This window comes from Notamacropus eugenii, chromosome 7 (genome assembly GCF_028372415.1).
Source record: "Notamacropus eugenii isolate mMacEug1 chromosome 7, mMacEug1.pri_v2, whole genome shotgun sequence".
Classification (NCBI taxonomy): Eukaryota; Metazoa; Chordata; class Mammalia; order Diprotodontia; family Macropodidae; genus Notamacropus; species Notamacropus eugenii.
In genome coordinates, this window is record NC_092878.1 from 166631105 (window position 1) to 166703193 (window position 72089).

Consider the following 72089-nt stretch of genomic DNA (forward strand, 5'->3'; position numbering starts at 1 on the left):
ACGGTGTCCTACCTAAACTGGAAAGTCCTCAAGGACTTTTTCTTTGTTCTTTGATAGGCTTGGTGGAGCATTCTTTGAACTGTGAAAAGGGTCACAAAATGTATTGATTGAGCAGGTGCTGAATGAGATTAATGGCAGCTGGACATTAGGGGCACGGTCTATCAAAGGACGGGCAAGGGAGATGGAGATGGATGTCACACAAGAAACAAAAGGCAATCGTAAAAGGGGCTGAGTTAACTACCACATCAGCATCTGAAACCAGAAGTGGGAGTCAACTGGCGAAGTGCAAGGTTAGATTCTAGGGCTACAGGGACATAGCTCCGAGACTGGAAGCATCCTTAGAGATGGATTCATCCAACTCCTTCATTTTACAGAAAAGGAAATCGAGGCACAGATATGCTGGAGATCACTCCACTGGCCCAGAATTCATAGGTCAGTTTTTGCCAGTAGATAGTATTCATGCCCAACTTTCATTGGAATTTCATTACCCAGAAAGCAATGGTTCTGGAACACATCATCATCTTTCTCTGTCCTGATTCATCTGACCACCATAACCACCAAAGCTGAAGAGCTATTAACAAAACCGATTTGTTGAAATAAATTAAAGGGAGCTAAGAGGAAACATTGTGAGGCATAACAAGCTGTTATTTTTATTATACATTTAGTTATTTTCATAGCACACATTAATCAGACTATAAAGGTTTCTAACTTTTTATGCTAAAAAAAACAAATTTTAAAGAGAGGTTCTTGGACTGTGTGGGGAGATACTGAGCAAAGTACAGCTTAGATCCAATGGGAATATCTGGCCAAAGTCAGAGTATTTAAAGTTACAGTCATGACCAGTCATCATTGGAAAAAACAGATGGAAAGCCAGCACTACCCACAGTGGACCCCAGGTGCTAAAAACACAGAGGCACCGCATACCCTGCCAGGGAAGCCTCCTAAACTATGCTGTGGGGAGATCAATGGAGGCAGGGATAAGGACCCTACAGCTGGCAGCACTCTCCCTTTCTACAGCTTTTTTCTTCTAGATTTTTCACTCTCGAGCAGGTTCCCCACCCCTGCTCCAGACAAATTTGGTCATTCTCCATTAGAGATGCGCAGATGTCGGAGTCATTCTACCTTACTCACACTTTTCCTGTGTGCCCAGAGGATCTTCCCTCCCTTTTTTCACTGCTTCATTCTCTCTGTCCTTGAAAAGCCAGATTCAATGCCACCTCCTACAGGAAGTTTCCTTGGACTTTTCTTGGGAATGACTTTCTCCCTCTTACAGCATGGAGCACCTATTCCACAGCTCTGTAACGAATTGTCATGGTATGTTGTGTACTATAGCTAAGAGAGGTGGAAACATTCTCTTGTTGACTGTGAGCTCCAAAAAAGCCAGGAACATGTTGAACCTAGCCTCTGAATCTCCTTCAGTGCATGTCTGCAAACAGAATGGGCTTAATAAATGCTGATTCTTTGACTGATGATGGCCTCTTTCAGCTCTAACATTCATGGATTCCCTTATCCTCATTTTCTGTAGGCTCACTCGTTCATTCTTTTTGTTTGCATCTCCAGTGCCTGCCACACAGTAGGTGCTTAGTAAATACTTGTTTAAGGATTGATAGTGAACCATTAGGAAGCACGGTGCCATTGAAAGAGTACCGGCTCAAGAATCATAATTGTTGTTGAGTTGTTTCTGTCATATCCAACTCTCTGTTGGCCCTATTTGGGGCTTCCTTGGCAGAGATCCTGGAGTGGTTTGTCATGTCATTTTCTAGCTCATTTTACAGATGAGGAACTGAGGCAAATAGGGTTAAGTGACTTGCTCAGGGTCACACCACTAGTAAGTGTCTGAGGCCAGATTTGAACTCAGGAAAGTAAGTCTTCCTGATCTCTTGCCCAGCACTTTATCCACTGTGCTATCTAGCTGCCCAATTAGAATGAAAAGACTGAGGTTCAAATCCTGTCTTTGGCGTGTCTACCTGTGCGTCCTTGGACAAATCACTTACCTTCTCTTGGCCTCAGTTTCTTTGTCTATAAAATACAGTGGTTGAAATATAGGACCCCTAAGGTCCTTTCAGACTTTAGATCCATGATTCTATGTCTTAGAAGAGTTACTGAGTGCTCCAAGTTCTTTGAATCTAGGCAGGGCCCTGCTATCCTCATCTTCTCACCATCAACTTGAGATTCGTGTGTATGGATATATGTAAAGCTGGAGAGAAACCAAAGGACCAAGGAAACCAAAGACAAAATGGTGCCATATGCATCAAAACACAGCAAAGACCTGGGAATCAAGTAGATGATCATCAAATGCCGAATGCCTGAAAAGATCAGCCTACATAACTACAATGCAATGTTATTGGACCAGAAGAAATAATAGATATAAACAATTTAGAGCATTATGGGAAGACATATGAACTGATACAGAGTGAGCTGGAAGAACCTGGAAAATAACATACACAATAATTGCAATTATATAAATGGAAAAACCAAAATACCAACCAAATGGTGAGTAACGACAATGTCTGAGACGTTCAGTCCAGAGAAAAGAAAATGCTCATGACTCTACTTTTCAAAGAAATGGAGGACCACACCGATGGAATATTGCATATGCTGCTAGACACCATTACGTGATGCTGGCTTTTTACTGAACTGCTTTTTTTCCCTCTTTCTTTTCAATTCTTTATGAGGCTCTCTGGGTAAGGGAAAGAGGAGGGAATAGAAATGAATATGACAGGAAACAAAAGGTATCAATTAAAAATTTTTTAAAGTGGGATGGACCATTTTAAGGAAGCCCTAATACCACTTCTGACTTTGGACCCTTTTGACTAAGTGTTAATAGGGAGGGAAATGGAAGGCAGGAGGCACAGGTATTTGTTAAATCTGCTACAATGTGACTTAGGCATAAGAAAATCTGGCTTCAGACTCTCCTTGTGATTCTTGCCCTCTGGGTAACTGGGCAATCATTTTTCTGCTCCTAAATTCTCAGCTTCCTCATCTCTAAAAACGTCAATAGGCTCATCTACTCAGAGCTGGCAGAGAACAGAGAGGCCCAGCAGGCCGTCTCTTTCATTTTGTATCTGAAGAAGCTGACACCCGGAGAAGTTCCATTATTTGTCAAAAACGTAGTAGGGGATAGAGCAAGGATTAGAACCCAAGGCCTTTGACTGCACAGTCAATGTTCCTTCCATGAACATGAATAACTACTAACCTCTATGTCAACTCTCCCACTAATATAAAAATTTTATAAGTGCCAGCTACATGCAAACCAAAGGTGCCCACAATGATAGTATTATTCAAGAAAAAACAGGTTTTCGCAAACAACATGTGCTAAAGGATCATATCTTTATCATCTCACAATGAAGTGAAAGATGTAGAGATTACAGTCCACCAATATTTGTTGACTATAAAAAAATTGATCCGCTTGAACAAAAGGTCATTTTATGAGTGTTTTTCCAACAAGGTGTCTCCCATTCATCTACTGATCAAAATCTTTCGCTATTCCTTCAAAAATGTGACAACAGAAATCATGTTGGTCATTGACCGACTAATAATAAATATCAAAGAATAAAATGGGGAGCTCCATGGCCCACTCCATTTGCTGCTTTGGTGGAGGACAGGGAAGCATCCAAGAGAAGGCGGGATTCCATTCTGATGGATGAGATGATCATCTACATGCTCCTGTTTGTTCATGCCAGTGCACTAATTACATCAAGCCGCAGCACATCGCTGAGCCTCCTGGAAGAGATCTGTAACCACTCAGATGGGTTTGGCCTGTCCATCCACTCCAGAAAGAACAAATAAATAAACAAAGTCTATTGCCCAGATTTCAACATGTGCTTAGATGGAAAACCAGCAGAGCTCGTCCACCAGTGTATATGTTTTGGATCAGACAGATGGGCAAGGAGTTGAAGAGGAGGAGGAGAATGGATTGTCTGGCTTTCAGAAAATTACAGTACTCATTCCCTGGCCTCAGGCTTCCCATGAAAACAAAATTCCATCTTTTCCAATACTAATGTTCAATTAGTGATGCTATATGGCACAGAGACATTGAAAGCACTCATCTCTGAAGAATTAAAAATGATCAGGATGATGGAGACATGCTGTGGGAGAAGCAGGTTGCAGTGAGAATCAATGAGAGAAAAGAAAAGGTGGAAAAGTTGCCATCAGGGAATTAGAGGGGAGGGCAAGGAGATGGGATGATCATATGGCAATGATGAGGGTGGCCAGTATTTTCCACTCCTGTACTCCTCATGTTGGAAGAAAGTGAGGCAGGCCTCCAGCACATTGGTAGGGGAGAAATCCCAATGACAAAGATAAATGAGAGCCCCCTTGGACGGCCAAGCATGGCGAGGTGTGTTCTGTATCACTAGACAGAAATCTTGAAATGATGAGATCCCAAATCCAGGAGTAATTCTGAGGTTTCAAAGAAAATGTTGGGATAGCCTGACTGGATAGTTCCTTTTCCCTTTCCTCTCCAGAAGTCTTATTCTTTCTGGCCAAATTCAAGCCATCTACATCCCATTTCTCACCTCCATACTTTTGCACAAGATGTCTCCCTTTACTCTTTTCACCTTTGTGTCTGGAACCCTCACCTGAGGCTCAGCTATCAGTGCCTTTCCCATTTCCTCCAGGTTTGCGTGATCCCTGGCACCTCCCACATCACTCTGTATTTACTCTCTGTACATGTGTTGCTTCTTCACAGTAGAACTGAAGCTCCCTGAAGGCAGAAACTGCTTAATTTGTGTTTCTGTGTCCCCTGGAACTTACTAAAGCTTATTATGTTGGACTGAGCTGCATTCAAAATCCAGCCTTACCAAGGCCTAGAGGCTCAGACAGTCCTGTCAGGCCCTTCTTTTCTCTGTTCCTTCCCAGGGTCCTTGGTCCTTTGAGGTCTGTCTCCTCTACTGGAAGAAGGTCCTCCTGCCTCACCTACTCCGTTCAAGAACAGGGATATCCTACAGCCAGTCTGGATAGGGGAACCATGGAGAAGCCAAGCCACTCTCCAGAGACACCAGAGTTGGACCTGGGCAGCCACTCTGTACTGTCCATTGGAGTGAGCCACAGCAAAGCTGAGCCAAGCTCCAGAGGCATGACAGTGGGGCCCATGCAGCAGTTTTGGACTGATCATTGGCTATCTGGGCTGATGACAGATGAACAAAGTCCATTATGACTCTGGAAAAGAGGAGCTAGAGTCACAGATGCCTAACTTCTGGAGTCAACCTGGCAAAAGACTCAGCAGCCCATCCTTCACAGCATTCAGTGTCTCGCTGGTAAGTGCATGACTGCTGATGACCTGCAGAAAGGCCAGACTTCACAGCCTAGCCTTCTCCATACAACTCCTCCCCCAGCCCCTTAGTGGAGCACTACAGGAGCACTAGGATTGAGCTAATGCAAGGACAAACAAATGATTTGGGCAATAAGATCTCGTGTTTTACGCAGCAGGGTTGGCATCCCCAGGTAAAGCCCTGGATCTACAATAAGATGGTGACTTTCTCTAACACTTACACATTTACTAAGTGACTTCCTCCAAGAATCCCCAGCAGACAATTTCTGGAAGTATGAGCAGGCAGTTAAGGCCAAGCTGCTACACCTGCTGCTAGCTCACTCACATTCACTCCTAAGATCATAGATGCATAGGCTGTTTTCACCCAGGAACCCCCTGAACACCCTTGATGACAGAAGTTCCTGGAGGCATCCAGACCTCTCAACATTAAGGTGATTGGAAATTCCCTCACTCCTGCTATAGGCAAGCTGACCAACTCCCACTCCAGGCTCTGGAGAGAAGGGGGTTTACCTCTGGGAGAATATCCCTCCCACCACCCTCCTTAATGATGGGGTTGTTCAGTCATTTGTGACTCCTCATTACCCAATTTGAGGTTTTCTTGGCAAAGACACTAGAGTGGATTTCCTTCTCTAGCTCATTTTACAGATGAGGAAACTGAGGCAAAGAGGGGGAAGTGACTTGCCCAGGGTCACCCAGCTAGTCCGTGTCTGAGGCTGGATTTGAACTCAGGTCTTCCTGACTTCAGGACCAGAGCTCTAATTCACTGAGCCATCAGCTGCCTCAACCAGTAACAGTTAGTACTGCCCAAACATGGGAATGGGCTGCTTCCATTGGTGGAAGTCTTCCGTCAGAGGCTGATTGGCCACTTGTTGGGGATATTTCTCAAGGATGGGGGGGGAGGGGAGAAGGAAACACCCTTCTGAGATCTGATATAAGGTTCTTCGATTCTGAGTTATCAGGCCCCTCCTCTACCCCTTCACCCCCCACCCCCTAGCTTTCATGCCCAGGCCAATCTGATGAAAATCTCTTGTTCCCAGAGGACATATTATAGTTGTGTATTTATTCATTCACATGCTCATACAGAGCTTAACAGAGGAAGGGAAAGCATGGCTGGCTGACAAGAATCCAGAAACCAGACACCAGCCCCTCTCAGGCCCTACCTCAGCCCATCATTTGGTTTTCTTTTTGAAATCTGTAAATCGGAGATAAGTCCCAGACTCCACCTTCATCCCCTCCCCCAATCCTCTACCTTTCCTGGAGCTGGCCCTTCTCAGGCTGGACGTGACAGACTGATTGAGCCAAATGGGGCCCAGCAAGAAGAGAGAAGAGACCTGCTCGCTGATCTGCAGCCTGGCCTTGTGCCAGGGAGGGCGGGCTGACAGCTGTCTCTACACTGCCTCCAGGACACCAGCAGCTTTTTCCAGCTGGGCTCTACAGAAGCAGAAAGCAAACTTGCCAAGCAAACCCAGAGCTGCTCTTCAAGATAGATCTATAGTCTCCTTGAGGTGGGTGCCCCCTCAGTAGTGCTGATTGCAGCACATCTCCTCTCACATGACTCTTGTCTAAGACCTCACTTAAATAGGGAGTCCAGCTGGCATACAGACAGCCTTCCTCTGAGTGATGGGCTCTAGACCTGGAGCATACAAACCTTCATGCCCATGAGTCATCCCCACCTTTATTTGTGGAGATTGGGAGCCTGATCTCTCCTGAGGGCTTGGTAGTCTCATTGAGAAGAGCTTGTGGTGCTTGCGATATGATCCCAATAGAACATGTCAGGAGAAGTCTCTAAAGGCTCTCCTGTCTAAAGGATTATAGATTTGGAACTGGAATTGATTTTAGAAGTCATCTAGTGTAAACCCCCATTTTACAGCCAAGGAAACCAAGGCCCAGAGAAGTTAAGTGACCAGTCCAAGATCCCATCAGTGGCAAGTAACAAAGCCAGGTCATCTGGTTCCAAATCCAGGGCTCTCTGTCCCATCGTCATCCCCTCTTCCTTAGTCACCCCCATTGACACTTCTGGACAGCTGCCATCTTCCTCTTCCATGCTTTGTTCAAGACCGAGTGTTGGCCGAATGGAAAATGGGAATGATTGCTGTCCAGGCAGGCTTTCACCATCTCCCAAAAGGAAATCGGCAGCCCCATTCTGCTTCCCATCTGCCCCTCACCTTGCCCTTCTGGCACACTCAATGACAGTCAATCAGCTGTCCCACAAGCCTCTTCTCCTTAAGTTACATAAGCACATTCCTTTAGCCTTTCCTGGATTGGCCCATTTTTGAACCCTTCTCTGGCCCAGTTCCTCTCCAGGTGCTCTGCTCCAAGCATTTAATCAGGGGCTCAATCCTTCCCTGCCACTCTCTAGACCTATTATGGTGGAACCTGAAGTTGGCCTTGGAGGCTACCTGCTCATTCTCAATGGGAAATCAGCCTAAGGTCCTCCTGGGTGGGCTGGGACCCTCCCACAGGCCCTGACATGTTCAAAGCAGGACCTAGCCAACTAATTTCCATCTTACCTGAAGCTCTGGAGGCAGGAGAGAGAGGGAGGAAGTCTCAGTGAGGAAGGAATGTCCTCAATGAGGAGGAAGTCTCATGACCTTTCCAAACAAGTGTTGTGGAAAATGTTGCCCTTAGGAGAACAGAGTCAGTTTGATTGGGAAATAATCCCTTTGGCTAAAAATGGGACAATCAAATGATGCCTTTGCCAGAGAGTATGAAACCTTCTTGCTGTTTAGCCAAACAAAAATACTGCCCAAATATTCCCACTCATTTCTGGAGTGTTTCACCTCTCTCCAAATCCCCTTCCTCCCAACAAGTCTGCCAGAGGAAAACATGATCTATATTTTACAGTTGGGGAAACTAAGGCACAATATTAGATGAAGCTGATTGCCCAATGTTGCATTGCTTATAGATAGAAGAGCCAGGATATGGGGCCATGGTTTCTACTATGACAATGTTGGCATGAGCAACATTCATTCTTTGCTAGAGGGTTTTCAACCATGCTCTTTGCCAGTGCAAGTCATAGCCCAGCACAGTACATGCTGAGGGTCAAGGACACTTAAGGACAATGTTCTCGGAGGGTTAGAGCACAGATACAAAACAGTCTGGGCACTTACAGCAAACAGCAGAGGCAATCAAACAGCAGAGGAAGTGAGCAGGGGAAAGCTGGAGACACCAATCACGAGGAAGGCAACCTCCTTTTCAGTACTTCTTGACCCTGTCCCTTATATTGCTTCATCCAGTGAGGAGAGCCCAGATAACCCTACAAGAAAGAGCTAGAAGTGGCTACATACTGTCCCAAGGGCACTGGGAGAACTCCCTTCTGCTCTCCGGGCATCTCTGGAATGAAGAGGTGCCTCAGTACTCTCTAAAGCGCTGTCCAGCTCAAACTTGTTTACTAACAGAGGTTGCCTAGCTCTCGACAGAATGAAATAGATTTGTAAAACCCTTTCCAGACCTTAAAGCACCATATAAATTCTAGGTAGAGACCATTATCATTGCTCTCATTGTTACTTATCATGTTATTTTTATTAATCCTGGGAGGAGCTGGAAAATAAAAATAAATAGTACCTGAAACAAGCCAGTTCAGCAAACATCTATCTTTCAGCACTAATCATGTCCAAGGCACTGTGCTGTTTGCTAGGGATAAAAAAATGAGGAAACAAGTCCTACCCTCAGGGAGCTCACATTCTGTCCACAAGTCATTTGAGCCTTCATTATTAGAAGGACCTTAAGTTCTATCCTTTCTCTCCCTTCCCTTCCCATGGGCCCTCTCCTGGTTCAGGCCACAATTACTTCCTGCTTGGATTATTGCAATAACTCATAAATGGCCTCTCTACCTCAGGGTTTCCCCCTCCAATCTCTCCTGAACTACATCCAGATTCTTCTCCCATAATATTCCTTTCATCACATCACTCTCCTTCCTAAAGCCTTGAATGACTTCCTGTGGTCCCCAGAGTCAATTCCAGACTCCTCAGATTTTGATTTGAGAATTTTTACAGTGGGTCACAGCCCACCTTTCCAGATGACTTTCCAATTTGGACTCTCTGCTGGTCTACTCGCTGTCGCAAACACACACCTTGTGTCTTCCCAACCCTGGACTTTTACCCACTTTGTTCTCTCTTCTTGAATGACCTCCCCACTCCTCTTCATCCACCAGAATTCTGTCTCTGGATTACAGCCTCAACCAGATGGCTTTCCTCAAAGGTCTAGCTCAACGGTCCTTCCTTTGGGCTCTCATTTGCACTTGTCTGTATCACTTAGATACCATAATTTCTTTGCAATTAACTTTTCTATACACTGAATCCCCAATTAGATTCTAAGTTCCTTGAGGGCAGAGTCCATAAACTTTCCTAACATAGTTCTCTGCACATAGTAAGTATTCCATAAATGTTTGTGGATGGAACTGACTTAGTGGTATGTCCAAAAGTACTTAATAAGAGAGAGGAAGGGAGAAAGAGAGGCAGAGACAGAGAAACAGAAACAGAGACAAAGAGAACAAGGTGATTCTTCCCTTTGTCCTCTGGGGAAAAAGAGAAACTCAAGGCAGAACAAGACAGACTCCACTGAAAGGCTCACCAAGCCAAATAATGGGAAGGTATACACAAGAAAATCCCTGGTGACAAATGTTTGAACCAATGAATTTCTTCAAGGCTGTTGCTACCTTGCCTCTCCTCTAGAAATCTTTGGTCTAATACAGTCACTGGGTTGTGAGCCAGAGGATCTGGGTTCAAGTCTTGGCTCTGATATTTGCTACTTGCATGACCTTACCTCCACTAGCCTTGTTCAATTAAAAAGACCCTGAAGTGCCTTACAGCCTTAGACCCATGCTGATTTGGGAGAAGGGAGGCAGGTTATGGGAATTCTCCTTTAGAAAATCTCTGGGCCAGGAACAAACCGTGAAAGTTGGCAGAGCCCTGTCAGAGGTAGCTTAATGCAGAGAGTACTCTGCGGCACTGACCTGGAACCTTCATTTTAAGGTAAGTGCCCAGGCCAGCTGTGTCATGCTCCATCATTACTCTCAAGACTCCATCACTGATTTTCGGAACATTTTTCTGCACCATGACCCCACCAGGGGATTTCCCCTCTGCCTTCCCCTCCCCCTCACCCCTATCAGCTTTCCAGTTTGCTTTACAGAGTTGCCCCTACCCCCACATTAGGATGTAAGCTCCTGGAGGTGAGGAATTATCTTTCTTCATACTTATATTTGTATTTCCAGCTACTTGGAACCTACTAAACACTTAACAAATGCATGTTGACATGCTGGACTTGGAGCGAGGAAGTCCTGAGTTCAAATCCTTCGTCAGACATTTATCAGCTGTATGACCCTGAGAAAGTCCCCTACTGATCTCAGCCACAGTTTCTTCATCTGTAAAATGAGAAAGGAGCCTCTACCTCACAGAGGGGTAATGGGGATCAAATGAAACAATCTCCATAAAGAGCTTCGCAAACCATGAGGCGCTATAGAAACATCAGCTACTACTATTTGTCAGTGTCTCTATCCAAACAACAGGGCCAGAACTCTAGTCTACTACCAGCTTCACTTTGAAATGATTCATGGAAAAAGTGATGCCTTTGGATTCCAAGGTCATGGGTTCAAGTCCTGATTCTGCCACTTCAGGTTTTGCTGTATGACACTTTGCAAGTTAATTCCCCAATCCTGTTTGGTCCCTTCCTCTGAAGGATGAAGTGGGAAGACTTATTTCCAAGGTCTCCATGAGAAATTCTAGTTATTTATAGGCACATAGTAAAACTCACCTGGCTTCTTTTAAAGCAACTGATCCAGCTACTAGGAAGCCATGGTTTCCATCAGCTTCTAAAGCTATTTTCCCGATGGCTCTGCTTTGGAAACCCAGCCCCAACTCTGCCTACACAACAATCATCTCTTTTTCTCTGCTCTCACCGTGTAGTTAGCAATGCCAAGTTAGCTGCACATCTATTCCCCACCTCCTTTCCTCCCTGTCTCCCTGTGTCTCACTTTCTCTCTTGCTTTTTCTCTGTCTTTCTCATTCTGTCTCTGCCCCTCTGTCTCTCTTGCTTTCTGTCACTGTCTCTGCTCCCATCTCTGTCTCTATCTCTCTCCCTCTCAGTCTCTCTCTCTGCTCCTGTCTCAGTCTCCCTGTCTATCTCTCTCTGTTTCTCTTGTTTTCTCTCTTTCTCTCTCTCTTGCTTTCTTTCTCTCTCTGCCACTCTGCCTCTGCTTCCATTTCTGTCTCTATCTCTTTCCCTCTGTCTGTCTGTCTCTCTTGCTTTCTCTCTGTGTCTCCATCTCTGCACCTCTATCTGTCTCTCAGTAGCTGGAGTATCATGGCCTAGGCATGGTTGACCCCCCCTTAGCTCCAGGTTTCCTCTGCCCCTCCCTCTTCTATAAGCAGACCTGGCCAGGAGCTACATGGCTCCGAATCACTCTCCTGAATGCTTGGTCCAGGTCACAGCTTCATTGACAGCTCCTTAGGTACACTTGTGTTCCTACAGTCCCTCTAGCCATTTGCCTTTGCCCTTCTCTTTTGTCTAATGGGTGGGAGACGGGAGCTGGCTTAATTAGTATTTCTCTGTTGATCAAGGATTTAAGGCATTTTTTAATATGACTATTGATAGCTTGAATTATTTCCTCTGAAAATTGCCTGTTCACATCCTCTGATCATTTATCCACTGGGAAATAGCTCTTATTCTTGTCAACCTGACTCAGTTCCTTATTTATTTAGGAATGAGACCTTTATCAGAGAAACTTTCTACAAAGATTCTTTTCCCCAGTGAGAATATTGAGTGTTGATGAGCTTCTTTCAATAGACCCAGCCTTCCAGGTGACTCAGTGAAGGTCACCTAGGCAGCTAAATGGCACCGCAAAGTCTAAAGATCCGTGCCCGGAGTCAGGAAGACTTGATCCCAGATCCTTCCTGGCTGTGTGACTCAGGGCAAGTCACTTAACATCTGTCTGCCCCATTCTCCTCAAATGTAAAGTGGGGATAATAATAGCACCTGCCTTGCAGGTTTCTTGTGAGGCTCAAATGGGATAATATTTGTAAAGCACCCAGCCTAGTGCCTGATACATAGTAGGCACTCAAGCAGTGCTTATCCCCTTCTTGCCTTCTGAGCACCAAGATACTTTGGAGTTCTGACTACTTGGTGTTCTAAAAAGCACTACTCAGTCTCCTGCCCACTGAAACAAGGGCTCAGTAAACATCCTAGGGTGGGTGGGAAGAGGCAGCCAAGTGGACTAAGAAGAATGTAGGCAGAAGACCCGAGCTCAGCCACTTTAGGGAAATGTGTGAGCTTGAGTCTCATCACCTGAAAATGGGGGTCAGAAAACAGTGTCCATACAACCCATATGGAAACTTTGAATGCCATATGCATGGCAACTCCAGTAGGTCAACAAACATTTATTAACTTCCTATTGTGAAGGCATAATTAAAACCATTTTCAGATTCTCTAGAAACACTAAGAAATGCTTTTTCTCCAACCTAAAATCTTACCTAGAATTTTCCCTTAGAAAAGAGAGAACAAAGGCTAGAGCTTTTCTCTGAAATGGAGTGAGGATAACCAAGTGTAACTCCTGTCTCCATGAGATTATCATCTTCCCACTCACCTGAATACATTGGTGTCATGACTCATCTGGAGACAGCATATTCTCTTTTGAAATCGAAAGGGTAAGATTTTGATCGCAGGAAAGAACTATTAAGGAGAAGGGGTCCAGGAAGGAACTGAGTGGTGACTGTTTCTGGAACGGTTACCCCAAAATGCATTATAACATATTGTAATCATTTCCCTGATCAAGATCCCTATAAATGTCTTCTGAAATTTTCCTGGAACAGAGTCATGTCAGGAGTCATAAGGGACTGACAATCTGGACCGGTCTTTCCAATCTAGAAATGCTTTGGATATAGAGTAAGGCTGTATTCAATAAAATTGTTCTTGGCAGATTTAAGATTAAATCACAGAAAACTGTATTAATATTAACACTTCTCTTCAATGCTACTATGTACCTAGCATTGTGCTAAACCCTGAGGGATACAAAGAAATACAAAAACATGGTCCTTGCTCTAAAGGAACCTACATTCTAATGGGGAAAATGACAGGCAAGCAACCATGTATCATCTTTCTTTAATGAGCATTAGTCATTATATTGGAATGCCTTAATGAAATACAATAAAATATAATCTAACACTAAACACAATACAGTGTTATCTTGGATATCACATTGAATTGTGTACCATATTGTATTGCATAGTGCTGTACTGAGTCATCACATTGTGCCTGCCATGCTTTCTCTCCTCATCTCCCCACCAGTTGAAATCTTCCCGTTTCTTTAAAGACTAGCTCAGGGACTGTCCTGTCCACAAAGCCTTCTCTGATGTGTCCAGCTGAAAGTGGTCTCCTCCAATTTTCCTGGAGTATCTTGTCTGGATCACTTCTCTGTCTCCTCATTCCCTACCTTGCATTGGGTGTACTGGTTTGCAAAGATATTCTAAATACCCCTCCCTTATTGGACCTTATATAAGGTCCTCCAGGGCAGGCTTTGTGTTGCTGTATCCCAGGTTCTTTCAGTTGTGTAGAGCTTGGCATATAGTAGGTGCTGAGTGAATTAGGAGTGAATGAATGAAATGATGCCTCTCTCCACATGAGTTTATTGGTGATGAGCATGGATGATGAGGCAGGGATGGAGATTCCATGGGGTCAAATGGGCAATGTTGAATGCCAAGATTCTGAGGAACACTAGTTTTAGCCTTACTGTTCTTCGATCACTGTCTGTTTATCAAGTGGAATCTTCCTTGAGAAGACACCATCTAGTGACATAGGGAAGGGGGTTGCTTAGGGAGACTGGACTATAGCGACTTGTTGATACGAATTACCATTCCATGAGAATACAACACAATATGCTACTTGTACTTATATTATTATTGTTTCTATCTTTTTAAATTTCACATTGGCAAAATTCAATTAATTCCTTCCATCAATATTACATTCCAGCGTGAATGCGAAGCCATGCCTGGAACGCACTCACTTTCCACCCCTCTCTGTTTCTTGAATCATTGCCTGTCTCTTTAAAGCTCAACTCAATTGTCTTCTCCTTCAGGAAGCCTTCTAAGATTCCAGTCTTAAGCCTTTAATTCTCCCCACTTTAGAGCTGAGGAAACTGAGTTCCAAAGACAGGAAGGTAGTAGGTAGAAGATCTGTGATTTGCACTGGACTGCTCCCAGTCATCCCCAGCACTGTGAACCATACAATAGTGGGTGCTAGAGTTTTAACATTTTTACATAGCTTATCTCGTTAGATCTCATGTCATATCTCTTTGTATCTGCAGAACTTAGGACATGCCTGGAACATAGTAGGTTCTTAATAAATGTTGACTGACAGATTCTCACAACAATCCTGTTCTATTGCTATCCCCATTTTGCAGATTAAGAAAGGTGGACTCAGAGAGGTAAAGTGATTTGCTCAAAGGCACACAGCTAGTCAGAGGACGGACTATATCCCAGGGCTCTTATTTCTATTTTCCCTGAAGGACTATACTCAATTTTGCTGGATAGATTTTACTTGGTTATAATCCTAGCTCCTTTGCCTCCCAAGTCCCCTTCTTCTTCATCATCATGGTAGCTGCTAAATCTTGTGTGATCCTGACTGTGGCTTCATAGTACTTAAATTCTCTCATTCCCACTACTTTAAGAACTTTCTCCTTGACATGGGAGTTCTGGATTTAAGCTATAATATTCCTAGGTGTTTTCATTTGGGAATCTATTTCAGGAAATGACTAGTACTTTCTTTCAATCTTACTTTGCCTTCTGGTTCTAAGATATCTGGGTAGTTTTCCTTTATAATCTCTTGAAATATTATGATGTCTAGGCTCCTTTATTGATCATGGCTTTCAGGTAGTCCAATAATTCTTAAATTATCACTATTCAATCTATTTTCTAGGTCAGTTATTGTTTGAATGACATATTTCACATTTTTTCTATTTTTCTTCAGTCTTTTAACTTTGTTTTATTGCTTCTTGAAGTCTCATGGACTCATTAATTTCTACTTGGCCAATTCTAATTTTTTAAGGTTGCTTTCTTCAGTGAAGTTTTGTACTTCTTTTGTCATTTTGCCAATTCTGATTTTAAAGGAATTATTTTCTTCAGTACTTTTTGTTCCTCTTTTACCAAGCTCTTATTTTTCCACAATTTCTTGAATTGCTCTCATTTCTTTTCCTAAATTTTCCTTTACTACTCTTATTTGATTTTTTAAAATATTTTTGCTCGATTTTTATCTCTTTACCTCTTCTAGGAATTCTTGTTGGACTTGTGTCTAATCTGCATTTTTCTTTGAGGCTTTGATTACAGGCATTTTCAAATTATTGTCTTCTTCCTAGTTTCTGTCTTTAGCATCCCTGTAACCATAGGAGCTTTTTATGGTCAGGTTCTTTTTTGTTGTTGTTACTCATTTTTTCCAGGTTATTCCTTGACTTTGGACTTTATGTTAGAGTTGGCTCTGCTTACTTCTGGGAGAGATGACTAACTTGAGTTTCTACTTTTTAAATCCTACTACTTTCACATCTCAGTAGGAGTCTGTAAATTTTTGGTGCTTCCAACGCAGTATGATCTGGGGAGAGATTTTTTCATTGCCTTCTTGATCTGTTCCCTGGTCCTTACATAAGTAGGGGCCCTGCTTCCCATGACCACTCCTGCTTGACCTGGAACTGTGACCCAGAACTACACAATGGGCAACAGAGATGCCAAATGGTACCCAATGTTGCACCCAGTGCTAGTATAGGGGTTCCTTAGCATCACTTTCTGCCCAGGCTTTCAGTCCCCTTACTATTCCTGGGCAATAGGTTGCTCCCCCACCCAGGACTTCCACAGTCATAAACCACTGCTGCCACCACCCATTGCAGCTTCTGCTGTGCTGCCCTCCTGGCCAGCCCTCATACAAGTGTCCACAGTGCCTTTGTCTTCCTAAGTTACTCTGTGTTGGAAAAATACTCATGGTGAATTTTTCTGGACTTTCCCATTCCTGATCCATTTTGGTGCATTTTCTATGGTCATTACAAAAGAGGTTTGGGGAGGGGAGCTCTGGCAGTTGTGACCTCTCATTCCTCCATCTTGACTCTACTTTCAGTTCATGTCCAAGAGCAGTGTTCTATCCACTACACCACACTGCTTTTTGAAGAGGCATCCTATTCCTTCCAGCTGCCCAGGCTATGGATGTTAGTTACCAGGATTGGGTTGTCTGGCTCTCCTTCAAGATAAGAGCTGCTAACATTTATATGGCACTTTACATTTTACAAAAGTCTTTACAGATATTAAATACAGACCTACAAATACTTGTTTAATATTTGACATGAATGAAGTTGAAAGCTTTAAGTTTTACCTCTTCCTAATCCCCCCAGCCAGCTGTTGGGGGGGGGAGAGGAAGGAGGAGAGATGAAAAGATGAACTGAGATCCCACAGCCGTTGTTCTAATTAAATCAAGAAGTGAGCATGGATTTCAGACCCAAATTGAGTCATCTGGGACTGGCATAGGAAGCTAATCAAAATGCCCACGTGAATTCAGAAGGGGCTAGATGTGAGCTCAGGGCCTCTGGGCTTCTTCTCAAGCTTCCTCCCCTATCATAATGGGGGCTTGGAAAGGAATCACAAAATGGACCCAAGGGCTATGGTCAGAGGGGCTCTTTGCACATAGGACCAGACACGTGTAATGTCATCAGCACAGGGAACTCCCAGTCAAGTAATGGTCCTGTCCATGTTGATCTTCACCCACTCTGCAGTGTTCAGCTTAGAGAGTTGCCTGCTGCACTCAGAAGCCAAAGGACTCACCCAGGATCTCAGATATTGTGTCAGGTCAGAGACAGGACCAGAATGCAGATGTGCCTGACTCAGCCTTCTCACCGCCCTCCCCCCCAGCAAATATTCCCTACTAGTGGACACCCTTTGCCATAGACTATGCCATAGACCCCATTACCACAGGGTCATCAGGAATGCCTGAACACCTGTGACTGGAACTTGAAACTAGGCTGGACAATCAATTCATCACTCAACAAACGTTTATTAAGCACCTACTATGTACCAAGCACTATGGATACAAAGAAAGGCAAAACAATCCTTGCCCTCAAGGAGCTCATGATCTAATGGGGGACACAATGTGGAAACATCTGGGTACATACAAGATGAACACTGAGGGAACAGAGCAGAAACATTTTCTAGAGCTGGCTAGGAATCTCAGCTCTGCCACTTTCTCCTTGTGGGACCTTGCTTCTGGGCAAGTACAGGAGTGAGCTACCTGTGCCAACCCCTGACTCTCAGCTTTGTCACCCACTGGGAAGCTGGCAGGAAGTGAGGCTTCTCAGGGCTTCTGCAGACTGGAATGAATAGGACCTGCTCTTGCTGCCTAGTCCAGATGGGAGCAGAATCATAGGAAGGCTCTGGTGATTCAGAGAGACCCAAGAGAATTTTTTTTTAATTATACTAGGGTTTCTCATGAAAATCTAAAGCAATGTCAGCCAGAAAAATTCTAGCTCGTGGTTGCCCTGACTTTGCAGCTGAGAGCAAATAATTTGGGGAGAAAACATGTCCCTATGTTGAGGGTTCATGATGTTCAGGATGGATCCTGGCCCAAGAGCTAGAAGGGATCTTGGAGGTCATCCAGTCTAGCTCCCTTCATTTTACAAAAAAGGAAGCTGAGGCCCAGGAAAGTTAAGTGACTTGCTCAAGGTCATAGAATCCTAGGTTTATACCCAGAAGAGACCTCAGAAGCCATAGAGCCCAATATTTTAAAGAAGAGTAAATGGAAGGCAAGGAAGTTAAGTGACTTGCCAAGGTCATGCACGTAGTAAGCATCAAAGGTTGGATTTGAATAGAAGATCTTTGATTCCATAATCAGTGATCCTCACTTTTTCCCCAGCTCCAAATCTACTGTCCAAGACTAGGGAAGCTAGAACCCCAACCCTATATGTGCCTGTGCCAAGTGTCTGAGGACAGATAGGAACTCTGGTCTTCCTGGCTCTAGGATCAGAGCTCTGCTGGCTGCACTTTCCCCACCCCAAATAATGCTTGAACATGTATAAAACATAGAGGATTACAAAAGTAAACATTATATTGAAATACGGCTATTACAATATTTAAAAGAAAAGTTCAAGGACCCCAGATTAAGAGCTCCTGACTCTTAGAGATGATGCCGGCCCTGCATAGTGCATGTAAACACAGCCTCCCAATGGCTAGGCATACTTTCCAAGAGTGCAGGCTATCAGAGATGAAACTGTTCTCACTGAACCTGGTCCTGACTCACACACCTCATTGGCACCATGTGCTGCCATAAGGAAAGGAGCAGGCCACACCTTTGTTCTCTGTCTCTCTCCTCCCAAATACATCCAAACACACTTGGACACTTGAGCAAGCACACACACACACACGTGCCTCAAATGTTTCCCTATGGTTGGACCATCCAGTGGAGTCTTTTTGGAAGCTGGGCCTCACCCCTATTCTATGAACACACCAGACTCCCCAAAGTCATCCAGCCTTACCGATAATCTTCCTCCTTAAGCCCTGGACAAATCATGGATTCAGTGGTGACCTGGATCTCATGACTCAGAACTGACAGGGCCCTGTCCCAGGGCTTGTGGACAAACTAGGTGTGAAGGGGCCAGTCAAAGACACCTCTGGGTCAGATCATCAGAGGGACCTTGGCTAGATTAAGAATAATGACTGGCTGTGGGTTTTCCCAGAGCTCCCAAGAGGATTCCTGAATATGCATGTGAGGAGATGACTTGGAGGCTAATGGATTGATCTCACAGTCATTTAGGAAGGTTCCTGAAGCTATTTTCAGAAAATGGAAAACGTGACTGAAGGCCAACTCTGTGGGGGCTGGCAGAATCAGCTCCGCCGGGAGGCCAGGGGAATGACTTCACAAATGTGAAAATGCCCCCCATGAGGAGGGTTCTGTCTGCCAGCTGCTGGAGGAGGAGGGCTTCCCCTTGTCCAAGAAGGGGAGCTGCTGAAAGGGGCTTAGGCACAGGGCAGAAAGTGTGGTCCATCTACACCCCCCTTCCCCAGGACTCACGAGGGCGTCCAGGAGATAATGGAGGCATGCCCTAGAACTGACTGCAATTGAAAACTCACCGAGAAGGCCCCCAAGTGGCCAACCATGCCTGCTCACCTGCTCTCCACACCTTATTGGTCCAGGAACACATGAGAAACATGGAAAGAGGCAAACTGGGGGCTGGGAGGGAAGAAGGGATCAGAGCACCTGTGCAATATAAGGGGGCAAACTCAGGATTGAATCAGGAGACCTGTGTTGAAATCCCAGTTCTGCTCCATGTCTGGGCCTCAGTTTCCTCATCTCTAAAATGAGATGGTTGACCACTGATGACCTTTAAGGCTCCTTCTAGTGCTTCACCCTATAGTCACCACTGGAGGGAGGGGAAAGGATAGCCATTTTATCTGCCACCATTTCTAAGAGACTGATCTAGGTAGACTGGGTGGATGGAAACCTCCATGAAGGATTGTGATGAATTAAATCGCTTCTCTATAGCACCAAGTATCAGGCTCTATACACAACGGGCACTAAATCAGCACTGACCTCATTAATGAATCGCCTCCATTCAGCAGTTCTAGAGTACACAGTGGGAGAAGCAGAGCAGGTATTTCAAGTGGACAAGGTCAAGACAGCAATATTGGGAAATATCTCCTCTGTGGTGACAAGAGAAAAGAATTGGGGATGGGGGATCAATGAGGATCAAATCCCTTGAGAACTTTTGGTAGGTGACCCTGGCCAAGTCCATTGAGCTCTGCTACCCATAAAATGCTTTCATTCATTCATTCATTCCCCCATAAAGTAGAGATTAATATACCTGTCCAATTAGCTCATCAGAGACAGGTGGATGGCACAGCAGATAGAGCACCAGGCCTGAAGTCAGGAAGACTCCTCTTCCTGAGTTCAAATCTGTCTCAGACACTTACTAACTATATGACCTTGGGCAAGTCACTTCATTCTGTTTCCCTCAGTTTCCTCATTTGTAAAATGAGCTGGAGAAGGAAATGGCAAACCCCTCCAGTGTCTCTGCCAAGAAAACCCCAAACGGGGCCGTGAAAAGTTGGACATAACTGAAAGAACTGAACAACAAACATCTCTAGCCCCTGCCATACAGTAGGTGCTTAATAAATGCTTGTCCAAGCAGCCAACTACCATTCCTTAGGCACCTGGCAATGTGCTAGGTGTTACGCTCGAGAAGCTCCCATTCCATGAGGTAAGATATGATTTTGGTTCACAATTTATATTCTGAATTTACCAAAGAACAAGGAAAACTATACACAGTAGAAAAGAAAAGCAAAATTGGACACAAAGCTGTGAATCTTTGTTATGTCCAGCTCTTCATAAATACATAATAAATTTAACCTCTTTCATTTATTTTTAATTTGGACTCATTTCTTTTTTTTCCAATTAATTCACTTACTAGTACTTTTCCCCAATTACCTGTAAAAATAGTTTTTAATATTCGCTTTTATAAAGCTTTGAGTTCCAAATTTTTCTCCTTTCTTCTCTTCTTTTCCCCTTCTCCAAGACAGCAGGCAATCAGATATGGGTTATGTGTGTGTAATCATATTAAACCTATTTCCATAATAGTCATTCAACCCGTATCTTTCAAAGATGTTCACAGGAGTCGGACAGACATAGGCACAAATACAAGGTATGTGCCAGCACCATAACAAGGCCACTTAGGGGGGAGGAAGAAGAAGAAATGAGATCATAGGTGTGAAGGACAATGAATGTCAGTGGCTGTCACTGCTATCAAGGCAGTGAGTGTGCTCCTAGCATGGGAAAGGGACTGTAGATAGGCCACAGAGATCAAAGATGTCAACAAGTTCCCTCATCAGTCCAGGTCCAGGGGTCAGCTTGGTGACCATCCTGAAACAGGAAATCCTGGGCTGTTTAAGCCTTCAGGAGAATGCTGAGCCCGGGGCTGTTGCAAGGAGTCATACTAAGATTCAATGGATTTCCCAGCATCCTTAGCAAACATAGTGGGCCTTGGAGAGAAACTAGAAAACAGCTCACACTGAGTACGATAACAAAGGACAGAATGGTAAAGGAAAGAAGAGGATGTACCATGAGTGTGTGGAGGCAGCAGCAAGTCCTTTTGCCAAATGGCTTGTGCCCAGAAACATCACAGCCATCTAAATGGAGGTATGCTCTGTGGGGAAGCCCAGCAGCCTATAAGTTGCCACCTCTACTCCTGGGCTCAAGGACACTCAGACCTTGAACCTAATGATCCCCAGCTAACCTAGACAACATTCTTCTAGTGGGAGCAGGGGTGACTCAGGACTTTCATCCCTGACCTCTCCTTTTATCTTCCTGCCTGGCCTGAAACCAGGCTGGGCAACAATTCCCTCCTTAGGAGAGAGATCCAGGTGAATGGGTCCCAGGGCATGATGACCCCCACCAAGGAATTGTTGGGGTGGATGTGTCACCATGGGGCAGTGTGCTCCATGGGGTAGTACTGAGGATCCCAGCAAAGCAGACAGCCACCCCTTACAATTCTTAAATAGGGGATTCCTTTGTAAGTAAAGGCTGAAAGACCTTAATTATCAGAGGATTCAAAGGAGATGGTTCTGATTTGTCCTCCATTAGTATTTCCGGCAAACTCCTTTATTTATTCATGTAAGTGAAGGAGGACCGCAAGGTACCAAGAAAATAACTCACTGGGACAAGAATCAAGAAAAGAGAGACCAGGCAGTATTGTGGAAAGAAAGAGGGTGGGCTGGGGTCAGCAGAATCCTGTTTCAGATCCCACTTTGGACACTGGCTCATGGCATGATGTTGGTCAAGACCCTTGCCCTCTCTGAGGCACAAAAAGTGAGGGAAGGCTTGTAATGTGCTCAGCACAGAGTAGGTGCTTAATGAATTCATTCTGAATGGGAACCATCCCTCATGGGGGGCTCACATTCTAATGAACTGCAAAGTTTTGCTGGAAACATTTGCACTATTCCTAGAGTGCAGACCACTCCTCGAGGTGGAGTTGCAATTTCATTTTCTCGTGTTCTACTCTGTCTGACAGGAAGGAACAGGAAGAGGGCAGAGCCTGTGCTGGGATTTGGCTTCTCCATGTTACCGGAAGCTTCTGCTGAGAGATCTTCACAAGACTGTATCCTGCTGAAACCTGACTTTGGCTTTACCAGCCATGAGTTTGAGAGCTGTCATGGGTTGGGAGTCAGGAGTAGGAGAAATAGAAGGTGGAGACAGGAGAAAGGAGGAGGAGAAAGAAGAACAGGTCAGAAGGAGGAGAAAAAGAAAAAGAGAAGGCAGATGATGAGGGGAGGAGGAGGAGGGGGAGAAGGAGGAGGGAGAGGAAGAGACAGAGGTTTTTTAAAAAAAAAAAAGTTTTTCAAGGCAAGTGAAGGAAGTGAAATCTAAGGCTTCCACCCCAAGGGAAAATATGAGCAGATCACAAATTCCCAGCCTGAAAACAGCCAAAAGACTTGCTCCATCTTGGATTAAGAGACCATTTTAAACAAAACATCATGTCCTTTTGTTAAGAGTCCTTATTGTACTCAAAACTGCTTTCTGAATGACAGCAGTCACACCTGCTTCCCCAAGCAGGGCCATGTGGTGGAGTCAGACTTGGCTTCTCAAGCCAGCCCTGTACCTTCCAGCTTTGTAACTCAGCAATTCTTGACCTCTCTGGACCTGTGTTCCCCCCATCCCTGGCTCTACCATGACAGGATTAGATCAGATACCCTCAAAATTCCCTTCCACTTGGACCCAATTTAGTCAATCTCAATCAATGCAACCTAATCAGTATTTATTAAGCCCTTCCTATGAACCAGGCCTTTGCGGGGCTAGGTATGCAAAAAAAAAAAAAAAAGAGAGAGAGACTATGGCTGCCCTCAAGAGGTGGAACCACAATTAGAAATATGGAGGTGAGTGGAGACTTAAGGAAGAGAAGACAGAAAGAAGAAAGTGTAGCAGGAAGCCTATGGCAGAGAAAGGGAGAATCCCTCAGCTGGTATTATTAGTCAATTCATACAACTGCCAAGAGTGATTGATTGCTTAGCTAACTAGCCAGCCATAACTAAAATCTCTCTTGGCTAGTTCCTTTCCAGTGCCAGGCACCGGGCTAGGAGATGGGTATGGAAAGACAAAAATGAAACAGACTGCACCCTCAAAAAGCTTCCATTTCATGAAGGACATAAAGAAAACAAGGATAGTGTTCAGAGGAGAGGGAGGGCATGAGGCTTTACCAAGCATTCCTGTAATTTTCTAAACCAAAGTGCTTTGTGATCAGGAGAAGCATCCTGATCAAAGATGCAGTACCTGAATGGAACTGGAAGGGGGCCAGGGATTCTACCAAGTGGAGATGAGGAGGTGGTATGTGCCAGGAAGGGGGCAGATAGACTGGACAGACACAAGGACAGAAGCTCTGCCATCTTACCGAGGGAAGAGTCAGTAGCCCGGTGTGACTGGAATGCAGAGTAGTAGACGTGGGGAAGAATGTAGAATCTATCTAGAAGGAGAAAGTTGGGCTGTATGACTCCTAAGATCCCATTGAACTCTACCGTGATCCTGTGCCTGTGCCTCTGGGGATATCAGTAAAAGAATAGGGTCCTGTTTGGGAAATGCATGCTCCCCAGCCCTTCCTCCTCCCTATGCTTTCACCCCACGTGGCTCCCTGAAAAGAATGAAAAACAGTTCATTTAATCAATAAGCATTTATGGAGTGACTACTATGTGCAAGTGTTAGATCTGAGGACCCTCACCTCAGTTTGAGGCACCAAGACCAGTCTCTTAGTCTTTACTTATCCAAAGATCGAGATACTTCAGTCCCTGACTTTTCCATACCACCTACCATTTGTCCTACCAAAAGGAGACCCTATAGATCTTAACCCTTCTGTGCCCGTCTTGGGCTCTCTGCTGGTATTTGCCTAGTTTCCCTTAGATTTAGACCATATATGGCTATAACTTTACTATGCTCTCCAACCATGTCTTTGGCACCGTACATGGTACTTCCTGCCAGTCCTCACCAGTACCCCAGTTACCTAGTTCTGGAACAGTAATCAAATCTATGCCTCTACTGCCCCTTGGAGCCCCCATGGTTCCACTCACCATTCCTATAACTTTCCAAACCAAACGCCTCCACCCTAACCACCACTATCCTCTATGTGTTGTCTCCTACTAGGATGTAAGCTCTCTAACTTCAAGGACTCTCTGTGATTTTGTGTTTGTATTCCCAGGATTTAGCACAGGGTTGAGCACATAGTGAGCACTCAATGCCTTTTCATTCATTCATTCATTCATTCATTCATTCATTCATTCATTCATTCATAGACAAAAGCCCTCAAAGATTATAGATTTCACTGATGTATTATAGTGCCACAGATGCTCTTGACTTATCAGAAGGTTAATGCGATGAATGTTACGATCAAAGTCTGTCTTGACTTAAATTTTCAACTCCTCAGTGACTTCACTGAAACCCCTTCCTTCCCTGCTGTTCATCCATATCACAAAGCCCCTGGGAGCCAGCACCCCCAAGATATCTGTGAGAAAGCCCTGAAGAGCTTGAACTAGAAACTTCAGGATTCCCCTTCCCATGTTTCCACTAGAGTTGGGACACTTTGTAGCCAAAGGGGCTTTTGGACTCAGACTCTTGCCTCTTCAATCATCTGGACAGTGGGTGGCCCCACAAAGACTTACTCTTCTCCCTCTGCCTTTCTTTTGTTCTCTTTTAATTAAGCACAATTCTTTCTTGCAGATGTGGCCTCTACATTTGGAAGTTGCATGGAGGATGTCGAGTCCCTGTGGAAGAAAGATAATCCAGCAGGGCTGGCCAGCCGTGCCCTCCTGCTCCTCACTCCCTTGCTAGGAGTCATTTGATGCAACGTGTAATAAAAATTTTACCCAGCAGGTGGGGGTAATTACCTACAGCTCATATTTCGAGACATTAATAGTCTTTAAAGTGATTCTTTCATCATACACAAGGGCAAGGCTTTTTTTTTTTTTTTGCCAGTTTTTCTTTTAACTCCTTTGTGTGACAGATGATAGAAGTACTTTGGAACATGACATTGCCAATTCTCCTTCTAGCTGCTATGGGGCATTTAATTTATAGCACCACTGAGAGGTTTCTAAGGACCCATCTAGATCTGATTCTTCAGAGAATGGTTTGGTCTAGTGATGCCAAAGCCCAGGTGTTCGTTGTTAGTTTCCTTTGCCTAGGGAGAGCTCGGATTTTTCCCCATTTCCTTCAGCATTCAGAAGTCATGATGTCTTCATGAGCTAGAAGAGCTTCAAACTTCCAGTAATCCCTACAACTCTATCCAATGGAATCCAACCAGAAACATCCTACTATGTACCATGGTTTGTGCTGGTTTAGCAGAGTTAGCTTAATTCAGTTATGCAAATCAGGAAGCCCCAAACCCATGTCTGTACAGAACTGCTTCCTCTGGATTCATCAAGTCAATCTGGTTGCCTTGACAGTCAGATGATTATCCTAAGTTTTCATTTATCATCTAGATATTTGACAGAGCTTAGAGCCAGGTTATACCGGAACAGATGTCTGTTGTGATGGATTCCTTGGTTGGTTGTTTTCTGAGGCCAACTATTTTTTTTCAAGTTATCCAATGATTTCTTGTATATAACCCATATGGTGATTCAGCCCTAGCTTTGTGGTCAGTAACTTGGGGACTCCATTTCTACTGCGCTCCTCTATGCTATTAAAAAGAAATCCTCACAAAAAATATTTTTTTTAAAGAATCTTCAAATATGTTCCTTCTTTCTGAAGCAGGCCAGCACCATCTTCTTTGCACTATAGACAGTCTGTGAAGCCCATCACAAAATAACACATTTAAAAGCACGTTGTGGTTATTGTTCATTCACTTCAGTTGTGTCTGCCTCTTTTTGACCCCATTTAGGGTTTCCTTGGCAAAGCTTGCGGAGTAGTTTGTCATTCCTTTCTCCAGCGAATTTGACAGATGAGGAAACGGAGGCAAACAGGGGCAAGTGACTTGCTCAGGGTCTTACTAAGTGTCTGAGGTCAGATGTGAACTCAAGATGAATCTTCCTGACTCAACCCACTGTGCCACCTAGCTGCCCCTGTACATGCCTACATTACGTTGCTTTCTTTTGTATGAATCTCTCCATTTTGCAGTTTGGTCTGATTTCAATTCACAAAACAAGACACTGCTCCCATGATAAGTTCATCACTTCGAATCTCATCACCAGGCTCCCAAGCAGAGCCATGGATTCCACCTCCCCCACTCTCTTCTCCTCTCTACTCTGATTGGACAGGTGGGGGCGTAGAGGACTAAACTCCCAAAGCCTTCCTTTACAGAAGCAGAATTGACTTTCCAGCTCACTCCATTCTGCAAGTGTCATTCTGCCTGGTTCCAGCTCCGTGGAAAGAGATACCCCATAGTGTGGGGTAGGGGGGAGGGAGAGGAGGTAATGTCTCTCTTTTTCTTATTTGTATCCCCAACAATTAGCATAGCGTCTGGCACTTAATAAATGTCTATTGAATTGAATGCATAACATAAACACATAGAATTCCAAAGGAATCCAATTATACTGAAATATTTTTTCAAAAGCAAGGTCAGTGAACTCAGATCAAGAACCCTTTGAGGCCAATTAACCAAATAATTTTTCCTTTCTCTTTCTTTAACTATACCAGAAGAACTAGGACAATTCTAACTATATCTATTTATGCCAGACCAAGGAATCTCAGAGCCAGAAGATATCCCAGTAGCTTTACAATCCAATCCATGCCCAAAGGGAATCTCCATCCAACATAATTAAGAGAGACTCACAGAGGGCAGAGATATCTGCGAGCCTGAGGGACTGAGAGAACAGTGTTGTCCTCCACAGTTATAGGGAAAGTAGGAGTGGGGGAAACTCTTTTGTATATACTGAGGTTAAGACATCTACTGGACATCTTAACATGGTGAGATTGAATAAATTGGATATTCAAGTGGGAGGCACTTGGAGCGTATCTGATCCAACATAATTAACATCCATTGGGAGGGAATCCATTGCCCATTCCATATTCAGATACCTTGGATGGTTGGGAAGTTTTCATGAATTCAGGTTTAAAATGCCTCTTAACTTCTCCCCATTGTCCATTGATCCACCCTCTGAGGGCAAGCGGATAAATGTGTTCCTGTCCCACATGACAATGTTTCCATATGACAGCTAACTCAGTCCTCCTGAGATTTCTCTTTTCCAGGCTAAAGACTCCTGTTCCTCCAACCAATGAGGCATATTTCTTTATGAACTTAATGCCCCTGAGATACTTCTCTATCTTACCCTCAAGAGGAATTTCCAAAGATGGGACCAATAAGCCCATTTCCTCCACTTTCTCCTGGTAGAGGTTTGTGGCCAGCCATCCCAACCTCCTGGTTCCAGGTAGAAAGAGCAGATCCTGCCTGGTTCCAATAGAAACCTTAAAGAGGTCAGACTCTAGTCCTTCAGCACTTTCTCTGTTCTTACAGAACTGCTCAGTAAGCTTTTGCCAAAGACTTCCAGATTCCCACTAAGACTTCTGGTTCTGAATTTGGGCCTGTAATTCATCAAATGATCTGTCCATTTTTCACAGCATCAATTGCCAAATAGCATGAGCTTCTGCAGTTCTAACTCCTTTCCTGTTCTTTCACATCTGGGAAAATTAAGTCTGGAAGTACAGTAATGCTGAAGAGATTGTGTGTGGTAAAGATTGATGGGCTGGAAGTTAAGAGGGTCCAGTTTTGAAACCTGGCTCTGTTAATGACTACCTGTGTGACTTCCCTGATCTAGGCCAGTTTCTTCTTCTGTAAAATGGGAATAATGCACCTCAGAATTCCCACTCATAGGGCAGCTGCCAGGAAAATGCTGTATAAACCTTTAAGCCCTAAGGAAATTGGAGAAGGAAGCCTGCGCAAGCTCAGCTGAGCAGTGGCACTGCTCAGATCTAAGGTTCACATCTCTCCTCTGAATACACACTACCTTATTTGAAGGAATCAAAGGGTGTTCTAGAAGGGGAAGGGATATAAGGTAGAAAGATGTCTTCTCCCAAGCATAACATGGGATTTCCATTTCTTGCCACTGACTTCTTGATGACACTATGAGTATTAATGACCTAGAAAGCAGTTGTCACATTAAAAATACAGGAACGGAGAGCTTTCATAGATATGACAGTAAAGAAATAAAGGGTAGAAGTGATCAACAAAGAAAAATAATTTTTAATTATATGAAACTGGAAATCACGTATATGAACAAATCAATGCAGTAAGAGAAAGAAGAGAAAGCACTGATTTGTAAGAAATAAAAATCAATCGACATTTCTACTAACTCTATGATATCAAAGAAGCAAAGGGAATTAATAGAAATAGAGACCATGCCCAAAGTAGGTTTAGGGTTTAGTGGATAGAAGTGGATAGAAGATCAAACCAGTCTCCACAGACAAGTAGTTAAATGATATGGGCAAACAGTTCTCAAGAGAATGTCACACTATTAAAATGTTTTGAAAAAATGTTCTAAATCACTCATAATAGAAATTCAAATCAAAACAACTCTGAGGTTTCACTACATATCCAACACATTAGTAAAGATAATAAAAGATGGAAATCATCAATGTTGGAATGACTTCAAGAAGACAGGTGTATCGATATATATTAGTTGCGTAATTAATTAGTCCAACCCTTCTGGAAAGCAATATGGAATTAGGGTTTAAAAGATCGTGCTTGTGGTTTCATTGATATACGTAACTCCCAGATGGGGAAACTCCTTCCCTTTCAGGTGACCATCTTATCTACAACTAAATCTTAGAGAGCTGTCTAGAACATTGAGGAAATTAAGTAACTTGCCCAAGATTTTGAAGCCAGAATGTGTTAAGGGCAGATCCTGAACCCAAGACCTTCTGGCTGCAAGTCTAGCTCTCTAACCAGTAGGCAACAATCAGTAAGAAAATGACTACAATGTCCATAATTTTTGACTCAGTGACCAATCAGTAGATGTACTCCAGGGAGGTCAAAGACATAAAGCAAGGTCCTGTATGCACCAAAATATTCATAGCAGTACTTTGGGGTAGCAAAGTAATGATGCTTCTCATCTGAGGCACAGTAAAAAAATTATGGCACATGAACATAATAGAAGGTGCCAATATGATGAATCCCTAGGCTCCCCCCCCATAATATCACCAATTATTCCAACTAAGCCCCAGTTTTGGATCATTCCCACCGTTCCCACCTATAAGTGCACTGCTAAAGATGATGGAGAAAAATCACACAACCATTCCGCCTAGGTCCACTATGAATTTATGTTACACAAATTCAGCTGGGTCCTCACTGCTGCTAGGCAACTGTATCATCACTCCCTTATCAAATCACTATCCCACTCTCCACACTTATTCTTTTAAATCTTCTCATCTCTCCTCAAAATTCCTAGGGCTTCCCTTTCTCCCACATCCTTAGCTGAGAATCTTGCCTCATATTTTACAGAGAAAAATTGAGTCCATTTACCCTGAGATCCCTCTTCTCCCCTCTTTCTCATCTCCTATCACTTAGATACCTCTCATCCTTCACCCAGCTCACATGAACAGACCTACCTCCATACCAAGGCTAATCCCTCTCCTTGTTCAAGTGATCCTATTCCATTCCACCTCTTTCAACATCACCTCTATCATTCCCACTCTTTCACTTTTTCAATCTCTCTCTATATACTTCCCTACTTTGTACAAATATACTCAAGTCTCCTTTACCCTGAAAAAACCCTCATTTGATCCATGCTACCATCCCATTTCTCTTTTGTCCTTTATAACTCAACTTCTCAAAAATGTTGTCCACAATAGGTACCTCCACTATCTTTCTCACTCTCTTCTTAACTCCTTACAATCTGGCTTCCACCCATATCATTCCATAGAAACTGCTCTCTCCAAAGTTATCAGTGTTCTCTTACTTGCCAGATCCAATGGCCTTTTCTCGGTCCCAGTCTCCTTGACCTCTCTGCAGCCTTTGACACTGTAGATTACCCTCTCTTCCTTGATACTCTCTGGGTTTTGGGGATGCCAGTCTCTCCTGGTTTTCTTCCTACCTATCTGACTGCTCCTTTTCTGGATCCTCCTCCAGATCATGCCTTCTAATGATAGATGGTTCTCAGGGTTCTGCCTGACCCCTCTTCTCTTCTCCCTCTATACTTCTTTACTTGAAAATCTTATCCCCTCCCATGGATTTAATTGCCATCTCTATACTGATGATTTTCAAACCTACCTATCCTGCCTACATTTCTCTACTGACCTTTAGGCTCTCATATCCAGCTGCACTTCAAACATTTCCAAATGGTTGCTCAGTAGATATCTTAAAGTCAGTATGTTCAAAACAGAACTCACTATCCTTCCCCCACTCCTTCCTATAACTGTGGAAGGCAACACTATTTTCCCAGTACCTCACACTCAAACCTAGGTGGTATCCTTAACTCCTCATTATCTCTCCCTTGCCTCCATATCCAATCAGTTGCCAAGGCTTGTCAATTTTACCATCACAACATCTCTTGAATACACCCTTTTCTTCTTCTTCCCTAGCCTGGAGCAGACCCTCATCACCTCACACCTGGACTACTGCAATAGCCTGCAGGTGGGTCTGCCTGCCTCGTCTCTCCCTACTTTGGTCCATTTTCCGTTTGGAAGTAAGGGGCAGCTAGATGGTGCAGTGGGTAGAGCACCAGTGCAGGAGTCAGGAGGACCTGAGTTCAAATCTCCCCTCAGACACTTGACACTCACTAGCTGTGTGACCTTGGGCAAGTCACCTAACCCCAACTGCCTCATCCTGGGTCATCTCCAGTCATCTTGATGAATACCTGGTCACTGGATTCAGATGATTCTGGAGGAGAAGGGAGGCTGGTGACCTGCACAGCCCTCCCTCACTCAAAACAAAGTCAAGTGCAAGTCATGCCATTATTTCTCTGATGGCATGGTCTTCGAAGGATGGACACACACATTCAGGAGTAAAAGTGAATTTTCCTAAAGTGCAGGTCTGATCAATAAACTCCAATGGCTTCCTATTACCCCCAGGAGCAAATAAAAAATGAAGCCCTTCATACCTGCCCCCTCCTATCTTTCTAGGCTTTTCTAGGCTCCCTACTGCCCACTCCCTAACATGTACTCTTTGATCCAGCAACACTGGTCTCCTGGCTGTTCCACAAACAAGACATTCCATCTTTCAGCTGCAGGCATTTTCTCTGACTGTCCCCCCTGCCTGGAGTGTTCTCTCTCCTCTGCTCCAACTACTGGCATCGATCCCAACTCGAACCCCACCTTCTACAGGAAGCCTTCCCCAAGCCCTCTTAACTCCACTGTTTCCTTCTTTTAATTATTTCCTATTTGTTCTGCTTTAGCTCGTTTGTATATTTGTTTGCATGATGTCTCCTCCATGAGATTGTAAGCTCCTTGAGAACAGGAACTGTCTCTTGCCTTTTTTTGTGTATCCCCATGGTTTAACAAAGTGCCTGACATATACCAATACTTAATAACTGTTTTCTGAATTGAATTGAAAATATGAAGTGAAGCAGGATGAGACAGAAAGAACTAGAAAATCAACATACAAAATGTAAATGGTTAAATGGTTGAGAACCAACACACACCAACACATACCTACACATACATCAACACATACACACACACACACACACACACATACTGAATGCTATGTAGTTATAATGACCAAAGTTAGCCCTGAATAACAGTTGGAAAAATGCAATCTTTTTCATTCTCTATCTAAATGTGGGATTATACAGTGTGGCAAGCTACATATTCTACAAGCTATGACAAGTGGCTTGGTTTTGAATGGTTGTTTCCTCTTTCTTTTTTATTGTTTGCTAGAGGATAGCTCCCTGAATAGGAGAGTCATGAGGGATATATTCAGAAAGTAAGGTGATATAAAAATAAAAGATATCCATATTTCTAAATAAGTAGAAAAATACAGGAACAATGAAGAACAATGGCAGTTTTTCCTGACTGAATTAATGACAGTGTCAATGTCTCCAGATTTCCAGAGATTCAAGGAATCAGCTCACACACTGCTCAAGCCCATAAACCAAATAAAAAGAAATCTTGTACAATCTAGACTTGTTAAGTCTCAGCTCATCTGTTCATCATGATGTTGCATGTACTCATGTTGTTTGGATGTCAGTGTGCTTTGGCTGTGTCCACTCTGAAATGTGTAAAAAGGGTGCACAGCAGAGGACCAAAAAAAACTTAGAAGGAAGCACAGAAAAGCAGGGTAGCTTTGAAAATGATAACTAGTACTTACCATATAATTTTTTCAGAAAAATAACGTAAAATAGTTTTTATGTTGAATCCTATTTTTATGTTATGATATACACATGGAAATAATCTTCTCGTGTGTGTCCTTTTGTATTGAAGCCCAAAATGAATTTTTTAAAAAATTTTTAAAAGAATGTAAGACTCGAAATCAGATTGAGTTGAAGCAGTGGCTCCATCAACTGTGGGAAGCAAAGTTACTTCAACTACCAACTTCAGTTTCCTCTTCTGTAGAAAGAGGGTAATGAATTGCCTTACCACCCTCTGAGGGCTATATTGTGGCTCCAAAGAAGCAAACTATACAAGAGCCTTTTGTAAACTATTGTCAGGTGTTATTGTGACAAGAGGCATTTGGTGTTATCAAAACTGGATTATCTCCTATCGTTGTAAACAGCAAAGGTTGTGGTCATATGGTGGGACAGAGCATGAACTGGAGCATTTCCTAAATAACACCTGTGACCAAGAAAATCATTCTCAATTGGTTCACATTCCTTTTTGATGCTACTCTAGGGGAAAATTCAGCTCTCTATCAATCCATGAAGGCATTACATTGGAAAAGAACCTGGCTACAAGTTGAGATCACAAAACTACAACTGGGAGGAAGATCTACAAGGGAAAGACAAAACAGGATTATTTCCAAATTCAAGTCCAACATACTGACTGCAAGTCCCTTGGAGATGTCCAGTCTACGAGAATAGTAATGTTGCGCCCAACGGAAGCACTGAAGACAGGCAGAATTGTCTTCCCTTGGAATTGAGAAAACAGTGCTCTAATATTTCCATAAAGCTGATGTTTTTAATATCTTAAAACAACATCAAACATCTGCTCACATCCTTTCTCCATCTCTGGCCAGTATTTTTTCTTTCTTCTTTTTTTTCTATTTTTCATCATTTCCAAGTGGTTGATTGCTTACTTCACAAGCCCAATCCTTGATCTCTCTATTCCCTGTGTAATTTTTATTTATTTTATTTTTAATTTGTGGAATAAAACAAGCATTTCAATAACATGGTATAATTTAAAAATATATGACTGCACATGAAACTACAAATCTATTTGTACAACTTGCTATACCTCTTAAATATAATAAAAACTTTCATGTTAATTTCTTTTTTCCTCGTATCATCTTAACTCTTCTTTTCTCCAGTCTGATTTTCTCTCTATACTCCCTGTTTCTTTCCCTTCTTTTCTTCTCTAGCTCCTTTTTAACATCATCTTTCAACTCCACCTTGATGCTTCTCTCATTCTGACAGCATTCTCTGTTTAAAACAGTCTTGCACCAAGCACCCAACCCAACATGTCCTGAGTTGTCTGTTCATTGAAGTTACATGGTTATTTGGGGGCCAGGAACTTGCTAGCCTGGTCAGAAAACAGAGGCTTGGAGTGAACTTCTTCAAACTCATATATTTTTTAAAAAGAATTATGTCCCAGAAATTGAATAATTGCAATGAGTTGTATATAACTAAAAATGCAGCAGTATTAAATGTGGTAACAAAGAACTGGAAACAAAGTGGATAGATGTCCATTGTCTGCAGAGTGGCTGAAGAAATTGGAGTAATAAACATAGTGGAACATATTGTTCTCTAATAAATAAAGAATAAGATGAGTTCAGAGAAGCATGGAAAAATGTACATACACTAATATAATATAAAGTCAGGAAAGCCAAGGAAACAATATATACAATGACTGCAAAAATGTGAAAAGAAAAAACAAGAAGAAGCAAAAAACAATTCCAAATGAATAGTGCAAAATTATTAAGAACAAGCTTGGTCCCAAACAAGAAATATAAGAAAATATCTCCCTCACACTCCTTTGAAGAAGTGAGGGGTCCACAGATATGGAACATTGTGCGTAGTTTTAGAGGTTTTGATGTATTGCTCAGTTTTACTGGGGAGGGGGTTCATTTTTTTATTCTTTTCAAACAAATGCTTTATTATATGAGATGCCTTGGGGGAGATGAAGGAAGATATGTAGGTGATGTGAAAATAAAAGCTATCAATAAAATTTTATTTTAAAAAGAGGAAATTGAGAGGCATTCTTGTAAAAACAGGTGAGTGGATTATTTGACTTCTGACTTCCCTACCAAAACAGGAGGAAAATAAAGGTAAATTTTGCCCTCCATATAGTTTTGTTTGCTTTTTAAAGAGAAAGACTGATCTATGTGGTAAAAGAATAAAGAGAAACATGAAGGGATTAAAAGGAACAAAGGAATCCAAAGATAGGCTGATGTGCTATGGACCAACATGTCCAAGCCCTCACAAGGAAATGAAGAGGGAATCTTTCCCCAGAGGAGGAAGATGCCTCTGAAGAGCGCTCCAGTGGGGGAAGAGATGTGTGCTATCATTAGGAGACAAAGACAAAATACTATTTCAAAGGAAAAAAGGAATTCCTATCTATATCTATATCATATATATCTATAGACAGATATAAATATATAACTGTCTAGCAACTAGATGGTACAGTAGATAGAGCACTGAGCCTGGAGTCAGTAAGAATAATCTTTCCAAGTTCAAATCTGGCCTCAGATGTTTAAAAGCTGTGTGACCCTGGTTAAGCTATTTAACCTGGCTTACCTCAGTTTCTCATCTGTAAAAATTGCCTTGAGAAGGAAATGACAAATCACTCCTGTGTCTTTGCTAAGAAAGTCCCAAATGGGGTTACAAAGAGTTGTATATGACTTAAATGACTGAAGAACCACAGCAAGATATACGTATCTTTTTAGAGCCTGTTAAATTCATATTGGTCTCATTATCCACAGTCAGACACACTGTACCTCAACTCTGACATACTGATGTCATTTTGGTCCTCTTCAAGCATGAAGTACATCTACCTACCTATCTATCTATCCATCCACTCATCCATCCATCTATCTATCTCTCTCTCTCTCTCTCTCTCTCTCTCTCTCTCTCTCTCTCTCTCTCTGCCTGTCTGTCTGTCTGTCTATCTATCTATCTATCTATCTACTTACCTATCTATCTATGAAATCAATGGAGGAAAACATAAGTTTAAAAATTATAACTTTAAATATAAACCTATTAAAGAATCCAATAAAACAAAGAAAAATGACAGAATAGGTAAGAAAAATCCAATTATCTGTCGTATGTAAGAAATACATTTAAACAGTAAAAAGACATGTACAATGAAAATGTCAAACCAGAACAAAATTTATTACACACCAAGTGAATAAAACAAAGTTGGAATCATGTTATTAGACAAATAAAAGCCACCATTCACAGTGTTCATAGGCAAATGAGAAAATTATATCATGCTTAAGGAACTACAGAAAATGAACCAATATCAATACTCAAAAGATATGCACAAACTGGAAATAGCCTCTAATTAGATAGAGGAAAAGTTGACTGAGCTACTACAGATAGATAGATAGATAGATAGATAGATAGATAGATAGATAGATAGATAGATAGATAGATGATAGATAGATAAACATAATAAATATAGAAGTCTTTAATTTTACTCTCTCAGAGCTGGATAAATCTAACAGAAAAAGGAAATAACTAAAAAACTAGAAAATTTACAGCTAAAACATTTGTGGTGTCTCTAGATGGCAATAAAATATAAATATTTTTAGCACCATGTGGTATCATCCACAGAAGACCATATGCTAAAGCATAAAGAAATAATAAATACATTTTAAAACACATAGTTGCTGATCATATCTTTTGAGATCATGAAACAATAGAAGAATTAATACAGGAGTCATACACAGAAGATACAATCCTAAATAGAGACTTAATAAAGAGTACTTGAGTAGGTCAAAAAACAAATTATAGGGACAATAACTTTGTGAAAGACAGCGATAACCATGAGACAACATATCAAAATTTCTAAGATGCAGCTAAAGTAATCCTTACAATGGACATTTATTTTTTTAACATAAAATAAAATGATATGAATCAACTTAATGACACAAATAAAAATTTTAAAATTAACCCAAAGAAGTACTAAAAAGTAATTTTAATAGTAGAAGACAAATACAGACATTGACAAAAAAAAATAGAATTAATCAGCAGAACAAAAAAAAAACTGGGTCTTTGAAGAGGCTTAGAAAAAACAAGTCTTTGGAATCTATACTTTTCTTATGAGAAGAAAGTGAAACTATCAAAATAAACATAGACAAGGTGAATTTTTATTAATATTGACATAATAATAGGAATTATCCTAATCTAGTACACTTATTATATGGTAGAACTTGAAATTTAAAAACAGAAAAATGTACTACACGCAAACGAGCATGAAATGACATAAAGACATCAGACCAACAATTTTCAGAAAATGAAATTGAATAAACTTTAAAAGAACTACCAACACCAGAATGAAACCCTAGACCAGACAGATTGAGAAGTCAATTTAACGTTTTAAGAATGATTAATTCTTAAGCTAAAGAATTTAAAGAATGGCTAATACCCTCCAATGAATTATTCTCAAAAACTGAGAGTGAAAGTTCTCTGCAAGACTCCATGCTTTAGACAAATGTAATTCTAACACTGAAAATAGCGAAAGATAAAGCAAATACAGATAATTATAAACAATATCACTCATGATTGCTGATGTCAAAATTTAAAATACAACCCTAAGGAAAAAAGAATGCAGTAAAATGTGAAAACATCATTCATGATGAGTAACGTGCATGCCAGAAATGTAAGAATTCTCAAAATTAAGGAGAAAATAAACATAATATTAGAAATTAGGAAACCCCAAAACTCCATCCTGAATTTTTTAAAAGCCTTTGATAAAGCACAACATATAGGTACAAAGGAGCAAATTTTACTGTGATACATTTCTATGTCTACAACCTGAAATATCATTATTTTCATTGAGGAAGACCTAGAACCTTCCCCAATAAAACAGGGAATTAAGCAAGGATGGTCAAGACACTTCACCCCACTGAGCCTCATTTTCCTAATCTTTTCAACGACAAGGTTGGATTAAATGGTCTCTTAGGGCACTCCCACCTCAAAGTTTATCATCCAGTATCACCGCAGTGCTAGTAAATCCAGTAAGGAAAGAGAAAGAAGTTGAAGGCATAGACATAGACAAAGAGGAAACAAATCCATCCCATTTGCTGACGTGATCAGTTATTTAGAAAACCTCAGAGATTTAGCAATGAATCTGACTGAGACAAAGGATAGAGTTAGTAGAGTAACATGATACAAAATAAACTCACAAAAATAGACTGGATTTATATATGCATGCAGACCGTGATCATGTTACATAAAAGGGCTTTGTAATTTCCTTGAATAACACCATTTCTGGCAGAAACTTTCCCAAAGGAGATTAGGAGATTTAGCTATTTCCCAGGTCCTTTTAAAAAGGGGCCAGCCAAGGTGTCAGGAAAAGGGGAAAGGAAGTTGACTTGGTCCCAATGATTTTTCCTTGGGAAAAAATCATGTGTGGGACTTCGTAGGCTCAATGTCTTGTTTATCCCTCTAAGCTTTTGATGTATGACATGCGATGATTTTCCTTCTCCAAATGAAAGTCCTAAGATATGCGTTTTATAAGTAAAGGCCTGGCTAACGTCACACTATTACAATGAGCCTGTACTGAGTTTAGGGTTTCTGTCTTTCTCTGGAGTTGTCACAAATGAATGCCTTTTCCATTCGTAAGCACAGCCCAACAAGGACCAATACTATTCACTCTATACATTTACCCAGAAGTCAAACTAAGCCCAGTGTCACTAAAAGCTTCTCTACAGTCAAGTTCAGCCAACCCAGCCCTTCAGAATCACAGAATTCTCGAGAGTTTGGAAGGATCTCAGTGGACTACCAAAACTGAAAGAAACCCCAAACATAACACCCCTGTCCAATGGCCACCCAGTGTCTCTACTTCAAAGAGATAGCTATATAAAGCCTTTGTTGCTAGCTTGGTTGAGCACTATAAAAGGGCCTGGGATACAAATGCAAGTCCCTTCCCTGAAGGAGCATAATGAGGGAAGACAACACAACAAAGGGAAGCCTAAAGTGAGAGGGGAGGACAGGCGCCCATACTGGGAGAATGTGGCCAGTGAGGAGGAGTCTGGTGAGAGAGGCCAGACACAAGTGAGGTGTGGCATGATGGAGGTCCTTCCTAAAATGGTGGTCCTTGAGAGAAAGTTACTAATCAAATGCAGAGGACCTCAGTGAAAGAGTAGAATTCGTCTTCAAACGCTCCTGTTGGACTTTGGGACAACTCCCAAGGGCCAGAAGTCTTTCCTGATAGGTATTTTCCATTTTCAGTTTGCCATTTCTCCCTCTTACTCTTGGTTCTACCTTTGGAAACCAAGCAGAACCAGTCTAAGCTTCTCTATGTTGTGTTTGTGCGGTTGTTTGCCATCATATCTTACTCTCCATGATCCCATTTGTGGTTTTCTTGGCAAAGATACTGGAGTGGCTTGCCATTTTGTTTCTCCAGCTCATTTTACAAATGAGGAAATTGAGGCAAACAGAGTTAAGTGACCTGCACAGAATCACACAGCTATTAAGTGTCTGACGTCAGATTTGAACTCACAGATGTGAGTTTTCATGATCCCTAGCCCACTGTTCTATCCACTGTACCAGAAAGTTTTCTCTTCTACATGACAACCTTTCAAATACTTGAAGAGAGGTACCAGGCAGCCCCAAAATCTTCTCTCCTAATGGGCTAAACAAATCCCACTCTAAACATTTAATAGCTTTGTGACCTGAGGCGTGTCACTGAACTTCTCTGGGCCTTAGTATTTATCCATCAAATGAGGAATGTGGACTTTCGATCTCCATAGTCTCTTCACTGTAGTAAGCCTATGGTCTTAAGACGGGATTTAGAGCAGTCCAACAGAATGGATTGCCTCAGTGTATAGAGAAAGAACTAACCATGACTATATAAGTATTAATAATCATAACAGCATTTCTATAGTATTGTAAGGTTTACAAAGGCTTTACAAGTAACTTTTTGGATGCAACAACCCTGTGAGGCAAGTGCTAATATACTTCCCATTTTACAGATGAAGAAACTGAGGCTTGGTGAGAGCAAGTGACTTGCCCAGGGTCACACAATAAGTATCTTAGACTCAATCTGCTCTCAGGTCTTTCTGACTTCACCAAGCAGCTTCTGGGAACCACTGGTTTTTAGGAGGAGGATGGAGGAGATGCCTATTCAGCTATAGGTTGAACTAGAGGGCCTGTGAGGTCTGTTCCAACGCTGGGATTCTGTGGCCATGGGAGGAAGACCCCTGGTGAAATGTGAGCCAAGGTCTGTAGAGTGCTCACTTCTGCCTGCTTTCCCAGAGGCCCAGCTGACATCTCAGCACATCCATCATCACCTTGCGATGCCAGAGCTGGAAAAGATGTTAGAGACTGCACAGTCCAGACTTCCTTATTTCACCGAGGCATAGAAAGGGGGAGCAGCTCACCCCAGGTCACACAGATAGCTACAGTGGTCTTGGGGGCAGATGTGGGGATTTCTGTTTCCATTTAACACATGAAGACACTGAGGTGAGGGGAAGTGGAGTTTCTCAGTGTCACACCCCAAGTTCAAGGAAGGGCTAAAGATCTAATTGAAGGCCCAGGCTCCTCGAAGTTACTTCTATTCTGCCTCCAGGTGTTAGCTTGAGGCCTGCTTCCTGTCCCTGTGGTCAGATGTGTCAGAGCATCCTTAGAATGATTCCCAGGTAGAGAGCTCCAAACAGTTTACAAAGCAGCAGCTGTTTGCAAATCACCTTCCACCAGCTTTGCCATCGATGGATGCAAAAAGCCATGTCTGATTCATGAAATCTCAGGTTCCTGAGAATATTTCCCAGGTGCCCCTGCCTGAGACTGAAGGGGGAGCTCAGAGTTGGCTTTACCTGGGAATCTGGCTGCGTCTCAAGATAGCAGGATCCGACCCTTTTGGCCTCTCTGTTCAGAGGGATGAAAGAGGGAGGGAAAAGAAGGATCTTGAAGTGAAAACTAGAAGGTAATCCTCTTTGAAAAGGTCCTCTAGTGCGGGCCTGAACAGAACAGTCTAGAAAGAAAGTCCATCTTTCTGTTAGCAGAGCAGCAGACCTCAAGTGTGTACTGCCATGTCTGTCTGCTCTCCTCTTTGCCCTTGGCCACAAGTCATAGGGAATTATCAGCAGCTTCCTGTGGCTCTCCTGGGTTAGAAGGAGTGGTTTTGCTCAGGGCATACAAAACAGAGAAAATAAATTTTTTCTTTTCTTTAAACAAGACAATCAAAGATTTGTAACAACTCTGAAAAACCTTGGACATGCAGGAAGTCCATCCAAAGTCCCCAGGCTTTCAGGCAGAAATAGACTCAGCCTGGGTAAAGAAAGCTGCCATAGTCTCCCCTTTCCTTGGCTGGCTCCAGAAGAGGGTACTTTCTGTGAAAGCATACCTTACCACCTCCTTGTCCTAATTATTAAAATTCTATGCCTCCAAGCCCTTGAGATCAAGCATCCCAACCTCTGACCCTCCTTCCACCCCTCCTGTCATCTCTAACCTGAAAAAGTCCTTCCCCTGAATCAGCTACCTCCTCAGGCTGTTCACTTCTTCATTTCCTCTTCATTTGCTCATAACCATTCCTTGTTTGTTTGTTTGTTTGAGGCAATTGGGGCTAAGTGACTTGTCCAGGGTCACATAGCCAGTAAGTGTCTGAGGCAGGATTGGAATCCAGGTCCTTCTGACTTCAGGGCCAGTGCTCTATCCACTGTGTCACCTGGCTGCCCCCATTTTTTCCTCCATTCCCATTACTTATACAGGGTCTGTTCTTTCTTCTCGCTGTAATTAAACTTGGGTTCATCACCCTAATTCTGCTTTCCCTTACCTCTCTCCCCGAACAAGATCCCATAGTCTTTTCAAGGATTCTCACCACTGATCCAGAACCTCATTATTTCTGCCAGCTTGGTGCTATTAGACAACTCCTGATGTCTGTTGGATTTTATCACCTCCTTGGCTCCTCATTAATGCTCCGTGGTTTCTGTATTCATCCCTTACTCACTCCCCATCAATTTCCCCACAGTGCCCATGCCAGAACTCAGTGCACCACACATTGATGATAAGCACATACTGGGCTGGGCAGTGGGTATGAAAATGAACCAATGGGCAAGCATTTAAGACTTGCCTCTAAGAACTGAACAATTACTGAAAGGAAACATTGTGTAAAGTGACAAGTATACATGTATACGCAATAATTTGAGGAGGGAGGAGACGAACATGTATTAAGCATCTATTATGTAACAGGACTTTGCAGAGCACATTAAAACTATTCCATTTGATTCTCACTATTCTAACAAGTATTATCCCCATTTTACAGATGAGAAAATTAAGTCAGACAGCAGTTAAGTGACCCCCCGTCTGGCTTTTGGACAAGACCTCTCTGGGACTCAATTACCTTGTGTGGATAATGAAGGAATTGAATAAAATGTTCTAGAATGCTGAGCCTGGAGTCAGAAAGACCAATTCCAAATACTGCCTCACATACTTACTGGCTGTATGACTCTGAGTAGGTCACTTAACCTCTGCTTGCCTCAGTTTCCTCAGATGTAAAATGGGAAAAATAATAGTATTTACCTCCCAAGGTGTTTTTGAGGATAAAATGAGATGATATTTGCAAAAGGCATTTAGCACAGTGGACCATGGAATGTGTGAAGGTGAGAAAGGTACAAGAGATGAGAGATGGGTCAGGAACCAGCTGGGAAGGGCTTTAAGTGTTAAACAGAAGAATTGTTAATCATTCTTAAACATAATAGGAAGCATTGGAGTTTACTGAGGAGGGGAATGATGTGGCGAGACTTATGCTTGAGGAAAATCACAATAATTACATTAATTAACCCAGGCACACACATCGCTGTCCTTCAGTTGATGCATGAACTAAGTGTGAGCTATACCAGAATAGACCACTATCACCTGATGGTAAATGGACCCAAGGGCACTAAATGCCTACATGAGAGGCAGAGTAGATAGAACATGGTCCTTGGAGGCAGGAAGACTCCACCTCCGATAAATAAGGTTGTGTGACTCTGGGCAAGTCACTTACTCTACACTTAGCAATGAAATGTAAACTCATTGGAATTATGGATCCTTTCATTTTGAGGGCTAGCACAGTGCCTGGCACAGAGCTGCCTAATAAGACTTCTTAGCTAGTTCACTATGAGTTGAAGAGCAGTTGCTGATCTACATTGTTCGAAGTTTTCTCTTCAGTAATAGGTTTCTCAGTGTGTAGATAAATAGGTGGATAGATAGATAGATACATAGATAGATACAGACAGACAGATAGACAGACAGACAGGTAGATAGATAGATAGATAGATAGATAGATAGATAGATAGATAGATAGATAGATAGATAGATAGATGATAGAGAGATAGATAGATAGATAGATAGATAGATAGATAGATAGATAGATAGATAGATAGACAGACAGATAGACAGGCAGACAGATAGATAGACAGATGATAGACAGGATGGATACATAGATGATTAAATGATCAATAGATGATGGTTAGATGATAGGTAGATAGACAGACAGAGATGATATAGACAGATGATAGATAATATAGGCAGACAGATGGACAGACAGACATACTGACATACATATACATACACTTATAAAGACGTACACATGTATGCGTATGTCTATATACACTGACGCTTTTATCATTATCTCCCTTGCTTAGGGAGGAAGATAGTGCCATCGGTTTGGAATCTGTCAAGGGGTCAGAGGAGTCAGACATAGCCTGAAAATCAGGACAGAGGCCAAGACTGGGGAGAGAATTTGCTAACTGATCCACTGATCCAGAGTATTGGTGAATGAGACTGTCAAGGGAGAGAGCATGGGGAGAAGCGGTCTATAGGGACCAAGTACCCAAAGGGGAAAGCATGAGGAGGCAGAAGCAGGCAGAAAAGGAGTCTTAGAGAGGAAGCCAGAAGGAACATGACACTGGAATAACGATCTTGGAAATAAGACTGTATTTAGAAAAGCCACTTGCCACTCTTGGGCCTCAGTTACCTCTGTGAGGTTGCACTAGGTGGTCTCTAAGGACTATTCCAGCTGCAAATCTGTGATCTTATTAAGAAGGAAAAGTGAGGAGACTCTGGTTCTCCTGAAGTCAAAGGAGGAGAAATTATCCAGGAAGAGGGATTAAAAATGATAAATATCAAGGGGAATGAAGACTGGGAAAAGGCAGATGGGACAGGTGAAGATGAAGATCATAGAGGAAGCAGTCAGTAGAGAGCGGCTAAACTTCTCCTTAGCAGATAGGACCAGGGGGGACATCACCCCAATGAGACTCCAGAGAAATCCTGGGCAAGACCCTGAGCTGCAAATTCATACTCTAAGGTCAACTGATGAGGGAGAGAAAGAGACAGAGACAGACACACATACAGAGAGAAAGAGCCAGAGACACAGAGACACACAGAGAGAGACAGATGGAGACACACAGAGAAACACGGAAAGAAGAGACAGGGAGAGACAGAGGGAAAGACACAGACACGGAAAGAGAGAGACAGAGAGGAGAGAGATGGGGGCGGGGGGTTGGAGAGAGACAGAGAGCACAGCAGAAGTTTAGACATGGCCCACAGTTGCTGGGCTCACTCTTATTCATAGCGTGGCTATCCTCGCCATTCATTCCATTCTTCTCATATTTTTTCTTTTTTTATTTCATTTGTTTATTTGTTTTTCCATTTTGAATTCCAGACTGTCTCCCTCCCTCCCAGTTCTGTGCTAGAGAAGACCAACATTTCACTCACACTCACACACACACACACACACACTCACACACACACACACACTCACACACTCACACACACACACTCACACACACTCACACACACACACACTCACACACTCACACACACACTCACACACACTCACACACTCACACACACACTCACACACACTCACACACACACACTCACACACACACACTCACACACACACACACTCACACACACTCACACACACACACACTCTCACACACACACACACTCACACACACACACTCACACACACACACTCACACACACACACACACACTCACACACGCTCACACACACACGCACATCCATATATCAGTTCTTTCTCTGTAGAAGGAAAAGCGTCTTCCTTCATAGGTCTTTGTAGTTGATTTCAATATCCCTGTTACTCGGAAAGTCTCACTCAGTTACTGTTTGAACAATATTCCTGTTATACAATGTTCTACTTCTTGTATCCTGCATTATTTTGCACAAGTTTTCCCATATTTTTCTAAAACCAACCTGTTCATCATTTCTCATAGCACACTAATATTCCATATAATCCTAAACCACAATTGATTCAGTCATTCCACAACCAATGGGCATCCTCTTAATTTCCAGCTCTTTGCCACCACAGAGAGATGTTATCAATATACTAGAACATATAGGTTCTTTTCCCTTTTCCTTTTTCACTGTTTCCTTTGGGAAACAGACCTAATAGTGGGATTCTTGCTCGAAGGGTATACACAGTTTTCTAACATTTGGGGGCATAATTCCAGAATGCTCTCCAAAAGGATGAGATCAGTTCACAGTTCCATCAATTTCCATTCCTCTAATCAATAATAATTTAGAACATTTTTTTCATATAACTATATATAGCTTTGATGTTTTCTCCTAAAAACTGCATGTTCATATCCTTCGGCCATTTATCAATTGGGGAATGACTCATAATCTTATAAATTTGACAGTGTTCTCTATATATGAGATGTGAGGCTTTTATCCAAAAAAACTGCCTATAAAAATTTCCTGAATTTTCTCCTTTCCTTCTCATCTTGGTTACATTGATTTTATCTGTACAGAACTTTTCAAATTTAGCATAATCAAAACTAGCCATTTTCCATCTCACAGTGCTCTTTACCTCTCTTTTATTCATAAATTCTTCTCGTCCATAAATCTGATATGTAATATGTTCCATGCTCTCATTTATTTACTTATAATGTCTCCCTTTATGTCTTGGTTGTAAAGTCATTTTAACTTTATCTTGGTAAATGGTGTAAGAGATGGGTCTATACCTGACTTCTGTCAGACTGTTTTCCACTGTTACAAACAATTTTTTAGCAAAGAGTGTACTCTTATCCTTAAATCTTTACATGTATCAAACACAAGATTATCATGATCATTTAGAACTGTGTTATATATATATATAGAGAGAGAGAGAATATATAGAGTATATATATATATATATATATACATTCCATATTCCATTCCATATATATATATATATATATATATATATATATATATATATATTCCATGGAGGCAACTTTCTATTTCTTAGCCAGCACCAGAGAGTTTTGATAATTACCACCTGATTTAAATTTTAAATTTAAAATCTAGTTTAAAATATAGTACTTAGACCTTCTTCCTTTACTTTTTTTCATTAATTCCTTCAATATTCTTGAACTTTTGTTTGGCCAGATGAATTTTGTTATTATTTTTTCTAACTCAATAAAATATTATTCTTTTGCAATTTAATTTGGATTCCATTAAGTGGATTACTTTAGGTGAAATTACCATTTTTATTATATCAACTTGCCCCACCCATAAACAATAAACATTTCTCCAATTATTTAAATCTGAATTTATTTGTATAAAAAGTGTTTTATAATTACGTTCATATATTTTCTGGGTTTGGTTTGGAAAGTATATGCCCAGATATTTTACATTGTTTATGGTTATTTTAAATGAAATTTCTTTTATTACCTCTTCTTTTTTTAATTTGTTTTCAGTGTTCTACAATCACTTACATATATCTTGGATTTTTTTCCCCTCCTTCCCCCTTCTTCCCCCCTATCTCCCCACTCCTTCCCTAAGATGGAATACAATTTTATATAGGTTCTACACATACATTCCTATTAAATACATTTTCACCTTAGTCATGTTACATAGAAGAATTAAAATGAATGGGAGAAATCATAAAACGAAACAAAACATAACACAAGAGAAAATGGTCTGCTTCATTCTGCGATCAAACTCCATAGTTCTTTCTCTGGATGTGGAAGGCATTTTGTCTTAAGAGACCACTGAGAATTTTTTAAGTCCTTGTGCTGCGATGAAGTACTAAGTCTACCAGAAAAATTCTTCACACACTGTGGTTGTTGCTGTGTACAAAGTTCTCCTGATTCTGCTCCTTTCACTCAGCATCAGATCATATAAGTCTTTCCAGACCTCTCTGAAGTCTTTCTGCTCATCATTTCTTATAGCATAATAGTATTACATTACATTCGTATACCACAATTTGGGCTCTGGAGGAGAAGTGAGGCTGGTGACCCGCACAGCCCTCCCTCACTCAAAACAAAGTCAAGGTGCAAGTCATGTCATCATTTCTCAGTTGGTATGATCTTCTTCAGCAAAGAAGGACAAACACAATACCACAATTTATTCAGTCATTCTCCAATTGATGGGCATCCCCCTTACTTTCCAGTTTTTCGCTACCACAAAGAAAGTTGCTATAAATATTTTTGTACATGCGGGACCTTTATTATCTCTTCTTCCAGGGCTTTGTAGACAATATATAGAAATGCTGATGATTCATATGGATTTATTTTTTGAGGTGCTACTTTGCTAAAATTATTGTTTCAACAAGCTTTTTAGTCAAATCTCTAAGATTTTCCAAGTATATCATCATATTGTCTGCAAAACAAGTTTTATTACCTCATTGTCCATTCTGATTCCTTCCATTTCTTTTTCTTCTCTTATTGCTATTGTTAGTATTTTTAATATAATAGTGAATTAATATTGGTTATAGTGGGCATCCTTGTTTCACCTCTGACATTATTAGGAAGGCTTCTAGCTTATCCCCACTACAGATGACACTTTCTAATGGTTTTAGATGGAAGTTTGTTATCATCTTAAGTAAAAATCCATGTCTATACACAATCTGTGTGTGTGTGTGCGCATATGCATGTGTGTGTTTTCAAGTGTTTTGAATAGGAATGAAGGCTGTGTTTTGTCAAAAGCCTTTCTGCATCTATTGATACAGTCACATGATTTTTGTTACTTTTGTTATAGATATAATCGATCATGTTCATAGTCCTCATTACATTGAACCATCTCTGCATTACTGGAATAAATCCAAATTGGTCACAATGTAAAATCTTTGGTATATATTTTGATATAGTATTATAAGTGACATAATATTGTAGTCTCCTAGTTAGTATTTTATTTAGGACTTTTGCATCAGTATTCACTAGTGAAACTGATCTGTAATATTTTTTCTCTGTTTTCACTCTTTTTGGTTTAGGTATCAGCACGATATTTGTTTCATAAAAGGAGTTTGGTAAGACTTCTTCTTTGCCTATTAGTCCAAAAAATTCAATTAATATTGGATTTAGTTGATCTTTAAATGTTTCGCAGAATTCACTTGTAAATCTGTCAGGTCCTGATGCTTCTTTCTCAGGAAACTCATTTATAGTCTATTCAATTTTTTTTTTCTAAAATAGGTTTATTTAGATGTTCTATTTCCTCTTCTATTACTCTGGGCAATTTATATTTTTGTTAGGTATTCTTGCATTTCACTTCAATTGTCAAATTTATTGGCATATAATTAAAGAAAATAATTCCAAATAATTTCATTTTCATTAGTGGTGTATTCACTGTTTTCATTTTTGATAGTAGTAATTTGATTTTCTTCCTTCTTTTTTAAAATAATATTAACCAAAAGTTTATTTTCTCAGTTTTTTCATAATATAAACTCCTAGCTTTATTTAATAATTCGTTGGCTTTTTACATTTAATTTTATTAAACTCACCTTTAACTGATAGGATTTCCAATTTGGTGTTTAATTAAGGATTTAAATTTATTCTTTTTTTCTAGTTTTTAAATTGTATAGTCAACTCATGATGTAAAATTTTAGAGATAAAAAATTTTCCTCTGATTGCTGCTCTTGCTGCATCCTATAAGTTTTGGTGTGCTGTTTCATTATTATCATTCTCTTTAATAAAATTGTGTATTGTTCCTATGACTTCTTTAACTCACTCATTCTTTAAGATTAGGTTATTTGGTCTCCAACTGATTTTTAATCTGTGTTTCCATAGTGCCTTACTAAATAAAAATTTATTTTATTATGTACAGAAAAGGATGAATTTAATATTTCTCCTTTCCCGTATTTAAATATAAAGATTTTGTGCCTTAATATATGACTGATTTTTGCAAAGGTGCTATGTACGACTGAGAAAAATATATATTCTTTTCTATTCCCACTCAGTTCTCTATAGATAACTATCATATCTAAGATTCTGTCATCTTCTTGACTCTTATTTATTTGCGTTAGATTTATCTAATTCTGTGAGGGGAAAGTTTAAGTTCTCCCAGTAATATAGCTTTGCTATTCCTTTCTACCTGCAATTCATTTATCTTTTCTTTTAAAAATTTGTGTGATTTAGCATTTAGCACATATATATTTCATATTGATATTGCTTCATTATCTTTTAATATAATATAGTTTCCCTTTTTATCTCTTTTAATTAAATAAATCAAGCCAGAATTAAGGTTGCTGGGAGACCTATCAACAATCTCATATATGCAGACAATAATATTCTGATGGTACAAAGTGAGGAGAAATTAGGAAGCCTCTTGATGAAGATGAAAGAAGAGAGTGTAAAAGCTGGTTTAACATCAAAAAAATTAAGGTTTTGGCAACTGGTCCCATCATTTCCTGGCAAATAGAGAGAGCAGTGTCAGATTTTATGCTCTTGGGTTCAAAGATCACTGCAGATGGTGACTAAAGCCATGAAATGAAAAACCCTTGCTCCTTGGAAGAAAAGCTATGGAAATCTGGACAGCACACTAAAAAGCAGTGACATCACCCTGCTGACAAAGGTCCACAGAGTCAAAGCTATGGTTTTTCCAGCAGCAATGTGTGGCAGTAAGAGATGGGCTGTAAGGAAAGCTGAGCACTGCAGAATAGATGCTCTTAAACCATGGTGCTGGAGAAGACTTTTGAAAATCCCTTGAACAAGAAGAAGATCAAATCAGTAAATGCTTAAAGAAATTGATTCAGGCTATTGACTGGAAGGTCAAATACTGAAGCTGAAGCTTAAATACTTTGGCCACATAATGAGAGGAGAGGACTCTTTGGAAAAGACACTTTTGTTGGGAAAGATTGAAGACAAAAGGAAAAGGGGACTGCAGAGGATGAGATGGATAGATAGTGTCTTAAAAGAACAAATGTGAACTTGGACAGATGTTAAGAGATAGACGATCCTACCATGCTATGTTTTATGTGGTCATGAAGAGTTGGATATAACTGAATGAGTGAACAAAAACAAATGTTCACTTTACTTTTTCTGGAATCATGGTTGATACCCCTGCTTTTGTTTTTACATCAGCTGAAGCATAAGAAATTCTATTTCAACTCTATTTTTACTCTATATATGTCTCATTTTTCAATGTGTTTCTTGTAAACAATACATTGTCAGATTTGGGGGTTTGATCCATTCTGCTATCTGTTTCTCTTTTATGGGTGAGTTTATCCCATTCAAATTCAAAGTTATAATTACTAGTTCTGCATTTCCTTCCATTCTATTTTTCCTCGTGGTTTCTTTCTCTCTTTGTCTCTCTCTTTTTTTCTTCATCTCTCCACCCCTCCTCTCTCTCTCTCTCTTTCTCTCTCTCTCTCTCTCTCTCTCTCTCTCTCTCTCTCTCTCTCTCTCTCTCTCTCTCTCTCTCTCTCTCTTCTCCATCCTTCCTTAGGAGTCCAATTTATTTCTGATCACTGCCTCCTTAATCCACATACCCTTCTAAGAGTCCCTCCCTTATCCTATCCCCTTGTCCTCTTATTCTCTGTAAGATAAGACTCTTCTACCTTACTAGATGTTTATGTTATTCCCTCTTTAACCCAGTGCTGATGAGACTGAGGTTCCTGTACTACCCACACTCCACTCCCTTTTCCCCTCTATTGTAACAATTCTTCCACTCACACACTTTTGCTCGATTTTACCTCTCCCTACCCCATTTTTATTTTTTAAGATCATCCCATTATAATCAACTCAACCCCAAACCTTCTATCTATGTATATTCTTTCAAGTCACCTTAGTAATGATAACTTAAGAGTTACAAATAACATTTTCCTACATAAGAAGTAAATAGTTTCACCTTATTAAATCCCTTATAATTAATCTTTCATATTTACCTTCTTGGCAGCTAGGTGGTATAGCAAATAGAGTGCTGGGTCTGCAGTGGGGAAGATGACTTCCCAAGTTCAAATCTTTCTTTATGCTTCTCCTGATTCTTTTAAGTCTAATTTTATGTTCAGTTCTACTCTTTTCCTCAAGAACACCTGAAAGTCCTTTAATTTATTAAATATCCATTTTCTCCCCTCATAGGATTGTATTCAGCTTTGCTGGTAGATTATTACTCATTAAAACTCCAGCTCATTTGCTTCTCAGACTATCATACTCCTTGCCCTTCAGTCTTTTAATGTGGAAATTGCTAAATCTTGTGTTACCCTGACTGCAGCTACACAATATTTAAATTGTTTCTTTCTGGTTGTTTGTAATATTTTTCTTTGACCTTGGAGCTTTGAAATTTAGCGATAAAGTTCCTGTGAGTTCTGATTTTTTAGGACCTCTTTCAGGCAGTGATTGGTAGATTTTTTCAATTTCTACTTTACTCACTAATGCTAAGACTTCAGAGCAATTTTCCTTAACAATTTCTTGAAGTATAGCAACCAGATTCTTTTTCTGATCATAACTTGCAAGTAGTCCAATGATTATTATGTCATCTCTCCTCTCAATTTTCCAAGTTGATTGTTTTGCTAATGAGATGTCACATTCTCTTCTATCTCTTCATTCTTTTGATTTTCTCTGATTATTTCTTGATGTCCTATGAGGTTATTAGCTTCCTCTTGCCCAATTCTAATTTTTAAGGAGGTGTTTTCTTCTGTAAGTTTTTGCATCTTTTTTTTCTAATTGGTCAATATTCTTTTCATAATATTTTAAAATTTTCTTGCATCTTTCTTGCTTTTTCCTAGTTTTTCCTCCAGCTCTCTGGTTGGATGTTTAAAGTTCTCTTTAAGCTATTCCACTTTGGGACTTCTGACTATTTTGTATTTTTTTTTGAGACTCATGTTTTTAAAGCAGCTTATTTCTTGGCTTTTAACTTTAAATCAGGGTTGAGCTCTGTTCCTGGGGTGAAGATGATAATGTCTCAGGCTTTAGGTTTTCTGTGCTGCTTTTGAGAGCTCTATCTGTGGAGCCTTTAACCTCTTGGTTCTTCCACAGTTCTATAATCCAAGGCCAGGTGTGGTCAGTGGTCCTTCAGCTCACACCTTGGTGTATGGATGCCTTCAGGTACTCCTCTCCACCTGGAGCTCAGCCAGGTCACCCAGCACAGCTGTCAGCATAAACTCTCTTTTTCCCTATAATCTCTCAGGTGGTCCTACCCCAGAACCAAAACCAAGGATTCAGTTCTCCTGCAGGTAGCCACAGCCAGCAGGACCCCACCCCTGTGGGATCACACTCAGTCCAGTGGCAGCACTTGCAGCCTGGGACCCCACTGGTTCAGCTCTCCTGGGCCTCATAGCCAGTGTCAGCCAAGGGCTCCCTAGAAATCTACTCCTGATCAGCCTCCCAACCCCCACACTGTCCTTGGGGCATTGTCCTGAAGCTGAGGCTGCAGCCTGCCCAAGGGCTTGTTGTTTGTTGCTTCTGCAGAATCGGCCCAGAGGTGTTTGCCCTTCAATGAGGCCAGACCACTGCTGTAGGGGGCAGAGCTTACCCAAGGTATCTTAGGCTAGACAACTGCTTTGCCCTGACTTTTCATTCTTTCTGTACTCTGAGTTGTTGTTTGACAACATTTCTGGGGGAATTGGGGAGAACCAGTTCATTTTCTACCTTCCTCATTATTCCTGTCTTATCTTCCCACAGTTCCCTCTCATCTCTTTTCAGAGGTATTCAGATAGAAACACTCCAGGGCTAAGCTTCCATCATGCTGTATTTAATATTCAGCAGACTATCGTGCAAGTTTATAAAATGACTGAATCTCGAGATTAAATAAAAGCATTTTAATGTATGATCCTTTCTGTAGGTTCACTAAAAGCATCCCAGCTATATCTTTAGCAGCAGCCCATAGGGTACCAGGAACGCTGTTCTCCCTCATTTTTTCATTTCCCTTGCTAGATCTCTTCTATATTTAAAAAGCTTTTCATTGTGCATAGCTTAGAGATTAGAAGCATTTGGTTTGGTAACATCAAGTAAAACTCAGATTCTTACATTTTTATGGGTCAATACTATTCTCAGAAGAATGAGGAAGAAGTATTTTTTTTTCTGTGATGAATTTCAGTACAGTTAATTGGCTGACTTCTTAAAAATATTTATGTTTACAGCATGTAGCTTCAACATCTATAAATTTATGAAAGAAGAGAGCTTCTGACATCCAGTCTAGGCCACCAAGCTATGTCCTGCTAGACATTTGGTAGGTTCTACGTTTTTGAAACCTACTTTGATATATGATATAATTACCATGGATTCCATGCAAAATCTACATGGACACAGATATAATACTTCTGTCATTTATGACATTCTGTCATAATTCTGGAAATTATCAGGTCTTGAATTGTCATAATCCCTTCATTTTTGTAAACAAATGTCATTTGTTGGATGGCTCATTTTCAACATATTATTAGTTGAGTTCAAGTCGTGTCACTAATGGATGGCCTTTTCATTCTATGCTTGTTTCTAAACTGTTCCATGAGACTCAGCTGGAGGTAAACCAGTTTTAATTATTGGATAAATCCAATGGAGTGTCACTCTTGCTGACCTCTGTCATTGTTCCGTGACCTTAAGCATGTGCTTTGAGCACAACGATCATTTCTCTTTGTTCTTTTTTTTTTTTAACAAAGAAGTATTATCCTTTCTGTAGTTGCTCCGAGGTGTCGGCTCCTGTGTTTCACTAAGATTACATGGTTTTCCTTTGGAAAACTGCTAAATCTGTTATTACCCCAAAACAATAACAATGCTTCTCAACATGCTCTTCCCCCTGAGCTTCAGGATGCTGGGAAGTCTCTGGACCTACACAGCCACATCTTTCTCCTTGGCGATTTTGTTTCCTCTGTGTTGAGGTTGTGGGGGGGGGGGGGGAACGGGGGGGGGGGCGTGTGTTCAGCAGTACCATGGCCACTGCCCACTAGAAGTCAATTCCGCTGAGTGTTGGGTTCCTGGTCATGTTCTTGGGTCCAAGTCACCTTTTTGGCAGAAACCTTCAAGATGGGGAAATAAGGCTTCTGTTCAAGACACCGCTGAGGACAAGACTGAGTAGACATTTTCAAGAGAGGAGCTGCTTTCTGGATGAGAAATCAGACTTAAGCTTTTTTTACATTTTTTTTCCAATGGTGGGAAGTAGGAGAGGTTGGAAAGGCAATAAAGGGGAAGTGGATCATGTAGGCATATTTTACTTTAATGGAGAGAACTAAACAGAAGACCAGAAAGGAGGTCAGTCAAGAAGACTTCTCATTGTCCTCTGGAACCAAACAATGTGCCTAATGCTTCAAATTATTATTAATGGGGGGCAGGATAGGATGGAGGGAAATGTAGTTAGTCTTACACAACATGACTATTATGGAAGTCATTTGCAAAACTACACAGATATGGCCTATATTGAATTGCTTGCCTTCCCAAAGGGAATGGGTAGGGAGGGGGGGATGAAGAGAAGCCAGAACTCAAAGTTCTAGGAACAACTGTTGAGTATTGTTCTTGCAACTAGGAAATAAGAAATACAGGTAATGGGGTATAGAAATTTATCTTGCCCTTCAGGACTAAAGAGAAGATGGGGATAAGGGAAGGGAGGGATGTTAGAAGGGACGACAGATTGGTGATAGGGGCAATTAGAATGCTCAGCATTGTGGGGTGGGGGGAGGGGAGAAATGGGGAGAAAATTTGCAACCCAAGATTTTATGGAAATGAATGCTGAAAACTTAAATAAATAAATTTAAATTTAATTTTTTAAAAAAAGAAAGTTATTTTTCTCTCCCCCTTCCTCCAAAAGCCAGGCTTTCAGGCCAATTATCCCAATCTCTTTCACTGATTCTCACATGGCATGAATTTGAGACTCTGCATCAGGGGTTAGGGTTGCTCTCCTTGGGGCACTGGCTTATTTGTTAATGCCATCCCTAAGGGAGGCACCCAGAATTGAATCCAGAGGACAGAAGGATCATTACCATCTGTATTTGGAGGATGTAAAAGACTTGAAAAACAGGTAATACATGATTAGGCAGAGAGGAAACCTTGAGATGGACTGGTAAAATAGAACCAGACCATACAGGTAAGGGAAACAATTTCAAAGTAGAAGAAAAATGAGATTTGCTTGAAGAGACCAATAGGAACTCACTGACCAACTTTGATTTTAAAGAGAAATTTCCAGAAGATGGAAGCAAGGCCAGATAACAAACAGTGAATAAAAAAGGGCACAATGACAATATAAGAACTATACTGAAATGCTTGTGCTCAGAAGGCTAGTGGGGGAAACCAAGGACCAAAAATGCAGGGTTTTTAGGGCTAGATTGAAAGAAAATGGCCCAAAGAAGCAATATAATCTTTTCTTGCAGTGAATGGAATGCTGATAATTGACAACTGAGAGAAAGCAGAGCCACTCCAATTTTGTTTCTATTTGGAGGAAGAACCAAAATGACTCCCAGAGCGATGCTCCCCAAGATAAGTCAGAGAGAATCTCACTGCCCCGATGAATCCCAATGACTTGAACTAAATGAATTATGTCCTAGGCTGATGAAAAAAGGGGCAGATATCAATGCTGAGCTACTGGTCCATGATGGCTGCAAGAACATGGAAGATGAGATCAGGAAAGGGGAAATGCCATTGTGATTCTCAAAAAAGAAGAGCAGGGAGCAGAATCTGCAGTCTATAGGCCAGTAAGCCTAGCTTCTATTTCTAGGGAAATTCTAGAACAGATCATTAAAGAGATGGTTGTTCAATGTACAGAAGGAGAAGCATTGATTATGAAGAGCCAGCCTGGCGTCACCAAGCACAGATCATGCCAGACTCTCAATTCCCTCTTGATAGAATTATTAAACCAACCAATGAGTGGAATGCTATTGATATTACTTACCTAGATTTTAGCCAGGCTTTTAACAAAGGGTTTCTTACAATTTCTGTAGAAATAGATGGATGCATATTGGATAACAATAAATTTGAGTTCTGGATTCAGATAGATTCAGAACTGGTTGGATGGTCAAATTCGAAGAGTGAATGAGAACATAGGAGGAAGTCTCCAGTGGAGTACCCCAGAGACCTCTGCTTGACCTAGTGCTACTTAACATTTTTTATCCCTGACTTCACTAAAAGCACAGATAATATTCTTATAAAAATTGCAGATGACACCAAGCACAGAGAAATAGGTCTTGCCAATGTCATAATTTGTCCCAGGCAGGGAACTTTAGGGCTGATGTCAGCAAAAACTTCCTGCCAATTAAAGCTGTCCCAAAGTAGAAGGGTTTGCCTTAAGAATGGATGAGATAGCTTCTTAGATATCTTAAAGATATCCAGCAAAGGCTGGAAAGCCAACCATATAGCAAGCTACAGAGGGGAATTCTCTTGTGTATGGATTGGACTACATACCACTGAGATTTCTTCCAACTCTTACATTCTCGGAATCTATGATTGCCAATAACCCTACTTGATAAAAATTAGGACCCATAGGACCTTGGCAGGCTAAAGAAAGTGCCTGAATCTAAATAAAATGAAATTCAACAGGGACAGATGTACAGTCTTGCATTTGGATTTTTTAAGAACTGAACTTCACAGGTATTAGATGGAGGAGGCATAGATAGACAGTGGTTGTTCTGAAAAAGAAAAGGTGCTCTTAGTAGGCTGCAAACTCAGCATGAACCTGAAGCATGAAGTGGCAGCCAAGAAAGGTAATGCCATTAGGTTGCATTGAGAGAGACAAAACTTCCCAGAACATAGCAGCGATTGCTTAGTTGTTTTTCAGTCATGTTTTACTCTTTGTGACCCCATTTGTAGCTTTCTTGGCAAACACACTGGAGTGGTTTGCCATTTCCTTCTCCAGTTCATTTTACAGATGAGGAAACTGAGGCAAATAGGGTTAAGTGACTTGACCAGGGTCACACAGCTAGTAAGTGTCTGGGGCTGGATTTGAATTTGGAAAGATGAGTCTTCCTAATTCCAGGCCCCAGACTCTATCCACTGTACTACCTAGCTGACTCATGCTCACTAGAGCTCCACAAACTCCAGGCACCTGGCCTGGAATAAACATTTATTTCTGCTGTACTCTATTTATATCAGCTCTTCTGGTGCAGCTAGCAGGGACCAGAAGAGAAGCTCTCTGACCTCATGCTTCACGTAATTGAAAACATTGTCTAGTATGGGATTTCCCTCTGAAGGGAATGAGTGTAATAAGTGAAAACCACTAACCACACAAAGAATTGTTTCAGTACTAAATGTCCCTCCAACCCCCAACACCTCTACTGAGAGAGTGAGGAAAATTCTGGAAATGAAAAAGTCCCTGGATATCTCCTTCACACCTCCGAAAGGTGGTTTTTGTTTTAGACAGGAGAAAGAGAAGGTAGGGGCTAAAGGGTGGAGAAGGACAGATTAAGGTCCTGTTGATTTAATATAGGGAAACAGTGAGTTGAGAAACTTCCTTACTCAGAGAAATTGAAACCCATCTGTCTGGCTGCTTCTACATTCTTGGATGGATGGAATTAGGTAGCATTGGCCACTGGTCAACGAATCCACCTCTGCCAACCTCCCAAGTCGCACTGGTCCACCACTTGGAACCACTTGGAAGCCATGATCCCATCTTCCTTCTACCTCACAGCATCCGATCAGCTGTCAAATATTTGACAATGGGCATTTTTCACTGTCCCCTTTCCTCCACTCACCTGGCCACCATCCTAGTTCCTGCCTTCATCACCTCTAGCCTACGTAACTGCAACAGCCTCCAAGCTGGATCTCCTTCCTTTCAGCCTCTCCCCTCTCTGACCTCTCCTCCACACTGCTGCCCAAGCAATTATCTTCAAGTACAAATGTCACTACATCATTTTCCCTTTGGCTCCCAATTGTCTCTAGCACAGGTTCCTTGGTTTTTATGCCAATAAATTTTAATTTTTTAAAAACATTTTGATAATTGAATTTCAACATAATTGGTTTGTTTGGTAATTCCATATATTACATTTCATTTTTTCATTTAAAAGCATTATTCTGAGAAGTCATAGATTTTACCAGATTGCACCATGATCTAAAGTGGATTAAGAACTGCTAGTTTATGAGAGAGAAGAAGAAAAGCAAGACAGAGAAGAGCAAAGGGCAATAGAGGAAGAAGAGAGAGAGAGAGTGAGAGAGAGAGAGATTCCCAGATTACTCCATGTGGAGGCTCTACTAAAACCATGACCTTCACTGTCTCCCCTTTAATAACCTGGACACATACCTGGGTCCTTCAGCTCTGAAAGATCAGCCTTTGCCTTATCTTGCTAGGGCCTTAACATTTTTTTCAGTCCATGTTGAATGAATGCATGGTTGCCACTTTCCTTATTCTCAATACTGTGAACCTATGAATTTGACCTAAGATTGCACAGTCTTTAGGGAGAGGGGAAAGATGAGTGACTATTTCTTTTATCTTTTTTTTCTTATTTTTAAATAGATTTTAATTTGGGTTTTTTTTTGTTTTTTCAGCACCCACATTTCCCAATGTCTGCAAGGTTCACCCCACTCTACTGCATAACATGGAAAAGTACGCTGGATTTGGAGTCAGGAGACCAGAGTTGAAAATGTAGCTCAGCTGTTTACTTCCCAGTCTACTGTGGGAAATTCACCAACCCTCTCTCAAAACCTCAGTATTCCCCCCTATAAAATGAGTATAGTCCTGCTGCTCCTGCCTTGCTCAGAAGGCCATTCAGAAAAAAGTGCTCTACAGTCCTAGAGGGCTGCATGAAGAGGAGGTGCTATTGTTAATTCTCGTCATTATTCTGGTCATTAGAATCGTCATTAAAGTGTTATTGTGCTGCTGACTCTTGGCAAAAGAATGAGGGGCAGCAGCCCTGGAAGGCTAATGCTACCACTAGCTCTTTGCCAGAGCCCTGCTTATCTTCCCTAATAGAGTTTGGGGGCATGCAAATGGCTTTGGGAATTGAGAACTGGACTTCTAGGTTTGGTGGATCATCATTCCATAGACGCAGGCCTGTTACCATCATTAGAGCATCATTGCTAAACATCTATGAGCATGTAGGGTTAGGAGGTGGCCTTGGATGGTCCCACATGCCATAGATTCATTCTGCAGAAATTCTCTAAGCTTGAACATCTCAGCAGGCTCTCTGAGAACCTGGGATTCTACACAGACTTAGACATGGAGCAAAGAACTAGAGTGAAACCCTCTCCCATCACCCCCAGTCTGAGAAGTGACAGAATAAGAGTCAGAAGGGACCTCAGTAGCTATGTAGTCCAACACACACCAAAGCAATCCCTACTATACCCAACTCAACAAGTGCATCACCTATGCTCAGTTTAAAGACCTCCGCTGAGGAGGAACCCACCTCTTAAGGGCGTGGGTTATACTGTGGGGCAGCTCTAACTGGGAAGAAGTTTGTTTTGATTTGTTTTTTTCTTTTTCTTGCTGACATCAAGCCTAGCTCTGTCTCTAGGCAACCACACCCCACCGCAGCTCTTCCAGGTTCTACCCCTGCAGCCAAGCAGAATAAAGCTGATTCTTCTTCCACATGACCTTCCAAGTACTCCAAGACAGCTGCCATGTCTCCTTGAGTCTTCTCTTTTCCATGTGAAACATGCCCAGTTTCTTCAGCTAATCCCCATATGAACTCAAGACCTTTCACCATGCTGGTCGCTCTCCTCTTCGCTCTCTGGTTTACCAATGTCCTTCCTACACTGTTCAGAATAGAATCCTAGGGTGGGGCAGGACCTGTGCTACGCTTTGGGGAATGAGACAAAAAGCCGGTACCTGTCCCCAAGGAGCATATATTCTAATGGGGAGACAGAAAGACCCAAGAAGCTTACAGTTTTTTCCTCTACTCAACTTCTGTTGCCTCATTGTGACATGGTCATGATCCTAAGTTCTCAGGGGCTATGCCAGCTTAGCACAAGCTTGTGATGCTTCATATCTAACTGGGAAATGCTCCATTAGGAGCCTGTTCATGGGCTTTGATCCTAAGGCCTTCTGGGCTAAGTTCAGGGACTTGGTTGTTGTTCATTGTGTGTCTTCAAAGAGAACCAATGACATGGGTGACATCCTGACTTGCACATGAATTGGATTTAAGTGAGGCAGAGTTGCACTAAGTTGTCAGCCTCACTTTCTCATCCAGAGTCATTGGGGTCCAGTGAAAGGAAAAGAGTCAAGATGACTGATGATGGTCAAGGATGGTGGGTGACCTCGGCATCTTCGATGCCTGACCAAGCTCTAAGCACTCCTCAGAGCCTGCTTCAGACACCTTCATGGTCATTGGAACAAATCGTTCCCATCCGTTCTTCTTGGGCCAAGTCTTCACCTGCTTGAAGTAGATACCCTCTAACTCACCAATGGGTTGGAGGCCTGTTGATTACCCCTGATCTGGTTTAGCCCATGTGCCAAGACAGTACTACGGAACATCCGCTATGTGTGCTACAGCTTCTTGGAGACACAGGTGAGACTCCACTAGCCAAGGGACTCTACTTTCCAAGGAACTAGTCATGTTTTGATGGCTCTTACAGAAGAGCAGCAGCCCTCCAAGAAGAGAAAAATCCTTCCTAGGGGGAAACAAAATAAAATGTTGTTGTTGAGTCATTTTCAGTTATGTCTGACTCTTCATGCCCCATTTAGGGTTTTCTTGGCAGAGATTCTGGAGTGGTTTGCCATTTTCTTCTCCAGCTCATTTTACATATGAAGAAACTGAGGAAAACAGGGCTAACTGCCTTGTCCAGTATCACACAGCTAATAAGTGTCTGAGGCCAGTTCTGAACCCAAAAACAAACATTTCCAGTTTATTCCTCCTCAAGGAAAGGTCTATCTGAAGCCTTCAAGACTAGGCTAGAATGTTTCTCATATCCAAGAGGTGGTTATTTTCCCCAAACAAAAGACTCTCCAAAAACTAGAGCAGGGTCACTGTTACTGTTGCTGTTCAGACATTTCCAGCTCCTTATGACCCCAGGAGCCACAGCACTCCAGGCCCTTCTATCCTCCACTACCTCTCAAGTCTAGCCAAGTTCATAATATCTACCTATCTCATCCTTTTCTGTCCCCTTTTCCTTTTGCCTTCAATCTTTCTCACCATCAGGGTCCTTTCCAAGGAGTCCTGCCTTCTCATTATGTGGCCAAAGCATTCAAGCTTCAGCTTCAGTGTTTGACTTTTCAGTGACAAGCCTGAATTAATTTCTTTGAGTATTGATTGATTTGATCTCCTTGGTGTCCAAGGGACTCTTGCAAGTCTTCTCCAGCTCCATATTTGGAAAGCAGCAATTCTGCTGCGCTCAGATTTCCTTTTAGCCCAGCTCTCCTAGTCACGCATTGCTACTGGAAAAACCATAGCTTTGACTAGATGGACTTTTGTCAACAAGGTGATGTCTCTGCTTTTTTGTGTGCTGTCCAGATTTGTCATAGCTTTCCTTCTGGGAGCAGGCATCCTTTAATTCCATGACTGCAATCTCTGTCTGCAGTGTTCTTTGAGCCCAAGGACACTGTTTCCATGTCTCTTCTCTGTATTTGCCAGGAAGCAATGGGGCCAAAGCTGGCTTATTGTCCTTCAGAGTCCTAGTCCTCAGGAATCTTCCCCTTTATCTTCCCTTTGTTTCTCTCTCCAGGACCCATAGTAAGTGCTTAACAAATGCTTCTTGACTAACTAACCCTCATAGATTATCCAGACTACATTGAATAGACCAGGTAGGAAGAAAGGCCAGCAGGAGAATCCTTCCCCTTGACTCAGCTTCACTTGCTGACTACCCAGACTTCATGGAGGCACTCCACTTCGTAGAGGCATGGCTGTTCATACCACTTGGATGAATTTAGAGTAGCCAACTACAACTTCCAATGAGATGGAAGACCACAAAGCCTTACTATCTGCCCTGGCACTGAATCCTAAAGTCTTCCAAACCATACCAGCTGTCTTGCTACTCCACTGTCCAACCTCCCTGGACGCTTTCATCTGAAATGCTGGTGGAGCACCCGAATGACTCCTGGGCATTGTCATCTGTTCCTCCCCTTTCTCCTATAACCTTTAAACTTCTGACCCTTTCTGTCCACCCTTCAGAGGAAGTCATGTGTTGTCTCTGCTGATTAGAGGGTGAACTCTTTGAGAGCAGGGACTTTCTAGTTCCTCTGCTTCTCAAATTGAACCAAAGGACCTAGAAAGGTTAGACATGCTCCCAGTAACAGTCTTTGGGAGCACTTGAAAGAATAGTTTCAGACTCCTGGCCTGAATTTCTACCAAAGGGAGTGAGTTTATTCCCCTCTGCCAGAGGAAAGAAGTTGGGGCTCTTCCCTTAGAGCCTTTTCTGAGTTCCCCTTTGCTGTCTCATGAGTCATATAAGTTCCCTGAAGGCAGGGCCACTTCCCTGGTTTTTAATTGGATCCCTAGCCTGTGGCAGAGGGCCTGCATACAGTCAGAGCTCACTTTAATAAATGTCCATGGAATCAGACTGAAGAGGAGGGATGGAGCAGAGGAGGCAGGGAAGATCCTGGGAGCAATGGATGCATTTCTCTTTGCCTTCATGTAGATGTGCTCTTGATACTCCAACAAAACCAAGACTCAGCAACCAACTCATGAGTATTTATTAAGCATCTACTAAATGCCAGGCATTAGGGTAGGTGCTGGAGATGGTGATACAAAACTGAAATAGTCCCTGTCCTCCAGGAGGATGTGTTCACACAGGAAAGACTGTATACACATATCTATACACACATAAATAGAAATACTCATTATGTATATGTATGTAGGTACAAGTTGTATACTTTCAGGAGAAAAGGAGGGAGTGTGTTCAGGGAAGGGGGCAAGGATAAGGCAGAGGTATGGAGATGGGAGATGGAGCTTAGATCAAGTCTTATCTAGGACAGTTCAAAACTTTGGTCATCCACCTTCAATTTCATCCACTCTTTTCTAGCTACATTTCAAGAGAATTCTACTTTGCTAGGCTCTATAAAAAGGGACAGTAACCTCCCTTCTCCCCAATCTTCTGGAGCACCCAAAATAGGCAAGAAAGATCTGGGAGAACATTTACATTGATAAGTGAACCAGGAGAAAAAAAGGGGAGATTTCACCTGGCTCGCTGGCTGATTGTTGTCTTCTCAAACTCAATGATAATGATAAAAATTCTATAAATCACTCAGATACATCTTTTCCTTCCTTGTGATCTCTCCACCTTATTGCTCCAGGATATGGTACCTTGATTTTTTCTTTAATTCCCCCTCCCCTCCCATGTGCTTTTCACGTCTGCCATACTTTCTGCCCTTTTCTTTCTTGAGCTCTTGCCGACTCCCAATGCATCACATGGTTTTTCTTCTTTGAACAATAATTTCTTTTCCTTTTGCCTTGTTTCCTATCCCACTTGGGTCATCCCTCTGTTTTCTACATAGAGTAAATATGCCTTTCAGTCCCTGAAGTATTTCCTGAAAGATCACATAAATCCCATTGGTGAACATTGACTGGTGGGCATTACAGAAGGATCAGAGATAACCGAAGTCTTGTGGTCAGTGAAACCGGACAAGATAATGTAAGTGTTAGTGTTGTACAGTCGTCCCTTCCACATCATAGGAGTTAGGGGTGCAGTGCCCCCACAATCTGAAAAACCTGTATAAATTTATTGGGGCCTCCCTTCACATTAGAGAAGTCTGAATTATTATGGTATTAAAAGAGAAAATACATTGATATCATATGGTACTGTACATATATTTTATGCATTTCTGAGTTCCTAAACTTTTTCTCTGTTGTCTACTGGCTTTCACATGTTGTCTGTGACTTCTCAAAACTCCCTCAAAATTTCCATTTAATTTCTTATGCCAGCCTGTGACATATGGAAACTGTAAAGGGAGGGGTTGCAAAGTGGAATAAATAACTAGATAGTGGAAAGAACTTTGATCTTACAAGCAGATCTGGATTCATGTCTGTCCTCTGACATCTACTGACTGTGTGACTTTGGTCAAGTCAATTAGACTCAGTACTCTAGGCAGCTCTCCAGGACCTACCTTGGGAGAGGTAGGTCACTACCCCCAGAGAAATCTGAGGTCCAGTTCTTATTTCCTAAGCCAGAGGTATCACATGCATCAGTCAAAACCAGATTAAAATACAATTAGGAAATATTTAACAAAAGAAGTACAATAGAACATAGATAATGTTAATGAGTGGTTTTCTAAGTCACTTTGTCAAGAAAGGATTCCAACGTGTGGTTTTTAGTGGAATCCTTTTCTATTTGAATCTGACATTGCCCTAAGATTCTTGCTACTTTCTGTCATTGAAATTCTAGCCATACTTTGTCATGCCTGAAACATGACATTATTGCCCCTATAAAGGTTGTGTGTATGTGCGTATATGTATACATTTAAAGGTGTATATTGGTGGGGGGAGGGGAAACCCTATTTGCTCCTGGTTTGGGAACTAGTTTGTTTCCTCCTGTGTTTCCCTGATCCAACATTGGGCTGCTGCCCCTTCCTCATCTCTCCCAGCCATTTCAGGGTACTCTCATCAGATTTCTCACTTTTCTTCAATAGAGATATCTCGCTCAGAATCTAATGATTTGAGCTTAATCTAATTACAAACCCCTAGAGAGCCCAATTGCACATTAGCTTGGACCCTCTGGGGAAGGAAAGGATCTATCTCTCTTGGTTAATCCAAGAGGACCTCAAATGTCTGAGTGAATATAGGACTCACGCCACAACAGCTAGAAGGAGCTGGAGCTTAATGGGTCCTTTTCTTTCCTTCAAATGAAAAGAATACAAGATTTAGTGACAGAAGTAACTTTAGAACATGGGTTCTTTTTTTTTTCTTTTAATTGAAAAAATAACTTTTTTTTGTCCCAATCTTTTTAAAACTTTTTAATGGTATTTTATCTTTTTCAATTACATGCAAAGATAGTTTCCAACATTCACTTTTATAAGATTTTGAGTTTCAAATTTTCTTCTCCTTCCTTCCCTCCTCTCCCCCATCCTGGAGATGACATGCAATCTGATACAGATTATACCTGTACAATCACAGTAAACATATTTCCTCATTAGTCATGTTGTGAAAGAAGAATCAGAACAAAAGGGGAAAACATGAGGAAGAAAAAACAACCACAAAAAAGAGAAAACAGTCTGTTTTGCTCTGCATCCAGACTCCCTACTTCTCTCTCTGGAGGTGGATGGCATTTTCCATTATGAGTGTCTGGGAGTCATCTTAGATCCTTGTGTTGCTGAGAAGAGCTAAGTCCATGAGAGCAGGGCTTCTTAACCTAGAACCCACAGATGCCCATGGAGTTTACGGACAGCTCCCAGGGTATCCATGAATTTGGATGGGAAAAAATCGTACCATTGTTTTCACCGATCTCTAACTGAAATTTGCCATTTCCTTCAATTACGAATGCAGGTAACAAACTACAGACGTGTCATGGTCCATAGACATCACCAGACTGTTAAAAGCATCTATGTCACACATGAAAATGTTAATATAATGATTCGCCTCAGAGAATATTGAATCTGTTCCTCATTTTAAAAGACTCAGAGAGGAGAATGGACAATCACACCAGGTAGGCAGCTGATGGGTGGGTGGGCTCTTAAATCATGCTCCCCAGCTCCCTCCATGGGCCCCACACTCCCTAAATCATTGCAAATGCATTTTTAGCCAGTTCAGATTTCTGCCTGCCAACCATGAGGACTCCAGAACTGATGCTAATAGATGGCCTTGAATATGGGCCAGTGAGTGGGTGCTTGCTTTATTTTGTACCTTGACACAGTAAGATGTGGGCCTTGTATGAGAAGTGGCCCTTCTCACGATGGGATCTTTTCTCACAGGTTATGCTGCCTGCCAATGCCGTTTCCAGGTTCCCTTGGATCCTGCCTTTGAAATTGTAAACTGTTAATGAAATTAAAAAGCTATAGGCAGTGCGGTGGTCCTGGAGGCAGTCTCTGAACTGGGATCAGGAAAACTGGGGTTTGAGTTCTACTTCAGATACTTACTACTTTTCATTAGGTGCGCGATAGTGGGGCTACGAGGTTTGACTGGGACTAGACTCTCAGGGTCTCCTTCTATTCTGAGGTTCTAGAATTCTTCTTATTTCTGCTGTGTCTCCCTGGGCAAGTCATTTAACTCCTCTAAATCCCCGTTTCCCCGTGTATGATGAGGATAACAACGTGAACCGTCTACCGTTGGAAATTAGGAACAAATGAAACGATGTCTGTAAAGTCGGCAGCAAAACTTGAAGAGCTGTGGGAATGTCGGTGAGCGTTACTGCAGTGTGACCACTTAGGACAAAATGCTCATCCAGAACGAGAGGCTTTTCACGTCCCAGACTTAGAATAACACAGAGGTAGAGGTGCAAGGATATTTTTCTTCCATGTTTAAATCAGTCTGTTTGATCAGAAAACTCTTTGGAAAACAAGTCCTTATGGACCTGAAGTTTTAACAAGTTTTACTTCCTGAAAGGAGTCGTGGCCACATTCTTCCAAGGTGGAATATTGACCACATCCCAAAGACCATGGGTGAAATGTACGGACATGCGTAAGAGATGCCCATTCTATTTAACAATCACTAAAGAGCAATTTAATAAACAACCTCCTGGCGTTGCTCCATATAGGAGCACCAATCAAGCTAAGTCTTAGTTATATTATCCCCCATGATGAATAGGGAGCTGACTGCCAATACAAAATCAAGAATGATTAACTCTGGCTCTTAATGTCTTTAGAACAGCTGGAGTCTCAAATTGATCCAATAAGACTGCCAATAGACAACTGCTTCCTTTTTCAAAGCAAATACACCTGGATTCAAGTCAGACCCTCTGCATTTGTCTAATCTTTTTTCTCTTAATGTCAGTCAGCTCAGAGGAAATGTCAACATGGGAAACAAATATCTCAAAGTCCCAAGAAGCTGGTAACAGACATTGTTTTATGGACTCAAAGAATTTCATTGTGTGTTGCCCGCTGGGGATGCAAATGCCCAAAGTAAGACCCACTACGATCTCAAGAAGTTTACATTCTAATGATGCATCTAACCCTATACCTCTATTTTACAGACCAGGAATTTAGATCTAGACAGAGGAAGGGCCTTGCCCAACTTCCCAGAAGCAAGATAAACTTTAGAAATTAATCATTGATTTGATTCTGTTATGTCCATGAAGGAAAACAAACTTTGGATTAGAATAAAATATGGCTACGAGAACGTCAAGAACCAGAGTAAGTCAGCAGCACCTCGCCACCAACGGTGAGTTAAGTCATCATACCTAGATGATGATGATGATAATAACAATAGCTAAGGTTTATATGGCACTTTAAGGTTGTAAGTCCTTTATGTGTTATCTAATTGGAGTCTCACAATAATCTTGTGACATAGTTGGTACTGTTAGATCAACCTGCTACCAAGGTGCCTGGAGAACTGAGATTGCAGGATCAGTTGTCCACGACCTTTGCAAGACAGACATCTTTGCAAGGTGAACAAATAAAATCTGCAGTATTGGTGCAAGAAGGAAAGTGTTGTGAATTAACCGGGAAGCTGTGCGTCAGATGTCTCTGATAATGGTCTGATATGCAAGATCACTGGGGAACTAACAAAAATACCTAAGACCAGAAGTCATTCCCCAATGGATAAGCTGTCAAGTGAAATAAACAATATTCCAAAGATGGATTGTCAACTATATGAAAGATTAATTCTATAACCACATGAAAGGTTGCGAAAAATAACCAATAATAAGAGCGATGCAAATAAAAAAAATCCTGAAGACCCATGATGACACATGCTACCCTTCTCTGTTCAGAAAGGTGAGAGATGAAGGTGCAGTATGAGACTTTTTTCTGGACATGGCTAATGTGGGACTTTGTTTTGGTTGATTATGCATATTTATTATAAGGAGGTTGTTTTTACTTTTTTTTTTCCAAATGGGAGTGGTGAATAAGAGAGTTAATTGGTATTTGTTCACTTTTTAATATAATTTTTTTAAAAAGCCAACTCTCAGGCTTTACCTCATAGCCAACAATCTGGCAAAGATGGCAAAATATGGGGGGGGGAAGGAATCAACGTCAAAATGGCTATGGAAAGAAATGTGTGTGTGTGCACGCGTGTGTGTGTGTGTTCGTCCTTTGTTGCTGAAGAAGACCATGCCATCGGAGAAATGATGACATGACTTGCACTTGACTTTGTTGTTTTTTTTTTTTTGAGTGAGGGAGGGCTGTGCTGGTCACCAGCCTCACCTCTCCTCCAGAGCCACCTGAATCCAGTGACCAGATATTCATCAGGATGACTAGAGATGACCCAGGATGAGGCAATTGAGGTTAAGTGACTTGCCCAAGGTCACACAGCTAGTGAGTGTCAAGTGTCTGAGGTGAGATTTGAACTCAGGTCCTCCTGACTCCTGCACTGGTGCTCTATCCATTGCACCACCTAGCTGCCCCTATGGAAAGAAATACTCATAGCTTGTTTACAGAGTTGTAAATTAGAAAGAAATTTAAAATTCTGGAAAGAAATTTAGAATTATGATAAGAAAGTGACTAAAATAGCCACACCCTCTAACCCAGAGATTTCAATGTTAGGTACACACTTCAAAGAAGTACAAGTCAGAAAGGTCCTATTTTTATCAAAATATTTAGAGCAGCAGTTTTTTTTAGTAGCAAACAACTAAAAACAAAGTTTATTGACTGGAAAATAGCCAAAGAAATGGTGGGACATGAATGTAGTGGAATATACTGTGCTGGAAGAACAAAAAAGACAGAGAAACATGGGAAGACTTACATGAACTGTTACAAAGTTAAGTAACAAAGTCAGGAAAACAATATACAGAAGGATATAACGAGTACAATGAATAGCAATAAAAAATCAAAACTGAATGCTATGAATTATAATAAGCAAACTTGACCCCAAAACACCAAGATGAACTTGCACCTCCCTCTGCTCTTGGTGAAGGTGGGGCATTATCAGTACACAACATCACATATAGCGATGGACCTCACTGATATGTTGGTTAGTTTCAAAAAGGAGTTCGCTCTCTTTCTTTTTAATTTTTTTGTTAGGAATGATGATTCTTTGTGAAGGGCAGGGAAGGAATATATGTGGGAACAAAGATAATTTAGAAACAAAAGACATAAATAATTTTTTCAAAGAAGGTTCCTGATGAATGGGAGAGGCAAAAGTTGAGTGATATAAAAAAGGGCTAAGACAGAACTGATAATCTCTAGGTCAATAAGAACAACTCAAAGAACAACAGAAAACTTTAGAAAATATTATTAAAGGGGCTTTTGCTAGGGTCTGGAAAAGGGACTAGAGAGGAGACAGGGAGAGTCAGGAAGGATTTGTTAAGAACAGGTCATGCCAAACTAACCTTCCTTTTCTTTTGCATGGGTAGATTCGGGGAATGGTGCATAGTTTACCTACAAAATGTCTGATCAAGTCTCTCATGCTATCCCTCTGGGCTAGCAGGAGAGATGTGTGCTAGAGAGTAATGAAGGATTCTGACCTTGTTGAATGGGGAGAGATAAAAGGAATCCTGAGTTATTCTCGCTATCCCTTAGAATTGTCCCAAAATGGAGAGGGCTGTCTTAGGAGATTGTTCATGCCTTTTCCCTCACCAGAGGTCTTCAAGTAAAGTATGACCACTTGTTTAGTGTGTTGTAAATAGACTCTTGTTCAGGTACATCTGGGAGGAACAACATGGTCCCTTCCAACTCTAAAATTCTTGGATTTTATGAGCATTAGAATCGAGGTTTGAATCTGGGCTCCAACAATTTCTAGTTGTGGAACTTTGGTCAAGTTATTTCATCTCACTAGCCTCAGATCTTTCATCTGTAAAATGGAACTAAAAAAACCAATACTGCCAACATGTGGTTGTTATGAGGAACACACAATACTTGATGTACTGCAGAAACAGAAAAGGACTGAATAATAGCCCACCTCATCTGAGAAGGTTCACAGCATCTGCGAGAAGTCACCATAAGAATGATGCATCCTGGGGCAGCTAGATGGTGCGGTGGATAGAGTACCAGGCCTGGAGTCAGGAGGACCTGCATTCAGGTACGGCCTCAGATACCTGCTACTTAGAAACTGTGTCACCCTGAGCAAGTCACTTAAATCTGGTTGCCTTGCAAAAAAAAAGAATTATGCATTCCAATGTGAACATGGAAGGACTCTTGTCTATAACATGTAACCAATAAGTAGTCATCCATCCTCTGCCTGAACACATCCAAGCAGGGAATTAAAAGATGAAGCATCTTAACCTTTACAAAGACTTGAAACTTAAGACAAAAAACATAATTCCTAGACTACATAATAAGGTCCTTTGATCCTGAGATATTCATAACATGAAATTTAGACTTTCCCCCAAGTCTAATGCAGAATCCTTCAACCTCCGCATCTCTGGGGCAATAGGACCAGAGGATCAAGATTTGGAAGAGACCTTAGATATCATGGAGTCCATCCCCCTCATTTCACAGGCTGGGCAGAGGAAAGGTAGTTTTCCGGGAGCTGGTAGGGAGTATATGGCAGAACTAGGGGTCTGAACTCAGTTCTCCTGATTGCAAATTCGGAGTTTTTTCTACTGCTGTTCCTCCACAAGTATACCCACATGTATGAACAGGCTGAATTAAATCTAAGGTCCTATGAAAATTCACTTGATGGGACCATCAAGGAACAGCCATTTGGGGACTGAAGCTCCCTACATAGAAATGAAGATGGACAGACACGAAATTTGGACTCAGACTCAGCAATATTAAATCAATATCATCACTAGACCCATAAATCCAGTGAAGGATCCCCAGAGCATGAAGAACAAGTAAAAGGCTTTTTGCATTTCCTACCAGTGTTTCCAGATCCCAGCTGGACTCCAAGGCTACATTCCTTTGCCCAGGCCCACAAACACTCTCGTACAGATCATGGCCTCTTACCCTATTCTCCTGTGAAGTAATACTGTCTGCTACAGGAGTCATCAGTTCAGGCATTGTCTGAACTAAAACATCCCAAGTCCAGGAGCCTTCTTGAGAGGCAAAGGGGGAGTGTCCCGATGAGTTTCTAGTTTTTTAAATAGTTAAATAAAACAAAGACTTCTTGAAAAATTAGAAAGGAGAAATGTATGAGATTTGGTACAAAAGTGAATCCTTCCTACACTAGGAAATGGCCCTGGATTGGAAGATCCATTTGAAGTATCAATTCCACCTCTTACTAGCTAGGGGAGAAAAGAATTGGCTTCATTGGTGGAATATCAACAGATGAGGAAACTCCGTCTACCAACGCAGATCAGCATCTCCTCAGTAACTTAGAGTCTTCAAGAGTTGTCTAGACTAAGAATAGTTACATTTCCTTACTTGTATGTATCAAATTTTCTGAATGGATTTGATCTAAAAAATAAAAATAAAGCAGTAGTTGGGTGGTTCTGTGGATAGAACATGAGACCCGGAGTCGGGAAGATCTGAGTTCAAAACTGAGCTCAGACACTTACTAACTGCAAGTGTCACTGGGCAAATCCCTCAGTTTCCTCATCTGGGAAATGGGAGTGATCAAAACAATGGCACTTACCTCCTAGTGTCATTGTGATGCTAAAAAGAGATACTTGTAAACCATTTTAATATTTCATATAATAAGCCTTAATATGCTATATCAAGACTAGCTGTGATCATTAAAATGCTCTGTGGGGAGAAAAAGAGTTGTCTAGAGCACAGAGAAGTGACTTGCCCAGGCTCTCACAGCCACAATTTCACAGAGGCAAGACTTGAATTCAAGTTCCTTGGCTGACTCTTTATCTGCTGCACAGTGATAAAGTCACACTAGCTGTGGAATGGTAAGAAGAATTTTCTAACCTGTCAAAGAATTAGTTCCTCAGGTTCCTCCGCTGTAAACTGGAGCTAAGACACAATCTAGTATAAGCCAGAGTCCCTAGCCAGGGGAATCTATGGATTTATTTTTTAAGGTATTTTGAAAATATGTTTTGGTATTATTGGTTTCTTTTGTTATCCTACATATTTTATGTGCTTAAAAACATGACTTTGAGCAAGGAGCCACAGTCTTCATCAGGCTGCCCCTGGCTTCCATGACATACACCCAAGAAGAGGAAGATCTCTTGGTGTAGTGGTTAGCTGAACCTTGAGTAAAGGCCACCTGGGTTCATTCCCTCTACCACTGCTCAAGGTCACACAGCTCCCCTGCTCCTCTTTTCACTACAGCTTGGAGTCTTCCTCCATAAAGTGAAAATTCTTTTCATCTCCACCAGCCACAGCTAAGCTGCCATTGGGTTGCATTTTATCTGAATGAGTTACGTCAATAAGACAAGAACAAGGAAAAGGGGAAAGGACAAAGATGGAGCAGTGTGTGTGCCAATCCTTCTGCCAAAACATGAACTAAATGTCCTAAGCGCATTAAATAGAGATATTAAGCAGTCACAGTTAAATGGAGCCATAATTCACTCAATAAGCATCAGGGCTTGGAAGGCTTTAATGACATGTTCGCTAACAGCGGGCTCAGGCCACGGAATACAGTGGGATGGCTTCTGCATGGGTAGAATCTTAATTTT

General features: G+C 41.5%; 1 long non-coding RNA gene across 1 annotated transcript; it reads left to right on the forward strand.

Moving 5' to 3' along the window:
* Positions 1-5190: 5190 nt before the first annotated feature.
* On the forward strand, positions 5191-25159 carry LOC140514941 (uncharacterized). The gene is made up of 3 exons (XR_011970777.1): positions 5191-5258; positions 22290-22502; positions 24980-25159. It is a non-coding gene; the product is annotated as an uncharacterized lncRNA (long non-coding RNA).
* Positions 25160-72089: the final 46930 nt, after the last annotated feature.